This window comes from Amblyomma mixtum, chromosome 2 (genome assembly GCF_055824585.1).
Source record: "Amblyomma mixtum isolate Tamu chromosome 2, ASM5582458v1, whole genome shotgun sequence".
Lineage (NCBI taxonomy): Eukaryota > Metazoa > Arthropoda > Arachnida > Ixodida > Ixodidae > Amblyomma > Amblyomma mixtum.
The window spans coordinates 212524263-212596351 of NC_143013.1; the positions used below are offsets into that span (position 1 = coordinate 212524263).

Genomic DNA, 72089 nt, shown 5'->3' on the forward strand with positions numbered 1-72089 from the left:
GAAATATTACGGGGGTAAGCTCAGCAGCAAGCGCGACAAGCCGAAGTCAGGAGGCACACAAAAAACCAAGTCACCCCAGGCACTACCTGCAGCGTACTCGTCGTCAACTGTATAGCGACAGAATGACGTCCTCTTCGCCTTGCTACTGTATACCGTGCAATACTTCAGTATTTTTCTAATGCATCCTTTTTACCACACTAAACATTTGCGCATGAGGGCACGTCAGACTTTTCACACATTAGGAAATACTTGTTATCAGCATATTAGGCGACAATTTGTGTCCAAACAAATTAATTGCAGAACTGATATATATGCTTCGTGAAGGTATCAGCGATTTTGAGTTTCTTTCTCACAAAATGAGGCGCCAATTTCAGCCTCTTCACAATAACCTATTGCGTCATTACTCAGCACGCAAGCCTTTTCCAGCGATTACTGCTTAACTCCACCGAAGCAATGAGTCCAACTAGCTGTTAGTTTGCGTCTGGTCTGCGTATGTCGACTTTTGCAGCCAGTTCTGGAGTTTTTTGTCAGCGCTGCTGTATTTCTATCCCTCGGATGATGCGCAATTCTTATCGAAATATATTCAATTAAAAAAATGTCAGTATGCAGGCTTGGCCCCTCTATAAGGTCCAACGTCCTATTATTCATCCAAATTGTCCGAAATGTAGAAGTGTGCTTCTCGTCGCAATTCTGTTGAAACACATGCCCTTTCTGCATGTCTATAAAAGCATAACGTTTTCAGGAATACTCTCATCAACTTCTTCGCTCAAGAGACCTTAAATTCACCGAAGGATACAAACTCCACGAGCAGAGAATCAGCTCTGTGAAGTTATTTTCCTGCCTCTTTGGTTTGACTTTGGAAGCTGATAAAGATTGCCGCATCAATTGTTTCTCATCATTCACGCACGAAGAGAACTTGTATGAGTCTAACGAAATCCCTCTTTTCCATTCCTGACATCGCCACATTAGGTGTTCCTTTAACTACATCATCCTAGAAATCAAATTTTTAGCGCTTATGTCCGGGGTTTGAGCTAAGCTCCTGGCGATCAAATCAACACATTGTACATGGTGTCTTATAGCCCATGACCCTGTTGCAGAGGCTCATAACAGTGTTTAATCTTCAGAGGTGTCGAACAATCAGTGTAGTTTTTTTAGGCTGGCGCCAACAATGCTTTCCTCAAAACCTTGGTTGGTCGTGGTGGCTTGTCTCCTACGCATATTGGAAAATCAAATCTCCTGCGAACCTACATCTCTTCAAAGCCTGTTAAAGTGGGGACTGCGCATCTCTGGAATCGAGTTCAATCTGTTGGTGTTTCATCACTTAGTGTTGATGGCGTTATGTTAACCTCACATTCCCCCCCACTGCTCATAAAAATACGCAGTAATACATGCAACCGCAGCACAAGTCACCTGAAATTTAGCAGCAACTTAAAACAGACGGAAGGCAAACTCAATAGAAAGACCCCTCGAAAGGACAAACATGAAAAACGAACTCAAGGAAAACGATTACGCCCCAAAAAACTATTGCCAGAAAAAAAGGGCAATATTGCATTATTATATACTTCGAAATACACAATTGGTTCATGGTATGTGAGGAAGCGCAAATTGATCTTTCATAACTCTGATATATTGAATTTTTGCGGAAAAAATGAATATAGCATATCTTTGTGTTCACTACTGAGACACAGAAAACTTTTAATGGAAAACCAGAGAATTTAGCAGGCGTTTAAAAATGGCTGGTATGCTACTCGGCGTGGGGGAGAGAATGTGGAGATAAAGGCAAAAGGCGAGTGGTGTGGAAAATATAAAACGAAGAATAAAAGGAAGAACATCAAATGCTGCCATTAAATGCGCACTAAAGTGTATTGGCGAGTTATGATGTAAGTTATGAAATGGTGAAGTGCATTGTCCGACAAATGTGCTCACAAAGTTCGTTGCGTGCAGAGCACATAACGGTAACATTCCATAGTGTCCGAACTAACTTTTGAGCACCTGTATACCATCGTTTTTTTTTCGTTTTTGCTAAATTCTGCGCATAACAATTTTTCTATACACTTTGAGTTGGGCGCACGGTAGCGTTAAAGCTTATGGGGCAGTAAATCCAAAAAGAATACGACACAACCCAACAGAACACTGCCTGAATGTTACAAAACGTTAGTGGGAGGCCCTAGTTTCCCTGTCTTTTTATTGAGTACTGATTTCTAAGCCTACAAGCCGAGACAAGGCTCGCGTCTTTTTTTATGCGTCGTTGCTAGGCAATGAACTCGACTGACTGCGGCTTAAATAAAAGAGTAGTGGCGAAGACAATTTACAGGAACGGTCACCATGCAAAGAAAGAAGCAGTCAGCTGAAAAGTAAAGTGCGAGTACTGTCGTCGCAATTTGAGGCTATTGAGTAAAATGCTTGCAAAGACATGCATTGTAAGATATATAGAACGCGTCTACCTTTTCACACCGAATGTCTCTAGTTGCTTTCTGTACGTGTAACGACGTATTCATACGGTGAACGGTGGCCAATATCTGCAGAACTGGAATACATATTCAGCAGCCAATCTACAGGCAAGACGCAAACAAGTACTAATCATAGAAATTGCACAAAAAGAGAAGTAAGCGAAGCCTGGGTTAAAGGTGTGCAGAGGTTTTTACTAAAACTGGCTCTTTACTGAACAGTGCGATGTGGCATAACAGCTGTGTCATATACCCTAGTCGTTATGTTTTCCACCAATTTTCTTTATATCAAGTTCATTAGTTTGCTATGTCACTCATGACAGCCGCAAGAGCAGTTGTAAAGCAAACGGCTGACCACTTAGTGTCCTGCTACACTTTATTTTGTTTTTGTTTTTAGCTTCCTGAAGCATGTCAAACAATCCTTGATTGCTCACCCGGCGCTGGTCGGGTACTACCCATAATGCCATTTATGTCTCGCAGCTTGTGCATATGTATATTGCATGTAGGATTATATAATCATCTGATCCGATAGTGATTAGGATGTATGCTTAAGGTGATATGTTATGTACTACTGCTTCTGCTGCGCCCGGCGGGGCCAAGATCTAGTCAGACCAATAGTCTCCTTTTGTCTTGCCTAGTGGGCAATACTTGTATTGCCTAAAAATGAATAAGTAAATAAAATCAATAAATAAAAACAAATACCAGCGCGGCAGGTGACCGTAGCTTTAGCGGTGCCGCAATTTTCGTTTTTAGAGATAACGTTGCTCGTCCTCAACCGCGAGTGAGCGCGTAGATAAACTTTATTACACTATTAGCTATCGAGCTGACCTCATGTGAGGCTTATCGAGGGTCTAGGCTAAGAATAATGAACAAGTACCATCTCGCCCAACTTTCATCACTCATCAAGGCCCTTAATTTTGGGCTCCGCTGGCTTCTAGAAGGCTCTTCTGATTACGAGGATCTAGTCTTCAAGGTCTCAGCTGGACAGCAGTGCCTCGCACTGATCTGTAATGGTATTTGGTTACGTGCGGTTCTGTATTGCGTGAAGCAGACTCCCATGTTCTGTGGTACAGGGTTGGTGTTGATCCTCACCAGTAAGGAACCACGCTGAATGGTGTAGAATGAGAACCGATATAATAGAAACCCTCCTGGCTTTCTTGCTTGAGGCATTTATTTGTTTCCTTGCCCTCACATTTCTCGGAACACGGCGCCTCCAAGGAAAACATTTCAAGCGGCTTTGAACTGTCTGTCTTGTAAGTCAGCGCCACTTTCCGGATTACATATCCTGCCCAAGCCCATTTCTTTCTCTTGATTTCAACTAGGATGTCATTAACCCGCCTTTGTTCTCTTACCCACTACGCCTGCTTCCGATCTCTGAACGTTACACCTATCATTTTTCTTTCCATAGCTCGATGCACTGTCGTTAACTTAAGCTAAACCCTCTTTGTTAGCCTCCACTTTTCGCCCCCATAGATGAGTACCTGCAAGATACAGCTGTTGTATACTTTTCTCTTGAGGAATATTGGTAAACTGCCATTCATGATCTCAGAGAACCTGCCATATGTACTCGCCTATGCTATTCACTGCCTGTTTGCAGGAGGCATTCCGGGGCCTGAAATGGGAACAGTCGGGGATAAAAGTTAATGGAGAATACCTAAGTAATCTGCGATTCGCTGATGACATTGCCTTGCTAAGTCTCTGAGGACATGAACTGCAAAGCATGATCAATGAATTGGACAGGCAGAGCAGAACGGTGGGGCTAAGAATTAACTTGCAGGAAACCAAAGTAACATTCCACATTCTATCAATAGAACAGCACTACGCAATTAATGGCGTGGTGCTGGAAGTAGTAAGAGAATATGTCTATTTAGGGCAGGTAGTGGCAGCTGATCCGGGTCATGATAGGGAAATAACTAGAAGAATAACAATGGGATAGATTGAGGCTCACGGCAAAATGCATAAAGGGGAAAGACCGCCAAACAAGACCTGCAAAACAAGACCTCTGTAGATAGAAATTTAGAGGAGGGATAAAGCAGCGCCACTTCGACGCGCGTCTTTTATCTTCTTTTCTTTCAGCCGTTCTCTAGCTTTGTAAGGCAGCAATATTGGCTTATTTGATGCCAGTCTGGCTTGGCGCTGAAGGGGAGGAAGAACAGCGACTTCTGGTCGCCAAGGCGGTCGACATGCTCGGCCTGTAAATTATGGTAGAATAAAGGTCTACAACTATTACTTGATGCCAGTTGAAAGGCCTCTGTACTTTCGTGTGTTTTTCGTAATTTACGTACTTGTACTTTGTTTCTTTTTTCATAGGGGCGTTTTACATTACTCGTTTCCAGCATCATGCGGGACGGCTGCAATGAGAATAAACACGACAGCTTACAGAAGTGGTTTCGTTGGGACCATGTGTTCATGCTTTTGCGCGTTATCATAGGCGTTTCACGTTTTTTTTCCTCCTAGACTCTTATTACGGCGTCATCTGATAACAAGTGCTCAAACCACTTCTACTTGCCAATGCAAAGAGCTCTTTTTTTTTAATTCATTCAGGGATGCAATGAAGGAACTGGGAACCTTAGCGCAGTGTGGCGGGTGGTTTGGAAAGATATATAGAGCTTTCACTTAGACGTCAGTAGTTTATCAAAGTAGTACCGCTGAAGGGACAGAACTGAGAAAACTCTGTCGCCATCTATACTTTATGAAAAGCATTACAAACTGGCGATGCCTAGGGCTTTTGCTCTTTCAAGTGAAGGATGCATTGGAGGACGTATTAAAGACAGAGAAAGAATAAAAAGTTTACTGAAATCATTACCAGGTTACTTCTCTTATTCCCTTTTGGCACACTTTCTATGATTACTACTAGAACATGTCTAGCCATAACAACAGTCGCCCAGCTCGTCTTACAGCTCTTCAGAGGCAAACTGCCATGCACCATTTGACCACGTCCTTACACGTATGCAAGGTAGCTATAAACAATCGATCTGAAAAGATAATGAGGTCCTTTCTTTTAAATCTTCTCATTTGAAGAATTTTATTAGATTCGTCTTCCTTTGCATGGTGACTTCTGTTCCACATGATTATATTGTGGTCAGTTTACATAATTTTACTTCAGCCTCACTGAACTACGGTTCCAGGACATCGTCTTTGCTACTGCTCTTAAATTTACACCGTGCTTAGTGGTCAGTAGAATAGCGCTTTAGCGATTTAGCGTCGTTAGGCCTAGTGAAAGTTAGGTGCACTACCGCTTTGGTTCTTACTTCGGCTTCGGTTCCACGCTGGGATTTCATGGACAAGCAGGGTTTAGGCAAGTATCAAAGAAATCGGTGAGTGGGGGCCTTATTACTAGCGCACTTAAAGTGGAGCTGAAGCTTAAGCTCCTCCTTATGGTTATGGCGCGATGGCTTTAATGAATTATTGCCCATATGTACAGAATTGGCCATTCTCTATTTTACCTTCTTAGATCACTGGGGGTCCTCAAACCACTGTCATCGCAATCGTGCAGCGGTTAAGCTATGTGCACCTTCCCTGCAATGGCAGGTGCTGCCATCAGTGGGCCTTGCGAGACCCGTGTTGCTCTTCCCGAGAGAATCCTCACGACCGATCATTAATTGAACTACCACCTGCCACGGTGGGAAGATTGTGATAGCGTCACAAGGTCACTTGACCTAGGTGCCGCAGCTGCCGCCTTTGGCTGCCACCTAGATATACAGACAATGGCGATGTAGCAACCCGTTTCGCCGGACCGGCAGTGACGAAATGCTTGCGCAATAGAAGATACGAGCTTATTCTGAGCATGTGCAGTAGGCAATCACTGTAGTCCATAACAATGCAGGAAATACACGGGCTTATCGCAGTGTTTTGTCAGGTGCCGACACCTTTGTAATTTTCCCGCTAATCAATTGTGCCAACAGTAGGATCTACAAAATATTAGCGACGTGAGGAACGGCTGTGTTTTACACTTCTGAAATCAGCCTGTCTCAATCCCTATCAATCCTTCCAGAACTCTGGCTATTTTTTGGACTGTATCTCAGCCATTTCCTCCAGGTGCTGGTTCATAGACGCTACAGGTTGCTTGGCACCAGTGAGCTTCGCGCAAAAGAGGTTTCATTGACGCAGGCGGGGTAAATTTAAGAGATTACTTTATCACAATTCGTTTTAGCTTTGACACTGTGGTGACAAAATGGCAATGCGCTTCCCTGAAATAACGCAAGAGTTAAAACCTAATTAGAAATGAAATCACCACACGCCCTGGCTCAGCCGCGTTCGCCAGCTGTCATAGCGCATTGCAAACAGGCAAGGCGGCGCTGGTTTAAATTTCTGGAGGGATTCGGGACCTCCGGAGAGGTCAGCAGGTTTCTTGAGCGATTGCAGTCTAAACCTAGCGGTGTTAGGTTGATTGGAACGCCATATTTATAAATGATACTCGTTTTCTTGTCGGCCTAGCCTAGCTGATTTAAGTAAGGCACAGGGTATGTTTCTGCGCCTGGAACAGTGGTGGCGATCAAACTCTGTATACTTGGTTTAGTCAAGAAAGGGCAAACTTACTCGACTACGCGGCAAGGCGGACAAAGCTAAAAGTCGACTATCTTACTCGGCGTCCACCAAATTATTTGGCACATAAAACTGTGACCGATGAGCACCTTCATTTGGTTTTCTTAACCTCCGGGAAAGTCTGTGCTTCTCTTTTCTGGTTATCGCAAAGATATGGACATGTTGGTTCCCATATCAATTGTACTGCCGTTTGCTTTATTTCGCACCGGATGTAATACGACTCCGCATTGTAAATGGAGATACGGTGGGGCTTTACCTAATGCAACTGCACTTCCTAGAGGTGTTTAAACTCTTTTACTTGGTAATTCAGCACTTATTTTCGTAATCAGTTCATTTGATAAATTCAGTTATTCTCCGAAAAATGTTTAATAAATTATAAAGCTGCTCATTGTTTAACGTTTCTGCCATGCAAAGTGGTCTTGTGCGTTGCTTGCGGTGACAGCTGATGGGGCATTGCTGATTTTTTTTCGTTTTAGTGTTCCCGTATAACTTGAACAGAAATAGCATCCGCAGTACAACCTTTATTTCGAAATAACCTGCATCTCGGTGCAGCGCCAGCAGCTTTCGACATTTCTATGTTTTTTTTTCTTCTTTTACAGAGCCATCTTCTTGAGCAAACGTGCCTGTGAAAGTTCAGAAGGGTCGAATTTCAGGAGAATGGCTAATTCACAATACTAGTGGTAACAGCGAGAATAGACCAAACGAACACCTAAATCGGGCACACAGAGCGTTGTGTGTATCCGCGTTTTCGGTGTACGCCGGCTCGCACTAGCACGTGCTTTCAGTGTTGTGCCGTCGAGATACTTCCCGTCCGACGTTGCCGTGACTACCAATCTCAGCAGTGTCGTAGGCGCCTGGGAGAAGTCGTGTTTGAATCTTTTCTCCTTTTCAGGTGGCGGTGAGCAGAAGCAGTGTGAGCACAGACGGCCGCAAAATGTGAAAGCCAAAGCTGATACCTTGTCGCCACAGGTGTGGTATGTAAATAAAATGGTGATAAATTTGAAATGCGATAAAGGATGCTGCGGCTGCCCTACCGTGACGGTTGAGACTCCAGCTGTGCCAGAACGATGGCGTCAATTCTCTGCACATCTCTGTTCCATGAAATAGCGGTTATATATCTTTCTGTTCAGAGAAACTGACATAAGAATGTTTGAAAGCTCGTGCGCAGAAGCTCGCATTAAACTAACGTGGAAAATTGGGTGTGTTGGTACATGTCTTGAACAAATAAATAGCAGCGCAAGGAGAGGAGGACTAGACCAGACAACAAGGACGGCGCTGAACTTCCTACTTTTATTTCCAACGAATCCTGCAAACATATATGCATTCTGAACAATCCGGCGTCATCGTCAGTGCAAGCGTAAATATGTCAGCTCTTTATCAGAAAGAGTGATAGAAGCAGAGCTAACACATGCGTCTCCCCGATTATAAATCAACTCCGATTCAATGATTTCGCGCGTTACACGTTGATTATTCTTTTTTCTAATGACGGTGCTAGTAAGATCTGAGGAACATTCTTCACACGTAAGGCAGTGGGCGGCCAGAAGGCCTTCGAAATCTTTTCCTTTAAGGGCATTATCTACGTTTTTGGCATGTTCCCTCAACCTGTCATTCACGCATCTCCCAGTTTGGCCACCATAAGTTTTACCACAGTTTAACGGAATTTCATATACTACGCCTTCTGCGCCTTCAAAAAATAGCCGCCGATGCTTCTTTCCACCGTTCTTTTGCTTCGCTGTCTCGCGATCAGTCATCTTGAACAGCTTTGACAGCTTTTGAGGAGCAGAGAAGACGACTTAAAGGTCGTACCGCTGCGTTACCTTTTTCAGGTTGTGTGACAGCTTGTGAATGTAAAGTATCACAGCTACCTTTTGCCTAAGCTGCGCGTCGGCGTCACACTTATGTCAGTGCGCTACTTTTTGAGTAGGCCTTCAGCAACCGAAATGAGAAGGTGCTGCGAATAACCGGCACTGCTCAGCCTATCGGCTTGATGGTTGAACGCTCCTGCGGCGAGATGCGGGCAACCTTTGCTAAGGGCGTTTTTAAAGCAGGATGTGGCGATGGCTCGCTTAACGAGCTTTGAGTGTACAGAGTTGAATGGCAGAAGCGGTTTTTTGGCACACGGAACATAGCCCCAGCAGACACCATCACCATTAAAGTGAAGCCTGATATCTAAAAACCTAATTTGGCCGTTCACTGGGAGTTCGTGTGTTAGGCCAAGAGGCCTCATCACCGTTCCAAAGGTGCCCAATATCTTTCTAGCGGCACGTTCAATTGCCTGCGCGTCCCAATCAACAACAACTAAAAATCATCTACAAACCTAAAGACCCTGCGAAAGTTGTGGTCTTTGAAGGATGAGATTGGGTTTTAGTTTGGTTTTATGGGGTTTACGTCCCAAAGCGACTAAGGCTATGAGAGACGCCGTAGTGGAGGGCACCGGAAATTTCCACCACCTGGGGTTCTTTAACGTGCCCTGACATCGCACAGTACACGAGCCTCTAGAATTTCTCCTCCAAAGAAATGCAACTGCCGCGTCCGGGATCGAACCCGCGTCTTTGGGGTCAGCAGCCGAGTACCATAGCCACTGAGCCACCGCGTCGGTGAAGGATGAGATTAAAAGACGGTCTAAATGAGCAAGTACAAGGTTACTAATGGCTGGGGCAATGCAAGACCCGATGCATACGCCCTGTTTTTGCAGGTGTGGTGTCCCTTCAGACAGGATGTAGGTTGACTCTAAATAAAAGGTTAAAAGTTCTAAAAAACCTCGGACTGGAACTCCAGCTGCGTTCTGAAAGGTAATGCAGCCAAATTTGTCAATAGAGTGCTCAACGTATTCAAGGATTAGTTTGTTCAGAGCTTGTTCAAGGATATTCAGAGTGCATATATGTTCGCACGATTCGTTGGAAATAAAAGTTGGAAGTTCAGCGCCGTCCTTGTTGTCTCGTCTAGTCCTCGTCTCCTTCCGCTGCTATTTATTTGTTCTCGCATTAAACCTCTCCGGCATTGTTTTTAGCCGTGTTCTGTTTTTTCCTTTATGTAAGTTGTGCAGGTGCCCATTCAGTCATAACGCTACTTTTCTCTTTGCCTTAAGGAGCTTACGAGGCAGAATGGAAAATACGGTTAACTATTGCCCTTTGAAAACTGTCCTTCGCTGTCTCGAACGGTGTAGCCGAGTCCGCTGTACCGGACTAATTTCAACCAAGTGGAGCTTGTCAACCCGAATGGTCGCATAAGAGGTCGCAGGTGCCTTTGCGGTACATCTGTACCGAAATACTGCCGCCGCGATCGAGATTTCACACTTCAACTTAAGGTCAACAGCCGAACGTGAGAGCCGCTGAAGCACCATGGCATCTGCAGTGTAGTAATGAAGAATACAAGTCGTCTACGTAGAGTGCTAGAAGTGCTGTAAAACATCAACACTTCTATAAAGTTTCCGGAACTCATCAAAGGTACAACTATTGTACTTTGCTTCTATAACGTCAACTAGGTTGTATCAGCTGGAAGTCGGGAGCTGTTATGCCATGCATAAAAGGGAGCATGCTACGTTCAGGCAGACCATCCTGATGTGAGATATAGCTTCCTCTGCCGATGCAGTGTGCTGCAACTGCTTCTAGAAAAGATGAATTCGAACAACCATTCCCACGTTAATGTACCGCTGAAATGCTCATTCAGCCAGTGTCAAATTCTTTTAAGGGGCCAGCCAACTTTCACAGCAAATTCACTAATTAATTCCTTTGTTCCCTGCTAGCAAAGAACTATTGAAATAAACTCTGTATGTTAGAATATATAATGCTTACTTTTCTTTTTTTGTTCTCCTATTACCATTTTTTGTTTTCAAGAACACGAAAAATTTTTTCTCGGCCGGCGAGGTCCTTTACGTGCAATAGTTTTTTCATAAAACACTAAGATGAATGTCATGATTTCCAAAAATACGATGGCTTCAAGCGTGTCTGCGATTGGAAGAGCTAATCTATTACTTGCGGTCTCCAGTATGCGATGAATTATATTCTCGCACTTCATGATACCTTGCGAGTGGAATTTCCCTACTCCGTGGTCATATTTATAGCCAAGAAAAAGACAGGCACAGTGGAATCAGCACTTCTTTATTCATTCTTAAGTGTTCCTACCCGACTGCACATTTCGTCGCTGGCATTCCTCACGCAAGTTCCGTATTTACATGTCCCGAGCGGGCAAGGGTACCATTTTCCTTCGTCCATGGACTGGGAAAACTCAAGCGTGAGATCCTTCAAATAAAGAATAAACAAAGTTACGTACACTGTTTTCAGTTCAGGCATCGTACGCTAGACACCCTACAAGCGGAACACCATGCGCAAAGTTCGATCACGGTGCTGTCCTTCTTCTATGTACTAACTCACTGACTGGCACTGACATCGAACGGTAAACGAGTTTCTATAATTTTGCCTCCATTTCATTGTGACAGCCGGAGCCGGGTTTGAACCTACGTCTTTCGGGTCAGCAGCCAAGCAATGTAAAGGGTGAGCTACCGCGCCGGCTATTTTGGGGAAGAGCGTTGTTCTCACAACAATTCGCATGTTAAGTTATGTTTAATAAACTAACAATGAGTCTACTTCATTAATATTAATAGTAATATTCATGATATTATTTATTCGCTCTTCATTTTCGGGCAGGAGGCTCCAATTATCTGCAATGTGGAGCTGGTCACACAGCAATTACCACTTCCAAGACAGATCCATAATGGTGCCAAAAGAAGTGTTTCTTTAACATAAGCATTTAGCCTGCTGAAAGTTGAATGGCCTTCGGCAACGCATGTTCTATATGCTATCAGTACGGGATCTTCACCAGCCCTTTGCTTTTGTTCCGGTTCGCAAACATGGGTGTAAAGGAAGCAAATACTTATAGGTCCATTTCACTTGCTTCAAAACCATTCAAAATAAAGGAACACATTTTGTATAGAGCGATTCTGCCACATGCATGAAAAACAGTTTACTAAATGAACAACAATTTTTTGAATTATATTATAACCTGGGATCTGATCTCGACAACGGTAGAAAAGTCGATTGCCTTGTAAAACGCTTGACAGAGTTCACACTCTTTACTTGTAATGCGACTTGCAGCACTAAATGTTAAACGTACATTTATTCGCCTGAACGAACCTCCAGTAGTTTCTTTGACAATTTAAAGTTTTCAATAGCAAAAAATCTGGTTGCCTAGATTACACATTGGGTTTCCCACAGGTTCCAGGCAATGGCAACGTTTTGTTTTTGTATATATAAGCGATTTTCGATCACGAAATAAAAGTAGTATATTTCCTTTTGCCGGTCACTGGGCTGTGTAAAAAAGGTGTCTCCCCGTAATAAAGTATTTTTTCCTTATGCGTTCTTGAATGTTGCTCCAAATGGACAGTGATGACATACATTAAAATAGCGTTCATGTTCCTTTAGACGTAAGCATTAAGGAGCTCTCTAACTAAGGCATCATCAATAACATGGAAGAGCGAGAGTAGGCAGGTGGTTTTTTGTGAAAGAGCGTAGGAACATGATTTCTTTGAGGCATGGTAGGCAGACTGTTCCATATGAGAGACAGTAGGTAAATGGTTTCTTTGAGAGCGGGTAGGCAGGTGATTTCTTCGAGAGACGATAGGCCGACGATTTATTTCAGAGAGTAAGTAGATGGTTACTACTACTTAGGCCTCACCTCTCGAACTTTTATTCATAGAATGCTCATATTCATGGCATGGTTGAGAAGGCCGCGACAACCTTAAACTTTATGGAGCAAAGCAGGGGATACGTACCGCTTAGCTAAGCATGAGCCACTTATTTAACACACGTTCAACAGAACTTCTATTACGTTTGCGGGCTTTCTGAACTTTGGCACATAACATACAGGGTATTTTCTGAAAGTAGTAGGACTCATTTTTTAATAAAATTTATATGAGAGAATAGTACAGACGATTAGAATTTTTCAAAGTAGCACCCTTCCGCACCTACACGCTACTGCCAATGAATTTTCCAGTTTTCGTACGCCTCCAGGAACGCCTGGACCGGAATGCTGTTTAGCTCCCTTGTCACGGCCTATTGAACCGCCTCTACCCATCCGTGAAGTTTCCCCTTGAGTGTCGATTTTGTGTCGATGAACATGGATGAGTGTCGATGAACAAGGCTCCCGTGTGGGAGCCGAAACGTCGTTTAAAGTGTTCATTGTTTTTTGGTCGGTGTTCTGCCTTCTTCTTCATATTCTCGGGAATAGAAAAAAGTCTGGCGGGGCCCAGTCGGGGCTGTAGGGGGCCTGAGGCAGCGTTCCCGCCTTTTGCTGGCCAAAAAATCGGGGTCCTCATTCACATGATGAAGACGATCCTGGCAGATCGCTTTCCGGTTGGATTTTTGCTCCTCTGACAACACTCCTGGCACCAACTTCACGCACACTTTCCTCGTGGCTAAGTTTTCTTTCACGATCTCAAAAACTTGGGTTTTAGGAATGCTCAAGACATCAGAAATCATTCTGATACTCATCTTACGATCACTGTTCAGAAAATGTTTCACTCGCTACACATTTTCGTTGGTCTTGCTGGTCGAAGAGCGTCCGGAGCGGTCGTCGTCTTCCACTCTTTCCTGACCTTCTCGGAACAACTTGTGCCACTCAAAAAACCCTGATCTACCCATGACAGCGTCACCGTAGGCCTCCTTAATCATGTCGTGAGTCTCTTTGCCTGTTTTATCAAGATTTACGAAAATTTGATCGCGTATCGCTGATCCAGTAAACGCTCTATGATTCTGCGTGACGACATGTTTCGACAGGGGTTCACAGTACAAGCGATCTGCTCTCTTCAACGGTCGAGAGCCGGCTGCCGATTTTCCCCAGCATTCCCAATATCCCCTTTCAGCGATCCTGCACGCGCAGACCGCGTTTTGTCCACCCGTTTGCCCAGGAAAAAACCAGTCCTACTACTTTCAGAACAGACCCTGTATGAGCAATAAACTTCGAAACCCAAGAACAGAGCCGCACCGTCTGTCCTTTGTCGCTTCTTGAAAACTGATTGCATTCACGAAAATTCCGTGTTAAACTTCTCAACCGCATATTCCACGACAACCGCGGCATTAGCAGGAAGCACATTTACGCAGGCACCATGATATATCTTCGCGTAATATTTATTGTTATAACCATTTGGGATACCGTTCAATATGTGGTTAGTTCATTTCTCTTTGGTGCCTTAGGCACTAGAATTTCATTTCAGGAATCAAATACTGCAGAATCAATGATGTGTTTTTCGAGCACTTTAATCTTGTATTACCTTCAGCTAAGGTGGGTAATCGTTCAATAAAATCTAAAGATTATAAATCTGCCGTAAACGGAGAGCTCAGACGAAATTAGCAACTTCATGTAGAAATTGGCGTCTAAGAAAAGCCTAAGTATACGGAATATATTTTATTTGCAAGGATCGCCGCTTTGCGGTTAACTTTGAAAGCTAGTTTAAAAAGGCAAAATCTCACTTAAAGGATATGGAGAGCGCCTCTTAAATATTTTTTCTCTAGATGAGACATCATTTTGCACAAGTATTCAGTGCCATCCACACTTCTTTTAGAGAACAGAAAATCTGGGAATACTTGAATCCCCACCTGTATACCACACAGCTGTTTACCCTCAACTTGGGCAGGAGATGTGCCTTGTGTTACAGAAACTAGTACCTAGTCCTGAAGCTAATTAAGGTATTGGGTTTATTAAATAGACGTACGCAGAGCTTTTCCGTTTTTTGAGGTGATTCCGGCAGACCGGTTCCCGAACAAAAATATTGGTCCATTTGCGTAGTTATTCCAACTGCGAATTAGGCGGGCTGGCAGTTCACTTTTCCCTTCGGTTCCGGTGTTCAGATCCACTGTTCACGGATGGCGGTTGTTCGTATAGTGATAATGGGCTAATGTTCATATATACGGATTTGGCAATTCTCTCTATACATAGTTAATTGGAGTCTTCCTACCACTACTGGCACAGTGGTGCAGCGGTTAACTTATGCCTCATGGCAGACTTCTCGAATAAAAAAAAGTGATGCGCGACTGTCCTTCTATGGCAGGTGCCGCTGTTTGTGGAACTTTGGCTGCTTGCAATTCCTTGTGACCCGGGTTGGCCTCCCGGAGCATCCTGTCACCATTAAATAAGCTGCCGCCTGACACGATGGCAGGCTGTAGGTATTACTGATATACCTGGGCTAATTGAGCACCACCCCGTGGGCAGGTGAGCAGCCTTCCGCAAAAGCGGCTGCAGGGAAACAGGGCCAGACAAACAAACACACAACGACTGAATGCGGGGAATATGCCACTATAAGTGCTAGCGCTGTAAAACCCATCATCGGAGAGGCCAAAGCCTCTCCAGCATCTCTCCCATTAACCCTGTCCTGTGCCAGCTGCGGCCACCCTATCCCAGCAAACTTCTCCATCTCACCCCCCACCTATCTTTCTTCCGCCCCCTGCTACGCTTGCCTTCTTTCGGAACTCAGTCCTAACGCAAGATTGTTCCTCCCTGAAAATAAACATCACTGTCACAACAATCTCCAGTGAGGAAAGAAGTAGAAATAGCCTTGAGAATCACATGTAATGTGGACAAGAGGCCACGGATATTCAAATTATATAACGAGAACCAGATAACGAGAAAACATAAAAGCGCAGGAAAAGAGGACAGTGAAATTTTAAGGAGGAAAATTTACTACGACAGGCTGGTCGCGGTTAGAGGAGGAACGGGCATTTTGGCTATAATTGTTGTTGTTAAAGGTGCACTGAAGAGGATTCTGAACTTGTCTTTTTGCCGCGGGAACTCGATCTACACGTTCCAAGCATTCTTAGAAACTGCAACTTATTGCCCTGTATGGCCGATTTCCCTAATTAAATCGAATTAACGTCCGGCTCCCGCCCTTTTTTTTGAATTCTGCCTCGTACGATGGGTGGAGTCGACCAACGCGTGAAGTTCCTTTCAGCCAGCTCCGTGGAGGCTTTGCTTTCGCTTTATTTTGTTTTTTTAGGTTTCCATGAATAAATAGTTTCATTCGCAGATAATATAGCCGCAAAATAACCCCGCAGAAATAAAAATACGCGCGGACTATTTGCTGCTACGGACTACTACGTATTACTCCGCCGATGGCAGAGCGGCTAGCCGCCACGGGACTGGGTGAAAGGCACTCCACGCGTTGGTCGACTCCGCCCACCGTAGGAGGCAGAATTCAAAAAAAAGGGCGGGAGCCGGCCGTTAATTCGATTTAATTTGGGAAATCGGCCATACAGGGCAATAAGTCGCAGTTTCTAAGAATGCTAGGAACGTGTAGATCGAGTTCCCGCGGCAAAAAGACAAGTTCAGATTCCTCTTCAGTGCACCTTTAAGCTCGCACAATGGCGCGTGCCCACATATGGGGAGCGGCCAAGAAGTGGGGTACATAGAGAGTTTTTGTGATGAATTTTTTCTTTGGACAAAAAATAAATGGTAATTCTTAGGTGCATTTTTAGAGGGTATAACATGAATAACATTGAATATAATAATTTAAATGGTTTAAATGAACACTCGCATATTTTTTCCCTTCCAGTTTTAGTCGTGCCGCGTTAAATTCAACCTAATAACAAAAGCGTGGCTAGAAAGGGTTATTCTTACGTAGCAAGGTGTGCCTTCTGGCATCTTGTCATATTTCCCAGGACAGTGTTTTGTGCATCCGATTGGCTTCTGTTTCAGTGAAAAAAAAAAAAACAATTTTTAATTACTGCAATATTACTAATATGGAGGGGGGGTAAAATATGCCACTGCCATTAGAAAAGAGACACTTCTTCAGTCAGCATACATATATTACACCACATACTATTCGCTTCTGCTGTTCTTGGATCCGGGAACTTATGACCATAATTGGATTTTGATATGCACATGTATCGCACAGTACATCACTGCATTGAAACTACGATTAAATTGTACAGTTCACGAAACATCAAAATACCCTTATTCCTTTTTGTAGCTGTCGGGAGGAGCGTTGTCTAATATGAACAGCGACGCTAGTTTTAGCATATCTCGGCTGGAAACATCGCTACGCACAAGAAGGAAGACGAAGGCAAAACACATGATGGCGCTGACATCGTCTTCATTCTTGCACGTTCAGCTTTTTCCAGACTTGTTGAACACCTTATTTTCTACTGCGGTAATTTTGTGAAATTTTGAATTCCAACACATTCTTCCAGCATACTGAAAATGGCATAGCAACGAAGGAATTGGCCTTAAATTTTGGCACAATAAGATAGCGCAAAGTACTTTCGGAATCTGAGAAGTTTTATATCTTCTCTATGTACGCATTCCCCAAGCCCCTTGGACCCTAGGCTGCGCAGACAGGAATGTAGAAGAAATACTATGCAAAAGCACCGAAGTTTGGGCCAGTTGGTATTGATCCATCTTGAAAACGTAGCAGCACGAAAAAAACGAGAACAAAATAGACACAGGTACGAAAGGACATATGTCCTGCACATATGCTGCATATGTGCAGCATATGTCCTTTCGTACCTGTGTCTATTTTGGCCTCGTTTTTTTCGTGTTGCTACGTTTTCAAGATGGATCAATACCAACTGGCCCGAACTTCGGTGCTTTTGCGCAGACAGGGCAACTTTTTAAATATTTTTGTTACTCCACGACACACCATGTCAATGGTGCCTTGTGAATTTACGACAAGGGGGAAGGGGCACAATTGCGGAAGGTAAGGTTAAAGCAGGCTGATGATGGCAATGAGTTTGCTGTCTCCTACATTCTTCTATACGCAAGTGGCGAAGACAGAGGGCAGGAGCACTCTTTCTTTTTGACAGCCTCCACATAATAAATCTCAGTGTGGCTTTCCAGCTCAGGCATTTCCAGATTCCTGCAAAGCCTTGTGGCTTTGAAAAATGGAGCGCTTCTAATATTTTAACATTACTCCCAAGCTATGTACGAATTGTATTCACAAGAAATGGTAGCAGTTTCTCTAACAGAATGTTCTACAATGGTAATCACAGAATAAAAAAACTGAAATAAAACTGACTCCCCTGAGACGGTGGCAAGAGGCCTAATATAAGGAACACATACAGGTTAATGGTACGACACTACAGCGCTGACGGACGGGACGGAAGAAGAAGAGAGACACGTGCTGACACATGTCTCTTATTCTTCCGTCCTGTCCGTCAGCGTTGTTTTGCCGTACCATTCAACATGAACCAACCAGCCCGACTCAGCTCTCTCCTTGATTACATACAGTGCTGGCCTCACGTCGCATGGGGATCAATCGCACCTTCATAGAGAAATTGGTCACTCTTGCAGACAGATTTTACTATACTGAGTACGCGCAAAACAGGGCAAACACAGGATAGTTTCCTACTATAGATGCGACGCAGAGAGAAATATGCAAGCATTTTGTCCCAATGAAGTCGACTCGTACTGCTAACAGGAGCTAGTGAGGCGGTATTTAAATGCTGATTATGCAAATTCAATGATCACAGCACCACTTTTTCCCAGTGCCCGACGAGAAAACGTGCGAACTGTTAATAGAACATGGGCGACGGAATCAACCGATGCCGTTAGTAGTGCAGAACAGCTTCACTGCTTTCACCGGAACCATCTGATGAGACACCGGAAAAAGTAGAGGCAATCATGTAGTACACGCAGCACATGTCATTATATGGTACAGCGCTGAAGAATGGACGAAACAGAAAGCGCAAGTAGCTGCCGTGCACAACCGTTGAGTTCTTAGAGCTAAAGGACTGGAGACGCCATTATGATGAAAGAGACCAGCAGCTTTTAATGTGGTGGCTCAAACTGAAAAGTCGCACCAGAAGAACGAGGTAATGAAATGTTTATCCGCACACAGAGATGCCTGCATGCAGCATACGAGCAAGGTTGGCGAATGCGACGAAAGGTACCACGAAAGGTAAACTCTTCACTAACACCACAATATAGCAGGTGGTACTAAGGGCCCCTGTGCAGCTCACAAAACTTATTGAAAGCATTGTACATGATGGACAACACAGACCCGACTGAAAACTTCACAGGATAACACAATAGAATTGCAGAAGGCTCTCAACTAAGGTCAGGGAAATTATAACAAAGTTAATATATAATGCAACCTGCATTCCTGCGTGTTCCTGATACTAGAACATAATCTGCTGTGCTCTATTACGGGATATATTGGATGTGAGTGCCCTTCCATCGCTCAGGAACGAGAAAGAGCACAAGTGGAAACACCAGGAAAAACTTCTATATATATGAGGACCAACCATCCGCAAACACAAATTTATTTGCGCATGTGGTGCAACAGTCAACAGGAAGCCGTTGCTCTACTTACGAGTCCGAATAACACACCAGTAATAGCGGTGTCAGTTTAGGGTCGGCCGTAATCTGCTGTGCGCTCTTATGGAATGTATTGGGTACCAGTCCCCATCCATTCCTAATAAATGAGAGCAGAGGCGGAAACTCGAGGAATAGCTGCAGTGCATATTAGGGATATAAGGGGTTCCTCAAATGAAAAATTAGCTTCGCACGTGGTGCAACAGTCAGCAGGAAGAAGCGGCTGCACTCATAAACCCAAATAAAACATGGCAAATAGTAGGGTCAGTTTAGGCTCCACCAAGAAACACTCTGATCAATCTCGGATGGGTTAAACACATGTGTCTAACATATCCCAGAACACCTGTGTAAATAGGGTGCGACCTTAACACTCCGTACTTGAAGTGGTGAGAGAAAGATGTGGGTTGCATGCACTGGAGCTGACAACGTAGCGGCAGACACGCGGCACTGCTGCAATAGGCCGCAGCGTTCATTGGGTGAGCAGACTCTCGCAATCAACCATTAAGTGCCACCTGCCGGGGCGGCAGGGTGGGTCCGCTGCCTATTCAGTGTCCGGAACGCACTTGACGTTACAGACGCCAAGCCGCTTATAGTTTCCCGATACGCCATAGCTATCGTTCTCTAGCCAGGTTCAGCAGTAGTTGAACTGAAGCAGTTTTTTACATCACGATTTCCACGCGCTTATCGAAGTTGTTTGAACATGAGCAAAAATACCATCCGCGATAAATTTGGTTCAGGGGATGTCTCGTGTAGGGATTATAGAGCCGGCACCGAAATGACTATACTTCTTGTAGGTTAAGTGCTTCAACCCTATACCCAGCTCAGTTCCGTGGGTGGACACGGCGACAGTCGGTTGGGCTAGAAACAATAAATGGGAACTCAACGCGCGCAAATCGAGGCCTTGTGAAAACTTGCACCCATTCCGACTTCCCAAGAATATGCACACTTGAAAGCACTGAATGACCTTAACGAAGAGCGAAAAGGCAACATGACATCTCGAGATGTCTTACGCCTTTACGCCCGTTTCAGGTGTATGTAATGAGGTGACAGCATAGTCACTGAAAATGATAGACAACCCCCCCCCCCCCCCCCTATAACCGCAAATATGACGACCAAGCTCAATCTTGAAGAAAACCCAAAAACTTGGAGGGGGGCCGATATAAGTCGAGGAGCGTGTTAACTTATACGGACACATCGGTCGTAAGTAACGGAGGAAGAACCGCTCTTCTTAGCCCTGGACATTCCGAGTTAGTCGCGCATTATTCGTACATCTGAGGCAACTCCGACACGCTTACAGTTGAGCTCTGCGTTATCCGTCAACCGATGCAGTTTATAAATAACATATAGAATTTAAGAGAAGCCCATATAAACATAGACTCTTTAGCGGCGTTAAACAACTCAGAAGACTTACAAAGACACTCAGCATCACTCAAGAGATACGTGTTCTCATTATGAAAATAAGTAAACGCGTCCAAATGCAATTGGTACAAAAATATGGTCAGAATTGAACTCTGCGCTATTCGTGAACCACTGTGGTTTTAAAATAACGTATCGAATTTAATACAAGCCTATATCAACAAAGGCTTTAGCGGCTATTAAACGACTGAGAAGACTTACAAAGACACTAAGCATCACTCAGGAGGAACGTGCTGTCATTATGTCATTATGGGAGAACAATATATGGAGAACGTGGACCAGAGGAAAGCAGGCGCCCTTACACCAAGTGCCAAATACGAATGCCTCCCCACTAGCCTCCCTTTTGATCTCCGCTGCGCTCTTTCCATTTTCTCGTCCTGCCTCCGGAGAAATGCAAGTACCCTGATTCCGCCGTGAACTCATCCCTCCCTATAACCTAATGAGATTGGAGGTGGTATCCTTTAGAAGAAAAATGTTGGGGCAGCCCTTATCTTGTCGGGGACCTGCCAATGCTACTCTGAAGGAGCCGAAGTGCCAAGCGAATGTCCCAGACACTCCGCGCCAGCTGCTAACGTAGACCTGTGCCACCTTTTGTGGACTTGGCTAGCAACGCACAGCTCAAGGCCAAAACGATTATGGAAGTTGGACGTACGGCTACAAAGAAGGAACATCTGTCCTAGCGACTAACGGAGAACATTAAGAGCCGGAGCCTGGTCAGGATTCTGGAAGAGAATAGCCTCCACGACCTACTATAGCTGAAAATGGTAGACACTTGGGTTTGTTGCTTCGTATTACGAGGGTAAAAGGATAGCGCAAAAAAGACGAGGACTCAGAAAAACAGACACACAAAGCGCTGTGTTTGTCTTTCTTTTTGAGTTACTGTAGCTTAATCACAGCTTCTTCTTGTGACACTTAGCAACTCTTCTAAATGAAAAAAAAAGAATTCTCAAATTACGTTGCGCGTAGATAAAATCCCGAAACAAGAGGGAAAAGGACATTTCACTTTGCATGTAGTTTAGGCATATAAGCGATAAAGAGAATTGAGCTGCCGATCTACACTTTTCTGCTGCCTTTATTTTCTAGGGTGGACTATCATTTTTCGCACTCGCTGTTTTCAAGCGTTGTTATTAAAAGCCCTAGCGGCCTAATCAGAACTCTCTGCTAGCCTGTCAAGATATTGTGAGCCACTGCAGTTCTTGAGCTTGTGAGCACGCTGCTGATGTCTAAGTTTGATACACTATGTACTTCTCCGAAGACGGGTCATGACATTTAACTCTAGGCTTCTGTGGCATGAAAATGCCTTTTTTCTCAATAATACCACTGGTAAAGGACTCCAGAGAACAGCGTACCATGGTAACATTAAGGTGTTTCTTTTTAATCGCAACAGTTGCCTTAAGACTATTAAAGTGATTCGCATTGAAAACAACAACAAAAAAGTAGCAGTAAAGTTGGTGCGGTTTTGGTGGTCGGAGCCTGGGTGTGCAAGCTTGGTTAGAGCCACGCCAAGACTTTGATAGACCTTTGGAGACTTTGATAGAATTGTTTACAAGACTAATTTAGAAATGTTGTTACAGCTTTCTAGCGTTTCTAAAGCCTTCGATAACAAAGAAGCGGATGTGGCCACCTCCCAAGTCGGCCTAGTGTAAAAAAAAATAAAATCCTCATAAGAAGTGGTCGCCGTTCTTGAGGCATGGGCATAAGCTGGGTCCCTGGGCCAGGTTGATAAACAATAAACAAACAAGAGAATCATTTGAAACACTCTGTACCAGTATATTTTTCTTTTCATATGACTGTCAGACGCTCTGGCCTCTGATATGCGGTCACTGTGCCCCAAAATCACCAGGTGCTCGCGATACAATCATCGATAAGTGGTTTAGTGGGAGGAGCTGGTCGAGAGAGATACGGTTGCTAAGGCCACTTTTTCAGGCAACAGAACGCACAGCGCGAGCACATCACGCCTTGTCCCACGTGGTGGAGTCATCGTAGAAACATTACCGGAACGGCAGTATTTGTTGGCCGCGCTGCAGCGAGCTTTTGTTTGCGCGCCCACAGTCCATGCTGACTCACTCCCTGGCAGAAATATCCTAGTCAACGCAGCCCTACGGCTCCGATGTTCCTGACAGCTTGTGGTGCTCGCGGTTCCTTGTCTCTATCTTTTTCGGAATCACTGACGTGACATCTTCTTGGGCGCCGGCTTCTTGGAAGCTTGCCGCCGGGCGGATGATGAGGTCCCTCCCTCAATGAGGACTGCGATGTAGGCTAACAAGGTAGTAGTTGAGTGCGACCTTTCAGCAACACTTTTCTTTCTGATAAATCTGATAAAACTTACTGCAGAAAAATATATCGCTTTCACACACTTTATATTTAGGCATGCTGGCGCTGTTTCTCAGTGTTCCCCTGGCATCAGCTTTAATTCTTGTCCACTCTAGATTTTAGAGCTTATAATACTCTGCGAGTGCTTAGTGCTTGCGTAATATAATGCGAAGACGAAAATGGCTCAATTTTCTCCCAAACCGAGGAGAAGTTTCACTCCTTCGGAAACCAGAGCGTTACACTGTGCTCTTTTGCCGAAGAATCGGGCTCTTATTTTGACCAGCCTGGTCATCCTTCACGCCGCGAAGACAGCCAGAGGGCAGCTCGGAAGCAACGTACAATGTTGTGCTCATTTTACTCAGAAACAAAATTTAATCGACCTGTAAACATTTCCGAGCACATGTGCTCAGCACTGTTCGTACAGATGTACGCCCCAAAACACATTCTGATCTAGATTTCAATGGAGCTCCGAAAACAGCCTATCATCGTGATACCAACTCGAGAAAATCGGAAGTTGGTAACGCAAACGCAGTGTTTAAGCTTCAAAGTTGCCTCAATAGGCAGCCATTCCAAGGTTGCCTAACAGTTGTCATTTTGCCTCCAGGGTTATGTAAGAAAATGAAATTTGAGGTATTAACATATTAACTGTAACATATATACGTACCATGTCTGTCTTGCTCTGAAGGTGTAAAAATGATAGACAGGGGACTTTGGTTGTCGTCGTTGGCGGAGGTACTGAAAAAACAAAGTTAACTATAAATAGCCTTCGTGGCTAGCACTCGTTGCCACCATTTGATAAAAAAACACGGACAAAGAAAAAGCAATGACAGCTTCTTGATGCTTACGAACCCATCTACTATTTATTCAGTCTCGCCATTGCCGCTTTCTGGTACTAAAGCAAAAAATTACCGAAGACACTTAGAAAATTCTAAAGTGTGCTTGGCGAAATCTTTGTGGTCAACCCACGTAATATACCATGTAGTACACGGCGGCCCAGTGGAATGGCCACAGTGTTCGCCGATATCCGTTCGTATAACCCAAAGGTGTTTGAAGTAAACAAGGGACCCTCTGGGCCGATTCGCATCCACGCGTCTCACTCACTCGACTGAAACGAGACGTCTCGCGAAGGAATGGCGGTGCAGCTGCCACGGCCGACGCGCGCGCGCTTGTTCCAGCGCTACTGTGTGACGTCACAGTTTCTGTGCACAGCTGCGCCTCCCCCCCCCCCCCCCAACGCACCGTTTGGTAAGGAGGGGAGGAGGTTGCGCCGCTGCGTGAGGGAGAGGCCACAGTTGGCACGATTTCAGCGCACGGACGGACACCGCGAGTATGAGCCATTAAAGGTTTTCGCCTTAATAACTCTTTTGTGCGAGAGTACAACGCATGCAAACGAGGCAGAGGAAGTACAGACACACACGAGCGCTGACTGGCAACTTAATTCATTCCGTCAGCGCATAAATACATGTGAAGAAAGCTTGGGCAGATGCGGAAAAGGGAACGCAACATCAACCAAATTAAAATAAGAAAAGGCTTGTAATTCTAGATGAGGATCCATAGCGCACAAAATTGAAGGGACACAACACGAGCGCTAGAATTCACATACGTGACTAGGCAGGGAAAGTGAAGGTTTGCTGGAGTGAGTGGAAAAATTGAGAGCGACTCTAAGGTTTGCTCACGCATGGTGCTCCGTTGCGCGAAGAACACTGCCTTCATATCCCTCGTCCGAGAATCGAAGTAATGCCTGAGGATGGCGCGCCATTCAAGAAGTGCAAACACCCCTTGCAGACTTTCGAATGCAGCGCTTACTGCTGCGGGGAGCAGCGGCATCCTGGGATGAAGCGTGCTCACTGAGTCGATCATTGATACATCGGCTTGTCTGACCGACATGCAAGGCCCCGCATAAGAACAGACTTCATACACAACATGTGTTTTCGGAAGGAATAAAAGATTAATAGAGCTGAGCCTAGCGGCTTAGCACATCAATTAGCGTGACTGAACTTTCATTAGCCGCCGAAATGTCTGGAGTGGTAGATGCTTCTGCTATGGCAGCCCAATGGTTGTTCGCAGAAACACGCCGAACGCAGAAGCCATCTTGGCCCTTTTCCCCTGTCTTTCCTACAGCAACGAAGCAGCGCACTACGCAAAGCCGTCAGCGCCCTGAGCGTGGCACGGCTGGCCGATCGGCTCGGGTTACGGGCGCGACCGAGGGTCTCGACGCTCCCAATGAAGTAGACGACGTCTTGGTGATTCGTAGATGCAGTAGTCTTATTCCAGGGAAAATTTAACTAGATTGTTTATTGTTGCGAAAGCGACACTACTGGAGCCCAGCTCGGCTCGTAGCTTATCTTCGTGGCGTTGCGGCTACCAAACGACCGTGAGTCGCCGTTGCCTAGCAACCGCTTCAGCTGCGCTACAACAGATGGCGCCGCTGCCACCTGTCGCCTACACACCCAGAGGGCACCACCCTCGCACAGGCGTAGGGTTTCAGAGCTCATGATGGCGTCGTGCCCGCTAAGGACCTGGCACGAGCTAAACCAGACGCTTAATCATAAGCTAACACCACAAGCGTATCGACAAAAACGGTACGTACGATCTTGAGCCGTTGCCTAGCAACCCGAGTAACTGCCCGAGCTCCGTAAAGACAACGAAAGGAATGATTTATTGCAGGTAGTGCTTTTTTTTAAAAGCAACACGAAAGGACAGAAAACGAACCACTATTGTAAAAAAAGGCTCCTCTCGTTAGCGTCACTCAGCGACGATCCTTTCTTTACTCACTAGGCGATTTCACCCATCGGGACCACACCTGTTTGCTTGGAGTGAGCTCGTGTTCTCAGTGCGATGGAGCAGTAGGAGAAGCCATCAGGGGTTGTTGTGTTCCCGGATGTACGGCTCATACTAGAAAAGGACAGTGGCTGTTGGCTTTGTTCAGGGCAGCGCGTGCAGAAAAAAAAGAGAATCGCAGGTGGAGCAAGAAGGCTGGAAACCGACTGCCAACTCCAAAATGTGCAAGGTATACGCGACAAACTTGCTTTTCAGAAGATTTTTCTTAGAGAAGGGTACAATACACAGCCTTAAGCTTGCATTGTCATAAATACTGAAATTAGCGTTCGTCAAAGGCGAGTTCTCACTCTTGGTTGACGATGATGATGAAAACATTTATTGAAAGCCACAATGCCTTAGTTGAAGGGAAGGCTCATCGGGTCCCTAGTCCGGGACGCCGTTGGTAGAAGCCGCTGCCCGTGCTCTGGCGACGAGGCCTCGTGGTTGAGAGCGAAAAGCTGCCTGAATGGCAGTCTTTGGAGAATATACAACTTCTGCTTGAAACAAATATTCCTGATCTTTTGAAAGGATTAGAAATGTAGAGTTTCCGGGTCAACAGACTGCACTGGAGTGTGCTACACTCGTAGTGAGAAGTTGCCACTGCGCCGCCGCGGTGGCTCAGTGGTTATGGCACTCGGCTGCTGACCCGAAAGACGCGGGTTCGATCCCGGCCGCAGCGGCCGAATTTCAGCGAAGGCCAAACTCTAGAGGCTCGTGCACTGTGCGATGTCAGTGCACATTAAAGGACCCCAGGTGGTCAAAATTTCTGGAGCCCATTCCTGTGGCGCTCCTCATAGCCTTTCGCTTTGATACGTTGAACCCCCACAAATCATAAACCAGAAGGTACCACTGTTCACAAGGCGCCGAGTTTCTAAGGAGATTAGCTGCAAAAGATGATCGACTTCAATTTAACTCCGGGTCACTGTTTAAACAATCTCTGGTGCAAGCCTGTATTGGCAAACATTAGATTTTCGGAATTTCATGCGGTAACACCAGTTTTTTAAAAACAGCCCGCCCCCCTATAACGTTCACTCAGCCCAACCGGAGAGTAGGATTCAACATGCCGCCATCGAGAGCGATGTCTTCACTGTGAAAGCGGCTCGAGCTATTAAGGCACCCTAGGTCGCCATAGAGTCACTGGAAGCTATTTCCAAATTTTATTTAAGTGGAGTCTTCTGATATACGCATGATATACATCTTGCAGCTCGCGCTGCAAGATGTATATCATGCGTCTTGCGGCGTGCTACCGTAGGTGGCCTTGAAAAGTTCACCTTTAGGCCAAACACTTGTAGTGTGCAGAAAGCATCACCTGTATCGCAAACCTGCGAGCGACATGCTTCAGCTTGTGAGGTACCTAGCGAATATAGGGTGCTACGGTTATGTTTTGTTTGCGGTTAGGTGCTACTTCCTTGCGGGAACCATATTTCTGGCACCCTGTTTTCAACCTTTGCACAGCGCTCAGCAAAACAGCCTCGAGAAAGCCGATGTACTTCAAACATTCGATCTTTATAGGGGAACCGGCCAGAAACTCCCGTTCGCACAGCCTGGCAATGGCATCCATGAGGGCTCCTGAAGGAATTTTCAATTTTACGACAAGAAAACTTTTACATGCTCGAGACTCGAAACGCCAGCACAGATGCCGGCCCGAAAGAGAACTACCATACCTAGAAAGCGCATCTGCAGTTCTTTTGGAAATTGCTTCATCAGTCGGAGCGAAAAAGATTGGCTTCGGAGACCGCGAGCTGCTAATCCACTTGAGGGTGAGTGTCCCATGTCATTCCTAAAAACTGTAATGCCATCTTCCATATAGCGAACAACTGTTATCGCGTCAAAGCCACGAAATGCAACTTGCAACTGCCTGCCTTCGTGGGCCAGCAAGATATCGGTGAGCAGAGTGGGACTTTTTATTTGTGCTGTGCTCTTTCACAAAGTTAAGTCACCAACTGGCCAAGCAGCGCACTTTAATGCTGTTACTTTTGATTGATGGATATCCTTGAAAAAAAGCATCGCAAGTTCTCTCAATGCTGACTGAAAATTTTCATGGTATATTTATTAACAATGATTAAGTGTTTTGCAATCTTTATTATAGCTAATCTGGTAGCTGAAGTTCTCACTACGTAAACAGTTCCACCGCCAACCCGGACCTGTACTTACGGTGAGAGATTGTACCAATATCGCCAACGGCAAGGGACACTCTTCCGGCCCAGTGCTGCTTTGTTCCCACCACCAAAGAACAGTTACGGCCGGCAGTTGAGTAGCTTGCAATATTTAACGCTAGACGGCTGTTGCTTTCAAATACAAAACACGTTTCGCGAATTTCTCACGTTCTTTAAGGCCGCCGCGGTGGCTCAGTGGCTATGGTGCTCGGCTGCTGACCCAAAAGACGCGGGTTCGATCCCGGCCGCGGCGGCTGGAATTTCTTTGGAGGAGAAATTCTAGAGGCCCGTGTACTGTGCGATGTCAGTGCACGTTAAAGAACCCCAGGTGGTCGAAATTTCCGGAGCCCTCCACTACGGCGTCTCTCATAGCCTTAGTCGCTTTGGGAGGTTAAACCACATAAACCAACCAACCAACCAACCAACGTTCTTTAAGTCTGACAGCAGTAATTTCATACTGACGTCCCACATGAATAATGCCGGAGGCGACGATGTTCCGAGAAAAAGAGATGCTTCTTGCAGCAGTCTGCCAAAGCTTTACTGATGTTCTAGCATCTGCAACTGCTTCCGACTACGACTCGGACTTTTTCGAGCTGGAGACGGCTTCTGATGACGGCGAGACCGACGGCAACAACGAAGATGGCGAATACGACGGCTGTGACGCACTGGGAGTGTTAGGACGGAGCAGCGTCCTTGCACTTTGCAATGTGTTACATCGTATCGGATCAAATCAATACGCCGCAGTTCTGTACGTTGTGATGTAATACAACAATAAATAAATAAATAAGTAAGTAAAAGTTATTTATTGTTACAATACCTTTGCTATGGCATGCACTGAGCAAAAGCCGCCCTCAACAGCAACATTTTCGTTTAAAATGTTCGCGCAGATGTAATCAGAAACCAATTATGTAATATATATTCATAATCAGAGTCACATGAAAAAATCGAAGCTGCATAAAAAAGTTTGGGAATTTTTTACATTTTTAGGACATTAATTTGGTGGTTATAGAGCTAAATCATCATTTTACTATGCCTGTGAAGTATAAATAACTTCAGCAGCTCTGACACGAAATGTGAGCTCTTTTTCAACTCAGTCCCACGGTTCTTTACACAACGTAAACATATAATCTTCTCATACCATGACGTAACAGTATTACTTTTATGTTCGGTACCATCGTTTTCTTATGCGGTTAAAAATGGAGTATAAATGAATGCACGCTGGACTCGTATGGGTTTCGGTGCTTTCATCTGATAGAAAGCTTTTAAAACCAGCTAGTTCTCGGGATAGGATGTAAGTGGATCTTTTGAATAACACTCACCAGAAAACTGCGAAAAGCATTTAATTTTTCTGTTCTGTGGTAGGTTATGTTTTGGACAAAGACTGCTACATGATGAACGAACAGTCTCTTAAAGCGCAGTAGCCTTATGAAAAGCCACCGTAGGCGCTTAATGCTAGGTAAGCACGCTCTATACACAAACAAGGGAGCGCCTGATCTGAAAACCTCGCCGATATCGTTTAGCGCTGAAGGCCAAAATTTTAAGCTAGCTGGTCGATCTTCTCCAACTACATGCATTTGTTGTGGAAAAAAAGCATGTAAACAATTTCTTGTGAGAATAATGACAAAGGATATAGAGGCAATGATTCTGTAGCTGGTGTTGTATTTGAAAAAAAAAATCCGATCATATGATATACACTGCATTCCGCTTTAAGCTGTAGTTAGAAGAAAAGAGTGCCTCATCAAAATGAAAGGATCGCGCTTCCACAAGCGCATGTCACCAAATTGCGTTCTTAATATAAAGAGAAATCAAGAAACATTGCCTAATGTTTAGGCTGCGGTTTACAAGATGAACGCTTTTGCTGTGTATTTCGCCAATATCAGGATCTTCGTTTTCCACACAGAGCACACAGATTACCTCCCGGATAATCCCGTATAAGAGTATCGGAAAGGCGTGCATAACATCGCACTCAAATTTCGCCAGCCATTGATATATCCAACTTCGCGCAGCGCCCCTGAAAGTGGTTCTCCTAACGGCGCTTTTTGCACCTGCAAACGGGTCGGCTGCGTGGGCTTTGGCACCTGCTGGCAGCGTTAGCGCCTGTTAACCGGCGTGAAAGAATATACACCCCCCGTCAAAAGTATACGGCCCAAGGGGTTTGCTTGGGAAGCTTGCTGCATGCCTCATTTTGCATCCTCAGCGATCGTAACCACTCGAATGATGAAGGGGATTGCGTCCTCAATCCTGCCAAACTTTGAACTGCTAGATATGCTAGGGAGCCCCGCTAAACTCCTTAGAATCAAACCACTTGGGGTGTATACCTTTGACGGGGGCTGTACGTAAGCTGCGCTTGGAGTTGGCTTTCGGTATCTTGTGCTTATTTTCCACGCCAAGTCACTGTCATGAGTTCAGGCTAAGCTAACCAAAACCTAGCAGTGGCCTCCGTCTCGTGTATTTTGCTGCCGAAGGTTTTGCGGGAACCAACAGCACCTTCGTTTTGATTACATATTATTTTATGTATAGTGTACAGCTTACGATAGCCAGAGGCTAGCTCCAAAGCACTCTCCACTGTGACTTCGATACGAAGCAGGTTAGGCCTAGCAACGCCTAGCGAGCGGTGCGCTGCCAACAAGCCGGCGAGCGGCGCGTCGCTGCATGGAGCACGCAACTAGCGTATAGGAACTATATCCTTGCCTCTAGTGTGCAGATAGTCTTATCTTGTCGCATTATTTTGAATATTGATTTATCAATACATCGAACTATTTCGCGATAAACTACGAGTTAGACATATGCGGGTTCACCTGTAAACCCGTCAGCAAGATAAACGGCACCTTCATGCACTCCTCATACTACAAATGGCATTTCAGTGCAAAGAATACGTCGTTGTAGCGCTGAGCAAGAAATCAATATAATGAAACATAAACAGTGGCACTCAGTGCTTACCTGTACTTTCAGTTTCGTCGTAATAATCATAATCTGAACCTGCATAAACGATAAAACGAAAACATGATGCTTGAAGAAGGCGCGAAATATTGAGTAAACATGGAAATTACGAGCGATGTAAACGCAAAAGTGCGGTTCAACTGCTGTCATCAAAAATGTTTGCAAGCGTATATACACAGACACGGACAAGAGGAAACAGGATGGACGGTAATCAAAGAGAGCGAATAGGATGCACGCCAGTCAAAGAGAGAGATTAAAGGTCAGATGAGATATGTGACTGGTTGTGCAAGAATTATTGCAAATAATTCTCAGGTCTACAACCTAAGCCGTGAAATACTCCTGTTCCCCAGCCCTTAGCATGTGTTACTTAATTGTTTTTGTTTTTGAAGTGCCGCTTGAGTATTTTGTGCGCTGTATGTTTGCAGCTAATGCTTCCGACAACGGCAATCAGGGGCATTAAACATACTAGGCGTTGTCTTTTCTGCTTAGCGGTGGAACATTGACCAAAGCCAAACTCACTCTTTGTGCAAGCCTTGCGCATTTAGGTCAGTCTCTGGACCAAATTCTAAACATCCCTAAACGGCTGGCGTTTTACCTACTCTTGTATTATGCAGAACAAGACAACGACGCTGAATATTTATGAAAAAAAAAATGGCGGGGTTCATCACCGTCACGACCGCTCACACTTCTGTTTAGGGAGTAGTCAAGAAGTTGTAGTCTATTTTTGGTACCTTCAAGATTTTTTGCGTGGAAATTGCGTTCTCTCTTCCTGAATTTATTTGTACTTTGTTAGCCTCATTTGGTGTACCAAAAATACCATACCTTACAAAGAGATTATTCTTTAGAAAATCTTTCCAGCATTCACTAATTCACAGTTTTTTCAGAGACCACTGGATATAACAAAGTTAGGCTCTATACATTTCTCGAAGTTATAGCGTTGCACGCGCCTCTGTAAATCTTGAAACTCTTGAAAGATATTCTAGGTCCCCAGCTTTTACGGTGCGATGCCAGGATGCCTTGATTTTTCATTCTCCGAGCAAATCAGTGTGCGGTTTTGATTTCATAACTGCCACGAGCTGTGACAAAATGATATTGATTCATAAAATAAATTTGTCACTATGAACGACGTTGCACTTGGCCGGCAGCCGGGTCAAGCACGTTCAAAACATCAGTGCCCCTACGTTCAAATGTATTGAACACACTTTCAAAATTCAAAGCGGAGGAAGAATTTCAAAAGCAATATATTTAAAATCTTTCTCATCACCCTCTTCAACAATTAAAACTCTCGAGAAGGCGTAAACCGACGGGGTAGTTACACACATTGCCAAATAAATAGCCAAGAAGGAGGCGTACGGCATGCTATCTTATATTAATAGTTTTAATACTCACAGCTGCAGTAAATAAACAGCGGTATTGAGGAAATGCTAGTAAGATTATTGTATTCCTACTTAAAATTAGTTGAGCGAAATTCTGCGATGTGCGCCTTGAGATGCGCACTGTGCACTATTCAGACGCAGTCAACAATAATGAATTGATAGCTGTACGAAGTGACTTTTTCTATAATTTGTAACTGGATTTCATAATATGCTATGTAAAATAACAGTTTTGATTATCTTAAAGGTAGCCATTCACGAAAATTCGTTAAGAGTCAAGTCTGCAAAAACAAAACATGCGTCGGAGAAAATTTCAAGAATTTCAACGTAACCAATGCGGTAAAAGACAAAGCAAGTCACTAAAGACCCCTTTCGCAAGGAGCAGCACATCGGAAACGCAGCCACAAATTCTAAATCTAGGTAAATTGAAAAATACGAGTTATTTAATTTGAACAAAAGAAGTTTAAAAGGACAAAAACCTAGTCCGGAAATTCGTTCAAACACGACCAACATAATGGCTTTTTGCTGAAAACAAGTTTTATTGGTCAGAAGCTTCCACGCGAGCCCTAAAGAGCACATATCAAATTGACACGAACGTAAGGATACTAGAGGGTTTCAAAAAGAAGCGAAAGAAGGAAGTTCACCCTTCGAAAATAGGGTGGATTAGATGGAGACGTGATCGTTTCAAAAAACTTACCACTGGATTCGTCGTTGTTATCCCCATTTGGAAAACCTAAATGTCACAAGTAAAAAAATTAATCCAGTTTTCTTGCTTGCAACTTTTTTTTTGATAGCACGAACGGTAAGGACAATTCACAGAGCTTGCGAGGCCATGCTCGAACTCGATCTAGAACAAATTTGCTCTAGGTTCCTCTAGCTGCAGTTGAACTGAATCGGCAAGATGGAGTTCAAAAAGATTTTAATGCATATACTTGCATATACTGCATATAATGCATATGTGCATACTCCATATATGCATATACTGTGCATATACTTGGGTCCTTAACATAAAAGAACACAGAGGTTAATAATAATTATAAGCCGTTTAGTCAAGTACACTCCTTTGAGAGAACGAGGCTTCTAGCTATGATATTTTTTTTTTCATTTCTTAGCGCGTTATTATAGCGGCGGTGATCCTACCGCTAGTTGCCGGCCATGGCCAGCCTGTGTAGTGCTGAGTAGGGCACGTCGTCTCATGACAGCATTGCATTCGGCTGATCGTCTTTTAACATCGTCATTTCCAAGTGTTTGGCAACGTTTCCTATTCGTGTTACATTGTCGTCGGCCACGTGTGAGCGCATGTTTTTGCCCTACAAGCAGGTCCTGACGCGGGGTTTGTCACCCCGGCTGCCGGAAATGCTTCAACGGCTTCAAGATGAAAAGCGTGCAGCGCACGAGCTGGTGCTCTGTAGGAAAGTGTCAAATTGAGAACTGCTATCCTGCGTTCCCCTCAGCTTTTCATGCAGGAAATATCGGAATATAAGTATCTCGCCCTTTATTTCACTTCTAACCTGACATGAACGAGGCAAGTTGAGTATATTTCTTGAAAAGCCTGGAAACTGCTCCATTTCTTCAGTAAATTAGAGCCTAAGGCCTAACGACTCCTGTATTCATGTTACATTAGACTAATTTTTCAGTATACATACATGCCATGTACAGGACCCTAACTTCGCTTATTTATCTGACATGCTGGAATGCGACCAGAATAATGTTGCGAGATTTGTATCCAGCAACTATTGCTTCGCAACTAATGTCACGTCTCTCAAATGCAAACTGGGCTGGGAATCTTATGCTAAGGGTAGCAAATGTTGCAGAGAGCTCATCATGCATTGCATCTATTTCAGAAAACTGAACGTAAAAAAAAATACCGGTACCTGCTTGAGCCTTCGTTTTAGTTTTACCACTTGATCATCAATGGAAGAGTCGCGAGATAAAAATTCGGAGAGATGTGTGAAAAAAGTAACCGTTTATTTGGTTGGGTGGTTTATGGGGTTTAACGCCCCAAAGCGACTAAGGCTATGAGGGACGCCGTAGTGAAGGGCTTCGGAAATTTCGACCACCTGGGGTTCTTTGACGTGCACTGACATCGCACAGTACACGGGCCTCTAGAGTTTCTCCTCCAAAGAAATTCAACCGCCGCGGCCGGGATCGAACCCGCGTCTTTCGGGTCAGCAGCCGAGCGCCATAACCACTGAGCCACCGCGGCGGCAGTAACCGTTTGACTGACGATCAATGATTGGAGTGGTCAGCGACATAGCATCACAGTCTGGCACGGATCTTTTCAGCGCAGTTTTATAACATATGTGACGTGATGCGAAGTTGTCTTCTTTTTGTGCATGTTTTTCATCACTTTTGTCGTGGTATTTTTAGTTTGGCTTCACCAGTGGATGTCATCTGCCACCGCCCCCCCCCCCCCTTCGCTTGAATTAATGCACCATACGCTGCAGAACTCGGTAATGAATAAATTAAATCACCTAACTGAAAGAAAGCGCATATTATATACACTGGTACCCGTTTATAAAGCTGCAGCAAGTTGGTTGTGACAAAAAAAAGGAGAAAGCTATTGGCTCCGCGCCGGCGTTGGTTCGAGTGTGGTTGGGAGAACTTTTGTTTTTCTCAAATCTGTCTATTCTTTTTTAACAGCGATTTACTTCCGGGTTGACGTCTAAGTTTCTGCGAGTCAGGCATGATTTTTGTGTGAGAATTCCGGCAATAGGAACTAGAACCATATCTTGTTTAAATTTGTAAACTAACCCTGCTACTATTATTCACGTTTGTTGGAAGACGCAGAAATTCACAACATTAATAAATAGTTTAAAAGCGCGAAAAAAAAACGAAACGAAGGGCAAAGACCTAACTCCACAAAGGCGGTGACCATTATCGGCTGGCGCACGCAAAAAAATTGTAGGCATTCCCTACGCCCCCGCATCTCACACCAGTTAATAAACATGACAGTGAGTAACGGGCTGCATGTAATTTTCAGCGCAAAAAAAGCTGCTCTGAGAGCATATTACTGTGCGTAATAAGAGCATGATAACAGTGCAAGGAGCGTGAGCAAGTTATCCCCCCAAAAAGGCTGGCAGAATGTAAGATAGTGGTAAAGTACAATGTCCCTTTTTCGTGCGCCAAGGAATACATAGGCCTGTCGGACCGGTGCTGTAATGGGCAGCTGGCAGAAGATCTCGCGTCCTTGGAAGGTGTGGGTTCCTCCAACCTTGCCTTGCATTGCGGTGATTGAAAAAGTTGTGGTCTCCGTTTAGATAGCACAAGAGTCTTATCCACCAAATGTGTCAGATGTGTCAGAGGCATTCCTGATCAAAGAAGAAGCGGACATGTGTGTCGCGATGCCTTCTAACAGCCATTTTGAAAATTAGTTATCTTTGCTTGGCAACTTTTTACCTTCGAGGAGATAATACGAGCTGGTTGCCTTCAGTTGGTGTTTTTCGATTTTCTTGGGTTTTGTTTTTGTGCCTTGTAAACTAAAATTAAAATGTATTCTCTGCACTCTTAGAAGAAATGATTTCTTTGTAATTTTGTTCTATATTCGCCTTTGTCTTCGATTTATCGCCCTGCTAACATAGGAATCTACAGCAACTCGCCGAATTTTCTGTTCGTCACAGCATTAATATGTTTGAATTAGCCACGCGTGCAAGGTATTTTAACGTTTAATACACTGCATCATACTGCCATCTCTGCATCTCACCGAATGTTTCTTTCGCCTTGCGTTCATGCCGTGACGGGCTACAATACGATTGAAAAATTGATTGTGAGCAGGTGGCCACAACTGACTTGCTGCAACGTTGTAAGTATCATGTGGTATGTTTTAGGTAAAGCATTTCAGGCATTTGAAAGCGGCTTGCCCAAATAAACACATACTAGGCTTTGGATCTGAGAAATCCAGCTATGAAATTTGAACCGTAAAGTCTTTCTAAGGGAATGTCGGTTTACACCGGTAGTCAACACCGGCCAGCCCTGACATTACAAGGTTGAAGTAATGACCATGAAATTAACTGGGATGCATATGTTTTATCACGACTACTGTTAAAAGTATTAATATCATTTTAACATTTCCAGTCAATTAGGGTTGGTGACGTCGATCACAGATGCCAACAATCATTCTTTGGCGGTAACACCGCTGCAGATGGCAGCGCAACTGTCAGCATGGTTGCTGTCTGGATTTTGAATACCGTTAAGGTATACAAAGTGCTAAGGGTGGTTAAGCCGTTCACAAACGCTGAAGATTTGATAAAAAAAGAGGAGTTTTCCAGCAATAATGGCCCAGCCTATAGCGCTTAGTTTTATCCATAGCATAGTATATGGATTCCACAGATGTGTATGGAGAGCGGCAACCTTTCAACCAATATGGCGGTACCATCGGTTCCGACTTGTCGTTGCTGTTATCAAATATAAATTGATGCCTGAGCAACGAGTTGAGCGCTCATTATTTTTATTGCGGGGAAAGCTACCTGAATAACCTAAAATATGCAATGGGACGTACAGGCAGGTGAGTATATCGTTTCTTCCTATCGCGCTACTTAACAAGTCGCGCATCGTCAGCTTTATTTAGTAACATTAATTTGCAGAAAACTTGACCGCATCGTACAGCTGAGAATTCTTCAGTTATAAGAGCGCTGTGGCCGTCACATGTGAGCAAAGGCTACTTTCTGTTCGACATCGTTTTCTGACCAATATTTGTTTCAACGTTTCGAGATGTATCGATCCATGCACATGCTTTCAAGGAAAAAATGAACCTAAAGAAATCAGTCAAGAGATTAACAAGAGCGACCGGTCACGCTGAATGTTCTAATGCAAATAAAATACATTTTGAATCTTTTTCTCCTTTCGCGATAAGCAATGCAGACGATTACATTGTGCACCTGGCTATTACATGTGTAGGTACTTAGCAGACTGCGAGCAATCAAATGTGCCTTTATGTCGCTGGGAGATGCTGGGAGATGCAGAGCTCTCATGCTGCAGCGAACACGATTCTGCCGATCACTGTACGCTCTGTAATGCGCCCTGTATCTTGTGTTCCAGCGAATCTCGCTAATAGTTAAAAACAGTCAGGTTTCGGAGCTATCAAAGCGCACACGCAAATGAGAAACAGAGCGATAAAGCGCGATCCCAGGAATAGAGTGCATATTGCTGAATGTGTCATGCAATGAATATGTCACGAATCACCGGCTATAGATGACTGGTGAGCGGGCAGGCTCATAGTTGTCATGCGCGTTGCATACGCAATATAGCTTTGTGAGCTCCGTCCTAGATCAGTAGACAGAGCCTGCCTCATTCACACATCTCGGCACTGTGAAATTGACTGACAGTAGTAGGGAACGCGGGAACGGTGCCCGGAAACGGTAGGTTACTGCGTTTTGAACGAATTTGTCGGTTCAACGTATCTGTACTGCCAATTTTTACAACGATGGCTATCAGAACCTGACCTCCCGAGATTCTGATCGAGTAAGTGGGCGTTGTGGTGCGCAAGGAGTGCAAAGGTGTACTGGGGAAAGGGAGGGGCGCTGAGAAGCGGACAGTGTGAAATATGATGTGGCACCTGATTCGAGGAAAGCGAGTGTGCCCGTGGTGCACGCGCGACGCGCGCCCACATGTGTTCGTCTATGAGTGCCTGCAGCGAGAATAGCTTCAGCTAAGTTGCCCGAAAATAGCGGAGAGGCTGGGGCGCAAAAATACCAGAATTACAAATAACCGTTATATGATTTTGGAGGGACAGCTCCACTGCGTACAAACCTTAAAGGTCCTGGTGCGGCACAGATATATCTTTAAGTGGCCTCAATTAATAACGGAACAGAAGAAAATTGTGGTGTAGGTGGGAATCGAACCTGGGCCTCCGACTTGAGAAGCGGGGACGCTCACTCCGCAGTGAGTGCTTTTTTGTATACTTGGACAAAGCACTACATAAACTACAGGGATCTTCACCGAATCTCGGCACCAGCAACCTGTCAGAGCTTACTGGCAGGCCTTGTCAGATTTAAAATTCTCTCAACAGCCCCGAATTTTCCAGCCTGGGTAGCCAGTCAGGTACTCATGATTTTGATTTGACCACTTCCAAAAACCAATGTACATTCTGCCGAAACTCTTCGCGGGGAAATGTACAGTGATGCATCACATTTTAGCTGTTTTTATTTGGTCATTGAGCTGGGAACGATGCAGAGGGACGAATTTCTTCAGAAGTGTAAAAGATGGTGGCCTTAGAATAGGACACCTATTTCTAAGCCAGCTTGTCTACAGGTTTTTTTTCTTTCTAGATGTTCGTGAACCTTTGCTGAGAATGGTGTGTGAACTGAGGTTGAGCCTTCCTTTGCCAGAGTTTGTTGTGGGAACAAACTGTTTATCGAGGAGAACTATACGTTACTTCAGAGGAGTTGTTCACAGCGTTAAATTTCTTGTAATGCGTTTTTGTAAAGAATACTTGAGTGACGCGAAGCGGAAAAGCTATACGGAGATATGTGCGATGTTTTTTCCGGTACCAATGTACAGTGACTTGTAGGATGGAGGCCGCGGTGGTGACGTTTTGAAAAGAGTAAAAAGAATGCAAGTGCTGCCAGGAACCAAAACTTTCTTCTTGAAGTTTCACATAGAAACACTACCAGTTGAAAATTTCCTAGAGGGAAGGGGCATATCTTTACCGGGGGGGGGGGGGGGCGCACTGCCTCATCTGCAAGTTTCCCTAAACGAGTGATTAGGTGTTTTTCACTCTTGGGAGAGGGATTATATTTGGGATGTTTTGCAACCAAGCATTTAAAGAAGAGTTTCCGCGTTATCCGTGCGGCTTCAGATATTTGTCCATTGAAAAGGGGGATGGTTGCCTGTTGGACGAAATAATGCGGTGTGGCCTCCATAGTATATGCCGCTCCAGAATGACGGGTTATTGCTGCGATCCTGACGCGCGACCACTCCGCTACGACTTTTTGACCCTTGGAAGTGAATGAACGCGCTTCCAGTGAATGCACAGGTGTATAAAAAACGTATCTTCGAGATATGTACTGAGGCATGCATGAATAATTTAATTCTGAGAATGTAAACTGCAGATATCCCAAGTTAGCAAGTAGCGAAGTACGTTTCCGGTGAATTCCCTTCGTGCATGGCCTGTAGTCGTAGCGCCATCATGCGGCACTCATTGAAACTCCAACACGCAGAGTACGTCGATTGTCGAGTAGAGGGCGCGCGTCTAGTGAATGTACACATTTCTTATAAACGCATCTTCGAGTGATGTGCTCAGGCGTATATGAATAATTTAATTATTAGCATGTAAATTACATAAACCACAGATGTTCAAATTAAGCCAGTAGCGAAGTTGTTCGGAACGCACTCAACGTTGAGGACGCCAAACCGCGTCTAGTTGCGCGACACACCACAGCTTTCGCTCTCTAACCAAGTTAAACAGTAATTAAACGCAGTTATATTTTTAATTATCCCGACGCACGGAAGAAATTAAAGAAAAGCTGGTCATGGTCGAGCAGGCCCGCAAATAAGGCGTTTTTAACTATTCATTTGAACATTGAAATTGGGTTGGACGGTTGCCTACAAAAAAAAATTACAACAAAATTCACTATATATAGTCCTAAGTTTTTTTTTCAAAAACATTACCGGTTGAGCGGTTAGATCATGTCTGGGTTTCGGCTGGTAAGGAAGGTCTAAGCGAAAGCATTGCGTTGTTATGCTTTGTTTAGAAATGCTGAAGCTTTTCGTGAGACTGCGGCTAACGTGGCGAAAATTTTCAACCGACATTTTGTAATCAGCCGTAATTTCGTTGCACCAAATATAACTACAGAATAAAATAACTATAACTGTAACACTGTAACGTATAACTATAAATAAAATCAAATATCATGACCACTTTCATTCCGCCCTCTTCTCTGTCTCTTCCTCCTCTCGGTTGTCCCCGTTCCTTCTCGTAGTTTTCACTCAAGTCCTAACACGATTGCATGTCTGGAAAACGCTTAGCTATTTAAGCAAGCATATGCCGCGTATAACCAGCAGTAGACAGGTGGCCTATTCAATATACAGGAGCCGCGGCAGTCACTGTGGGGGCAGAGTGCTCGATGTGTTAATGACTTATTCAGCGACCAGTTCAGGGACAGTCATTCAGCGCTCTCGAGGCGCCTGCCTCTAGCCGTCTCTTTGGGGCACAATGAAGAAAAGCGGAATTCATGAGGGGAAAGGATCCAGGCGCGTACTTCAGATGAGAAGCTAACACGCCAGATATATTATAGGCGCCAGCGGTAGGAACGCTACCGGATTGAGGTGCAGCTAAAAATAAATAAGCGAGCTGGGAGTAAAGAGAGAACGATGTTCTTGTGTTTTGCTGGCAACGACTGGCAAGTGTCGTTCGCCCACATGATCGCTTTTGTTCTCCTTCGTATTGCTTTCTCTCCTTTGCCCTGTATGCTCGTACACATTTATTGACAGTTAGGGCTTGTGGGGATTTCCGCTCTTGTCTATTTTTTTGGAAGCGTTTTTTGAGAATGAAATACTGGCAACTGGCAGTGACATTGTTTGAAAGAGAATTTCAGATGCTTCAACTACATGGTTTAGATGAGCGTGATTGTAGATACTCTCGATCTTCTTTGCAGAGTAGCTGTCGAGATAGATCCGAAACCTTAATTATCATTCGTAATAAACTCACCATGCGACGTCAGGAGCATGAAGCAGAAAAGCGAAGAGTAGAGAAAAGCCTCCATGGTCTGAAAAGGTAGAAAAGAAACGCTTTGCCACGAAAACAAATGTAGGTGTACATTTCTTAACGTTCTAATTTTCTATAGAGGCTGCTTACAATGGATCCAGGTATAAAGATGCGCATTTATTGCCAAGAACCCTCCTAAACCACTGAAAGGCATGCCACAATACTGTAAATCTGCTTTGATTATATCAAGAGAACAAAAACTATGGGGCGCTTCAGTCACATTAGAAGTAGGCAGTGCCATTGTCACATTAAAATTTGGCACCCTCTGTATTTAATGCTCTTTGAGCTGAAGCTAACGGCAGGCAGAAATCGTACTAGAACAACATAAAAAAATAGCATACAGACAGAACAACATAAAACTAACGGGATGCTTGCGCGGGTATTAACGTTAATGTTTCAGTGTTCGCATAGCCGTAAGATGGTTACTGAACCCCGAACGATCGCGTACCCAGAACTCCGACCGATTCCGTCAATTCGCTACTAACTTGCTCGAACTGTAAACTCCTGAAGCCTAAGCTATGTGGTCTGCATTGTCGTTGCTCCAGCTGCAGTGTTGTCACGTCTTTGTCCCTTAAGTTCTCCTCCTGAGAATTTCAAGAGGCGCTGTGATTGAGAGCGCCTTATCAATTTTGTACGCCTGGTGTTACTTTTGTGACATAGTACACGGAACATGAGTTTTTGTCTTTCGCCTTCTCCGAAATACGCTCGCCGCGGCCGGGATTCAACACTCACGGCCTAGAAATCTGTAGCCTGACGCAGCAGTCACTGAACTGCCCAGCCGGGTCTCAAGCGCGAACGATTGATTCCTCTTGTCAACATGCATGGCTTGTGCGACAGAATCCCTTTTTCGGTTTATGCGTTCCTGCGCCCGATCTCGAGCTCGCAGGATCACTTTGGTGCCTGAAAGTTCTTCGTCCCTCATAAAATTTTAAAATAATCGCCACAACTGTATCAATAAGATGGATTCCAAGGCGAGTTGGACGCTCTTTTTTTATTGTCAGCCAAGCAGAGGTGAGTGCCTGACAGCGGCGCGTTTGCTTTTTTCCTATAAAGGCATAAACCACCCTACCTCTGGCGCCCTAATACACAGCAAAATGCAACTGCAAAACATAATAGTTATGACACAATGCACACATAAGGAATGTTAACCGGAAATTGAAAATAAACTACATTCAGCGAGCAGGCAAAAAAGCAGTACATATAACATAATAAAAAATCAAGTAAATAACCAATAAACAACGGGCAATGAAAAAAGATCACATCTCAGACAGATGAAGGTAGAGAATGAAATTGTCCGTTATGATATGAATGAAAGATAACGCAACATATAACATAGAACAACACTCGACCCCCCGTGTTGTGTCGGTCTGTCAAGAAGGAAATCTAGCTTCTACTCAATACCAAAGATCCATCTGTCGTCGAGAAAATATTTGAGCGCCGTGTCGGCTTGCTATTGGAAAGCACGGGTCGTCCATACACCTAGCTGGTTTTCAAGGCTCAGAAGCGAGTTCGAAAACTATCATGTTGTGGTTACTAATCTAGGGAACCCTTTAGTCGTCTTCTTTTGAGCTCGCTGACACTCCCTCACTCTGAAACGCCAAACGGTCCGCAGGGAATTCTGCCATGAATAACGTCTTTCGTGAAAGTGCTCAGACGTCAGGAGAGAGCTAAAAAGTGCTAAGTCTGTAAAAGTGCCTTTTAGATATATTTAGAGAGCTAGCTTGTGCCATCTATCACTGTGAAACAACATTTGAACTCCTCCAATAGACAGATAAAACTAAGCCCTTAGAAACCAGAAGAATACCGTTTGCGGTGAAACACCGACGCAAAGTGCTCCTACTTATAGTAACTGCATATGAGGCAAAGGCATGTCGCTAATACAGCTCCTTATCTGTGACCCCTATATTGGAATGTCTAGGATTTACCTCGAAGTCTTCAGGTAACACTACGTTGGCGAAATTGTAACCCCTTTCCGTGCCTTTGCGACCCAATGTGGCCTCAATCCTCCCAAAGCCGTTAATCACTGCTGAACTCCCACTTGTCCAGGCACGTGCGTCTATTAAACAGCAGTTTCGACAAAAATTATAGGCACCCTTCTTCACACTTTCTTGGCGGAACCATTCAAGGAGGACAAAAAGAATAATATTTTATACGTATACCTTGGTCTCTATCGGCATCGAGAAAAGCATTAAGAATGATGACACATTTTGACGTCCCTGTGAAACACGCGGTTTGAACTTCCTTCTCAATGAATGTAAATCGGTTGCAGTGTCGCGGCACCTAGTGCAAAGCTCATTTGGCGTCTGGATCTCGAGGACGCGGCACACACAGAACATTACTAATGAAAATATCCTTGAGTATGCGTGTTCCTGCTTCCGAACATTGAGCATTTTTAATGAGTGATTCTTTTTACTGTTGTTTGCGTTTAAACACCCTCTCCTCTAAAAACTGCAGTACAACAGTGTTGTATTTTATTATTTTGTCCTTTGCACAAATTTCCCTTCACATGCATGTTCATTGTAGCTTATATAATGTTCCCCCTTTTTGTAAATTCTACACACACCTTTAGTAGGATCAAGAAATGAATAAATACCTTGAGATTCCTGCGCATATTTAGTGCTCTGCGTACGCTTCAGGTTACCATCATTAGAGTCAAGACAATACAGTAGGGAGATGTTCTGCTTCGCTATTTATGCCACTTAGCCTAATTGTGCATTCACACTCATTCCTTTCGAGAGTGTTATTTGTTGATTTCAGTTTACTAAACCGAGAGGAGTAAACCATTATCCTGATTTGAGAGCTTACGGCAGCGGGAAATTCTCTCTAGTCGGCAGATGCGTGGATTTATCAACCTCCATATTGCCAGTTCGACCCTCCGTTCGGGCCACCATCATTAGCCAGAATTATGATGGACACTTAAGCTCCACGTTAAAAATATGAAGTGATATCTTTAATGTCGCATTCAGCCCACCGGGTCTCCTTTTCATTGTCACAAACACGGTGACTTTTTCTGTTTATTTTGATAATTTGTTTATAAATTTCAGTTTTATTTGCCTCTTTTTTTTTAAAAGACGACACACAAGGCCTTTCTTCAACAAAGTCGAATGAACGTTCCTCAGTGTGTCGTATTGAGTCTCGGATCTACTAATTTTAAGTGCAATTACTTTTTCTCCTGTAGAACTACGTATGGGTGATGGAGTTACGTCGCAACAATGTGTGCCAATTAGGACTTGTCTAGTGACGTCAGCACCGTGCTTCTGTGTCACCGTTGTGGGGTGTTTCAATTACCCACACCATATGACGTAGTTGTGACGTCATAGCCCTCTACGCCAAGTTTTCTCCACTCAACGCCACCCTTAATGCTAACGCATTGAAATATACTGCTGGTGAGATCCGAGCTGCAGTTGTTACGGCGGCGCGGCACCGCTAACTGTAACGCCGTTGTGACATAGCTTGCGCCGTAAACAACTGCATAGAAATTTCACCAACGTTGGCTGAATTGCCAGTGCCCTTGCATCAGTTGTATGAGTCTCTTTATCCAAGGGTGATCTGGAGTCACGCGATAATTCTTGGAAACAATTCCAGCACTACTGATCGAATATATTGTCCGTTGAATGGCTCATAAGGTTTAACATCCTACAGCTACGCACGCTATCAGGGATGCCGTATTATTGGACCCTGGATAACTTCGACCAACTGGGGTTCTTTACTTGCACTGGCATTGCACAGTAGACATGCGTTTTCGTATGTCTCCTCCATCGAAATGTGGCCAGTGCCATAGGGATCGAACTGGCGGCCTTGGAACGATGAGCTGAACGGTAAAACCACTAAGCTACCACGGCGGGTCGAAAGGAAAGTTATCTCTTTAGAAACCGGCGTACGCACTTTTTTGTATGTTCCGGCGACTCATACCTAACGTTTATAAGTCAAAAATGTTCACCTACGGGTACAGCGATGTTTCAGCAATTAATAAATGATAATCAGCTTTTTTTACCCCGTGTGTTAATAAATTTTTACGCTTTTTTTACAGGGTATGTTACCAAAACTTCACGCTGGTCTTCCGTATTCGCACTTCCAACAGTGAGAGCACTACGATAAGGAATATTGAACAGCCGCTTTCTGAATTTAATGGAGTAATATGTCTCCCATATGTGCTATCGTGTGCGCGCGTTATTTTTCATATTATCAGCATTGTAAGTACAGTTCTACGCAAAAATGGATTTTATATAAGACGTGTAAAATAATTCGATTTATATTATATCTATATCTGCCTTGCTCGCTTATGCAACTATAATTGCAGTTCTGTCATGGAACAAAAATGACGTCGTGAGCGTTTGGCCGTGACGAATGTACTTATTTACAGCATGCAGTATCTTACAATCGCGTATTTTTTTTCCCCCAGGTTGCCGAACATTTCTTTACTTCTGATTTTTGGCACCCGTTGTGTATGACATTCCACAGCCTTAACTAACCAATGTAGAATTCATCGTGTGCGCCCTGAAGGTTTTCAAGAAGCCGTGTCTTATTCGAATCTACTTCTCAACCCATGAATTCAACTTTCTAAAAGCTAATACCAAACCCCAAAGTAAGACTATTGAACGCCCCTCGAATTTCGTTTTCTAGCATAGAGTAGAAGCCGCTATCGCTAAAGCTACTCTCCATATACTGCCACACACTAGTCACAGGTGGGTGGTTACCTAGGAGCTAAGGCTACCAAAATTTTCTTCTTACCCAGAAGGCAAATAAAGCATAAAACATTATGTGAACGGCAGTTTCATAGAGCTTCCTTGCCTGTGATTCCTACCATAGAAGCGCAGCTACGGCACTTTTAAAGAACCCCATCAAAGCGAAGCAAACGAGAGCAGACGAACTTACCATCTTATTTTTCTGTAGAAGTGCAAGCAAGCAGCGCAAGTATATATATGCTGTCTAATGCCATTGAACAAAGCTAAGGTCAAAAAGGATGGTTTGGTTTGGTTTATGGGGTTTAACGTCCCAAAGCGACTGAGACTCGAATAGTTTCAACTGCCGATACGAACACGCAAGAAGTGCCGAGGTTAACGACCAAAAGCAAACATCAGTATTAATGCACTCCTGCTGGAATGCTTTAAAGGGCAGCTGAGACTGCTCGCTTGCTAAAACGGATTTCTCACAAATCTTTTGAAAAATAATCTTGACGTGCACAGTTGTTCTCCGCAGTCCGTACCCTTCTGACAATTAATGTAATCATAATTATTATGCACTGGTTTTGTAGATATCTATTCTCAACTTCCTAGTTAAGACAAGCAGTGCTCTTTGAGTAACAGGAGGGTATTAAACGAGATGTTATAGTGCTTAATGAAGCTAGGAGAACAGATAAAGCCAATGCATTACTAAAAGGCTTACATTTAAAATGCTATTGTGAATTAGCGGGCAGGCGAGAAGTAGGTCTTCGATTTTTGATCAGTGAGGATATAGCTGGCAGCATGGAAAAATTCTAAAGCAATAACAAAAAGATGGCAGTTATCGTAACTAGGCTTTATGAAAGCTACAAAGTAAAGGTGGTGCCGGCCTATGCATCTAAATTCTGTCATAATGTGAAAATAGCCTGAAGCTTCTATATACACGTGCAATCGGAAATAAGTTGATTAAAAGTACAGCCCATTGTACTGCGGAGAACAGGCGCAGCCGTTCTCCGCAGTCCGTACCCTTCTGATGATTAATGTAACCACAATTAGTATGCAGTGGTTTTGTATATATCTATCCTCGACTTCTGAGGTAAGCGAAGCAATGCTCTCGAGTATGAGGAGGGGGGAGGGGGGAGACATTAAACGACAAGTTATAGAGCTTAATAAAGTTGGGGGGCTGATAAAGATTATACATGTCTAAAGAGCTTACATCTACTAGAAGTATGTCTCGGATTTCTGAACAATGCGGATATAGTTGACAATATAAAAAAATTCTACAGCAATAACAAGAAGGCGGCAGTTATTTTAATTGAGCCTTATAATAGGCAAAAATTAAAGATGGTGCAGGTCTCAACACTAAAATTTCGTCATAATGAAAAATGGCCGAAAGCTTATAAAATATGTGTAATCTGAAGTAAGTATATCGACCAATGATTCGACGTTGCTTGCTCGTGTCACAAAAGCGGCATAGGTTGAAACAATGGTGATGTAACTAGAAAAGCAGCGAGGTGGCATTGCTATGCTTTGGGTCGCTAGCCGTGCTCGCTACTCCTATACCACTAATGAGCGGTTGACAAGAAGCTATCGCATTGTACTCTGGCGTGAAGGTAGGCATCACCGAAGGTATTTATAGCGGGTGGACAACCACCATATTCCTCCATACTGTAAGCGACAAAATCGCAATAAGGACGGGTGTTGGGCAGAGAGACACGATGTCTCCCGCACTATTCACCGCGCGTTTGGAGTTTATGAAGGTCTTTTATAGATCAGACTCAGACACAGCCTTGAACAATGGTTAACAGAGAATATCTAAGTAATCTGCGATTCGCTGGTGACATTGCCTTGCCAAGTAACTCAGTTGACGATTTGGAAACCATAATTAACGACCTATTGAGGCAAAGCAGAATAGTTGGTCGAAAAGTTATTATGCACAAAACTTATGTTCAAAAGACTCGAAACAGAACAGCAGGTCACGACAGACAGTTAATCGTTGAAAAAAGTAAGGGGATATATGTACTTAGGGCACGCACTGACCGCAGATCCAGACCACGACAGAGTCACAACAATTAGAATAAGAATACGCAGTAGTGCATTTGGCATGTACTTATATACCATAAATGGGAGCTTGCCACTACCTCTCTACAGAATAGTATATATACTAGCTGCATCTTACCGGTATCCGCCTATTGCAGCGAAACCTGAAAGTGGAGAAAAACTGTTGAACTTTAATTGCAGACAACGCAGTGAGCGATACACACTGAATAAAAAGCGCTTACTAGGGTGCATATTCTTTCTCCTGTAGAGCACACCCAAAAGGAGGTTTTATTTACTCCATTAATAAGGAGTATTTTATTTACTCTCTTATAATAGGAATGTATTTAAGAGCAGAGCGGTGTAAACTTTTTGCTATCCCCAGAAATGAAACATAAAAATAGTGTCATGCTTATTCGTCTTCATTCTGGCTCATACTTTGAACAGTGCTAGCGGCGGATAGAAATAAGGAGCTGCAGGGACAGCCCACTGATCTCCACTAGGTGGCTGGATGCCGCATTCCCGCTTTCCGAGACGAGCGCGAGTGAAGCCACCGGAAGTTGGACCGCTTGTCCCGGAAGTCGGGTGTCTGCTGTGTATTTCAATGCAAAAAGTCGTGTCTTCCGCCCTTTCGTTCTCAGTTTCTTGCGTTGTTTTCGTGTGATGTCTGCTGTTATATGAAAGAAACAAGCAAGCTGAACGCGAGAAATGTGAGCATTGTGTGCAGAACCCTGTAATTTCTGCGAAAGCGAAGAAAACAGGCATGCAGGTCTCACCCTGCCTCGGCAAAGGGGTACGTGCATTAAACACTATGTTCTTGCCTGGTTCTTGTATTCCGAGCGTAAAGGAGAAGTAGTGGAATGATGATGAGGCTAGGTCACCTTAAAACCGAATTTTCGTGCAGCAAAGAAAAGGCACAGCGCGAGAGGAACGACTGACAAGAAAGGCGAATGGTGCAGTGCGCGTGAGAAGCGCTGTTAGAAGTCAACTGCACCAAGCACCACGAATTAAAGACCATTCAGGCTTAACTTGCAACAACACGAAACAGTACATGACACGCTCCGTCGAAAAAGCAGTACCATACCTTTTGGAGGCGCTAATGTGAACCAACCGAACACTGTCGACACCTCACAAGATAGTAGCCTAGCCCTCGCCTCGGTTCGGTCGAAATATAATTCGGTAAAATGGTCGCTGCAAAGTAAGCTGCCTGGTGAATGTTTCAACCTATTCTTTCTTATATTTATCCCCCATTAATAGCATAACTTGGGCTTGAGCGTGGGAACAAGCATCGCAGTAGAGAGCAGAGTTGGCGAAGCTAGGCAAACGAGACGACACCGAGCCGAGTAGACGAGGCTCCATACTTGCTATGTGTAGCGACGTCCTGTCGTCTGCTAGTGTCGCCCCATTGAAATGCAATGGGACCTTATTTTTGAAACGTCCTTCCCGAAGACTTCGCTGGTTTCCTCGCTCAGTTGGCGGCGCAAAAGGTAGGAATTGTCATGGAAAAAGACGAGAACGGCGAAAAGACGAAATGCTAAGTGGGAAAACAAAACTGGAACTGAAAAACCGTGCTGAGGTCCGATTTCATGCACTGCCAAAGGCTGACTTCCGGGACAAGGCCGTTTACTTCCGGTGGCTTCACTTTCGGGTGCCCAATGCGGCATCCAGCTCCCCTAGTGGAGATCAGTGGGACAGCCGGCAAACCAGCTTGGGCAACTGCGCATTTTTGACGTCACAGCGCGTCACGCGTTCTTTTCGCCGTCTGCAAGCCCAGCGGCGGCGTAGGCGCACGAGGGAGGAGTCGTGTACTTGTCGTCTGCTTATGCTTGGCGAACTCGTCCAGTTGCCTGTTATCGCGGATAATGCGATGTAACACTAGAATAAATATTTCGGGCCTGAAAAGAGGACTAAAGTTGTTTTGGCTGTCATGTGCCGCCCTGTAACTGACTAAAAACCGGAACAGAATAAGTTTGAAATGAGAACTCCTCCTAACGTAATCTGCTAGGGCACGGAATTCTTTAGAGATAGTCTTTAGCATGAACGAACGAAAATGTAGATGCCTCAGCTCAATCAGTAGCTCAGCGTTGAAACTCTGTTATGTCGCAGTTGCATAGAGAGAGAGTGAGAAAAGAATTTTAATCAGAGGAAAAGGAGGAGAGGTCAGCCAGTGGTAAGATGGTCGATGATGCAACACTCTACAGTCTGCTTCAATGCGCCGCTCAAATCACACTGAACAAAGTTGTGCTGTGAGAACGAGGGCTAAGTGGCGGCTCTTACAGGATGGCGACTCTAACAAAGGACGATCAGGTATGGTTCGAAAGTGCTGTAGCCTTCGTAGGATTACTTAAATGCAGCTTACTCTAGCGGAAAACGGTAACAAGCCGACATCTTGCACCGCAACAAGTGCCCACGAACCAGCAGAAGTGAGCGGCGATGCAGAGACGATGGCAACCAAGAGGGCGTCAAACATCGCCATCCATAGAGTTTCTTACTACTATCCAGAGGGAAAGCTGGTGGCGCTGCACTTCAGCCACCATGGACGCTCAAAGCATCATGGGCCGGTGAGCTATTTGAGCTACGGTGAGCGGGACAGTTCGATATTTTCGGGAACACAGAGTGGCACCACTAAGTCATTTTATTCCATAAACGTTGTTCTCCGCGTGTGTGCGCATACGTGCTGCTTCAGAGAAGAGCCGTCAAATGGCGCGTACCGCGCGCAGACGACTTTGGCGCGAACGTAGTGTGCGAACGGCGTAGTAGAAAAAACGCAACAGCACACGATACCAACAAAAGGTTTCTCTTCTCTGAAATGCCATTAAGAAAAATCTCTTAAAGTGTTTAAGCCACAACATTTTTTTAAACATATTTACTTGAAAAAGTGCGCCTGTTAAGCACAAAAATTAGTGTTTGTAGTGTACAATACTTGGCCACTAGGAGAGCTAGCCATCCCTTATCTTTGGCAAACTTGGCATTTACATGCTTTTCTGTCGTTTGTTCTAATTTACAACAGGATATTGAATGTTAGCGCATTCCTGTTTATCGAGCAGTCTCTAGTTTTCTATTATTTTTTGGCCAAAAGTTGTGGTTCTGCAGTCGGTAGCTCACCGCCCATGATGCTTTGAGCGCCCACGGTGGCTGAAGTGGTCCTGAGGGGCTCCACGCAAACTCCCATAGACGGGGCGCCAGCTTTCCCTCTAGGTAATAGTAAGAAACTCCATGCTGTCATTATTTCTCGACTGTGCGCAAGCAGGCGAGAACACAATTGTCGGTGCGGACGGCGCAATATGGTGTTCATTTTCCACCCATGTAGATACAGAAGCACAGGGACCAAAAAAAAATTCAATTTGAAATGGAACTTAAAAAGAGGAGAATCCTCCTTTGTGCGTCTTCATAAATACATGAAGTAAAATAGGGCATTTATTCTAATTTTGCTCTATATTGATGGAATAACTGTTTCCGCATGTGGTGTTTAAAGGGTCACGCCATTCATTTGAATTCACATTTGGGTTGATTCTTGTTTACATTGTAGGAAGGAAAATGGCAGGAGTATAAGAGAGAACAGGATATACGAGTGGGACAGGGGACAAACGTGAGATAATCACTTCATAGTCGAAAGCAAGAAGCAGACATCGGTATGGGCAGGGAATCTAATACAAAAGCATGATAACCGATTGTCCTAAAGATTAACGGATTTAATTTCAACAGGAAGGAATCGTAGCAGAGGACGACAGAAAAGCACGCGGGCGGATGAGATCCGGAATTTACGGGAAAATATGACTCGTGTTTGCACAGGAAAAGCAGAATGGAGGGATCAGGGAAAGCTTTTGTCCTGCAGTCGCCGTAGTCAGGATGATGGAGGTGATGATGATCATAATCGGCGAAGAGTGTGCTGCCTTGACTCAGTTTCTCTAAGTTAGGGAAGAAGTGCTCACTGCTAACAATACGCTCATGTATGTGTTAATCCTTTTCTTCAGGCACTTTTTTAAACATCTCACTTCTGAGCAGGAAAATACAGCTTCTATCCTTTCCTTCGAATTTCACTCGTTTCGGTTAAAACTTGCAGCAGGCAGCCCTTAAAACTTAACATTTAAACTTTAAACAAGGACAACGATACAGAAAACACGCACTGATAAAAGCAACAAACCTTTTACTTCCAGCTGTCAAAGCTCAATTAACATTCACAACTCAGCTGCAGAAGCAGACTGCGTTCATGGATAGCATTAATAGCTAACCATGAGCCGAAGCTTGCCTACTTCGCTCGGCGAAGCCTGACCTTAAAGCGAAAAAAAGCTAGCAATCGCTCTGGGTTATAAAACAGTGAATTTTTTTCTAACGAAATTCCCATAGAGCCAACTGGGAGTCGGACGTCTCTCCCTTAAAGCCGTAAAGATTTTACAGAAGGTTCTGTCGACGCACGTACAGTGGCTAAGGTCACCGAAGACTAGGGCCAAGTCGTGCGCCAGGGGCACACGCGATTACGCCTGCCCTCCAGTGTGCTCGAAAGAAGTCTGCCTCTTTCTCTGGCGATCGCGTCGAAAACGCCCAGAATTAGCTAGAGTGACCATAAAGGTACCAAATAATTGAAATAGAAACTCTGAACTTTACTCGCTGGCAGAAGCACCTTAATATGTTTTATCTTTGCGTTCATTACTTCGGAGCAGAAAACATTTGTCAGTCAGAAAACTTGTGATGTTTTTTGCATCACTGAGCGGATTGTGAAATTCAGCAAGGAGCAAGCAAAATGACACTTCTTGAAAGTGAGAAAGAGCTGGAGAACGCAAAATTTGTACTTTGGCGTTTCACTGGTAGTGTTGTTGGATACAATAAGAAATGAACCCCGCCGGCTTTGCTGGCTTTCTGCGGACGCAGCTGTAGGACCTTGACCTTTCTCAACATATGCAAATAAATAAAGCACATGGGAAAACCATCGTACACAAAAAATAGATTATACTTCCTGAGTATAAGCAAACAGAGAGCTAAGCGATCTAGATCACCGAAAAAAAATGGTGGTCGCTTTGCGTAGTTTGGCCAGAGGCGAATTAGATTTTCATTTCGGTTCCGTTGTTCGAATACTAATAATGGGTAAATGCCCATATATGAGGAACTGGTCAATCTCTACTTTACATTCATCGATCACTGGGAGTCTCCACACCAATCCTGGCGCCGGTACAGTTGTGCAGCTGTTAAGGGCTGCGCCGCTGCCCCGCCCATTGTCTGGTTCAAAACAGTCACCGGTACGACTTGGGATATCCAGGTTGTTCCTCCCGAGCAATCTTTATCGGCCAATCAATAAATGAACTTCCACCTCCCCCCCTCCACACACACACGCACACGAAAACGATGCGAGTCAATACTCACGCAAAGAAATTAAAGGGAATAAACTATAGCCGCTCTGAATACTGTTTTCCCAACACTCATCTTGCCCTTAAGAACCTTATCTAATGTGCAAAGAGCCAGAAAGAAAAATTCACTCTCTATAAAAAAAAAGAGGACTATTGGAAATGCCAGCATATATATTTCATCACGCGGTACAGCAGCTCGTACCCCGCAGCTATGGGCTTGTCAACAAAATTAAGAGATTTCCATCTAACTTTCGTTTCCTGACATTAACATCATAAGCCTTCTACAAAAACGTGATGTATTGGCTAGTGTCATTGACGCAACTGAACGCAACACTGTCATACTAACGGAAACCTGGCTAAATGAATCCATATGCAACAACGAAGTGCTGGCTATATTTCCAAACTACGATTCTTGTCGCGGCGGCCGCATAGGCAAACGAGGAGACGGGTCTTCTGTAACCTTCAATGCTAAAGCTTAAACGTGGGGTGGCCTATATGATTATTATATACGTGCTCTAACGCCTCATTTCCTCCCACCGTAATCTGCGCTTGTTATCGTCCCCTCCATAGAGAAGCTTCCTTCATCCCTATATTTCAAAGCACCCTTCACATGGTAACCACGAAACATGCGCATGCTACTATTTTAATACTGGGTGGCTTTAACTTGCCTGCAGTAGATTGGTATAACCCGTCTGAGACATTATGAAGTTCCCCTTAGTGCAATTCTATCAGCACATGTGAAACCTCCGCTTTAACCCAGCTGATATCCTCTCCAACAAGGCAAACTGTTCAATCATCTAGCATACTTTATCTGATGCTGATGTCGCACCCAGAAACCCTATCTTTACTTTCTTATTGGTGGTTCCTGGTAATCAGTAATCCACGCCACATTTTTCAGCCACCTGCCCGAACGAAAGAAAGTAGCCAAAACAATCACATTTTACGATAAAGGCGATTACAATAGTATTAACCAAGAACTCGACAGTTTCTGCGGCTGGCTTCTAATTCACGTTGAACAAAACCCTTTCGACTCTAACTGGGCACCCTTCAAAAATAAATTCCACAGCCTCAATAAAAGTTATACTCCTACAATTACCGTAACCATTCGTTTTACATCGCCGCAATTCAATAATACACAAAAGCACCTTAACAATAAAAAAGGCTTTTTCGTTCCACTATACGATCTAAGAATCCGAACGCAGGGCAAAAATATCCGGAACTTGAAAACTTTGATAACCTCCAAGTTCTCAAAGCCACTCATTCAATTTTTTTATCTTCTTTACCCAGTATGCTAGGTACAAACTCCATCAATGGTGGAAATGCATCAATCCTAACTCGAGAGATACGCAAACACGTTTCGACGATGATAACCATCCAATCGCGCGGCAAGGCGTTGCAGACGTTTTAAATTGAACCTTAAGCTCTAGTTTACCCCAGGGACTAGTTAAAACCTTCTTGATTTCCCTTCCTTTCATTTTCCTGCCATGCCTGACATTACTTTTGACCCTTATTGTACTGTAAAATTACAGGACACCATAGCAACTGCAATGAAGCCTGCTAGAGGCGCCTCACGCCAGCTAAAATATGCACTAAATTTGATATAGAATTAGACTGCCTACGTGCTATCAGGCGCGGTGCAGACAGACGCTACAGACAGACCAAGTACAAACGGGATCTCAGAGAGGTGCGACGTTTGCAGATCATTAAGCAACGAATGTACATGCTCCCGGACCAGCGCTGGGCGTCCTTCTGTCAGTTTGTGGGTCTTCGAAAGCCTATGTCCCTCATTTGGCGGACGGTGTTGGGGCTTCGAACGCTCCCACAACAAAGACAACCTTTTTATGCGTCGGCTGCAAACCAAGACCGTCACTAGTATGAAGTAGCAACTGATCTCTGCTGGGTAATTGCGGCGCAATGACTTCGAGATCCCAGCGTTCTGGTCCTCAATCACGGGAATCAGCGGTGGATGCCATTTTTTCTCCGCGAGGATCTCGATGCGGCCCTTGCGGAAAGTAAGCATTCGTCTTCACCAGGGCCAGACGGCATCACATAAGATGCTCTATGCCACCTTGGCTACAGCGCAAGAGGAAAGATAATCAGCCTTTATAACAATTCATAGCCAGATGGTGTTGTTCCTCATTTTTCATGGCGGAACACCATGCGGCTCGTCGGTTCAGTCAATAGTGAAGCTGTACAGAGCCCTTTTTTATTTTTGCGAAACAGTACAATCGTGCTTTCGAGCACTCTGAAGACAAATTTCCGTGCCGTCCAGGCGTTACAAGGTCTGGCTCTTCGCACATGGCTGAGGCTCCATCGCAGAGCATCAACAATTGCAACCATTGCTATCGCCAAGAACTACCAAGTTTCGACGCTTATAGTCCTTGACACACTGCGGACTCACATACGTCAACTAACAAGGACTCCCCAGCATCACCTTGTGTCAGTACCGGTACAGAGACCGCACACTGCGTTCTCAAAGATAATATTATCCCGCCAGTCATCCACCACATCACAGTTCACTCAGGCGGCGCGGCCTTCCTCTGCGCTATGGGGTCTGTGGGGCCATGTGTGCACCTTAAAATTCCCGAGATATCAAAGAAATCGTCTCAACCGACGCCTGCCCTTACAGAGTGGACACTCTCCCTACTCCACGCCCAGTGTAGTGACCTCGCTCATGTATACACAGACGGCTGGGTCTCAGTTCAGCTTCCGGCGTGATCATTTCTACTAGGCAATCCAGCTCCAGCCAACTAATTTCGCATCGGACAGTCTCCTGCCAGGTCACAATTGGCCGCTCTGCACGCGGATGTGCAGTACATCGGTCCACAACCCCCGCATAAATTGGTTGTGTTCTGCGATTCAAAAGGTGTCCTACAATTTCTCCTTTCTGCTTTGTATCATGACAACCACCAGCAACTAGTAGCTAAGATAAAGCATCTAGTACAGAAGGCACTTGGAGACGGTCATGACATCATCATCCAGTGACTACTAGGACACATTGGCATTGCTGGAAACGTCGAAGCTGATGCTGCAGTTCGATCGACCATTGGCTAGATACCACTGACAAGAGCCGACGCAGAAAGGCATCTGAGACTGCTTGGACAAAACAAGGCATCAGCATCATGGTCTACCTCTCGAAACTCGGCATGCCGTTTACACCGCCTCCACCCTTTGCTTCAACTCAATCCCCCGCCCGGCCTCTCCAGCTGCGATGCTACGCTCTTGCGTCGCCGGTGGCTGGGAGTGACATTTACAAATTACTAATCTCACTTAGTCGCTATGGCAGACTCTCTTGTAAGTGAGAACTGCGGGTGCGAAGAGACAATTAGCCACTGCTTGCGCTTCTGATTGTTACAACAAGTTGCACGTGCGGCTGGAATCGGCAAGCTGTCTTCTAGGTTGGCTTTATTGCTTGTTCCAAAGCTTTACCCTTGGTTCATTAAATCCGAGCATCATCCGAACTTATATATGGAAGAAACAGTAATTGTAGATTCACTGAAAATAAAGATAAGAAAAGGGCTGGAGAGCATCAAGGAATGTTGGTGCTGCCAAAAGATTTAGTGTCCTTAAAGACGCTCTTCAGGAAAAAATAAATTAAATTAGTGCATATTAAGACTAGGAGCCTCTAAATGTGTTTTTGCAGCCCAGGCCGGGCACTATTTATTCCTAGAAAGAAGAGTTATTTGTGCAGCAAATTTTGGCAGCAGGGCAATTTTTTAAAAGGCTAGCCTTACAACATCGCAGCACAGTTCATGTTCTGGTACTGTGAATTGCACCAGTATTCGACATGGACGAAGTGAAAGGGCAACACCTTTCAGTCTAAAGCCGGAAAAAAAGTTGCAGATGAAGGAAATGGAGACCTTTCCCGTATGCAAGCTGTACAGAAAGCCTAGTGGTTTAAGTGTCAACAAAGAAAACAGGTGGCTTTTTCTCGAATGCTTATCTCATGCGTATAGCCCGACAAAGGAAGTGTACGTTCGCCTGGAGCCAACTTCATGTAAATCATTGCAAGAGAGATTAAATGATCAATTTTGGAAGCACGTCTCATTGCGATCGCTGCAGTATATATTTTGCTAGGGGATATCGGCAGAATGCGTAACTTTGAACTTAGCAATATCATAAATTTTGCTGTATCTTCAGCTGATCTTTTCATACGTGCTGAGTGCTGTATCAGGACGTTAGCAAATATTACAGTGAAATTTTTCTTGGTTGGAAGAGAAATGGAAAAAAAATGAAATTATTGGCTAAATTCTGCCACGTTATCGTACTCTCCCCCTAGTTCTCTTCAGTATCGATATCTGAGCAAAACGAAACTAGTTGATCCTGAGTACCTCCGGCTGGCGCTATGGCCGAACACAATTGACGTTCCTAATGTTTAAAGTGAGGTCCTAAGATTTGCATTCCGTGGAGCCGACGAGACAGAAGGCATGGATGATCCTTTTACTGGGAAGTCAACAATGAAATGAGGTTTACTTAGAACGACATAAATTACCATACAAACAATAAACATTGAAGGCAGTAAAATATGCTAAGCAATGGTAATATGTGAGTAATATGTGAGTAATGGGGTGCAGTTTATTTTTCTGCAATTCGGCAGGCGTACAGAAACTACTCGAAACTGGAAACCTATACACGATAGGCCGTAAATTAATAATGAATGCTCTTTCTCTTTCGATTTAGCTGAAAACGTGTGAAATTTTGTACGAGTGATCATTAACGTTCTAGCGTGAAATGTTGAAATTTCAATAACTTCCAATAAGCGCAGCGCTGTGACCAGGCTTCAAATTTGCGCCTGTAACTGAGCTACGTTCGAAACAGACAGATGGGAGTTTACTTCTTTTAACGAGAAAGGAGACGATAAAATATATTTACAAGCACTTACAGAGTGCCTGCAAAACCCTGACAGTGAATAAAAGCACGGTGAGTCGTTGGCGGAAGCGTGTCTCGTGATCCGAACCAGGACAAGGAAGGCTGTCGGATCTCCCGCTCGGCTGATAGGACCGTACTGCTGTGATGCCTGCTACTTTGCAACGTGCCTACGCTCTTATTCAGTCATGGACAAATTGCAATCAAACTTCCCGAACAATTTGAAATCCCTGTTGGTGGTGCTGCCACCTGTTTGCAGTGGTTGGGTTATTTGAAAGTTTGCGCCAGCTCGGTTCTTCTAAGGCTAACAGAGGAACATAACAAATGCATTTGCCGAACTGCTCGCTCATTATAAGGCGGACAGTGGCCATATTTTGTCCCAGATGGTGATATTTTGTCCCAGATGGTGAAACATGGGTTCATCACTTCAAGCCTCAAACAAAACGGCGACTCGTGTACCGTCACTACACAACTTCTCCTCTGAACAATAAGTTAGAAACTGCTCCCTTTGCTGGCAAAGTCACAGCTGGAACTTACTTCTGGTACTGTCAAGGGGCTTCCCTGATCGATGCACTATCTTTTGATGAGACGATCGAATTTCGAAGCTTACTTTAAAACTTTTCAGAAATTAATGTAGACTTTCTGTAATATGAATTCGGTGAGGCTCTCTAGTCTCCATCACAAAAATCTGACCTAACCTTTCCTCACTCATGACAACGCGAGGCTACCCATAACTCTACGCACCCGATAAGATATCAGAAATCATTGCAGTACTTCTTGTTTATGCGTCGTGGGTTTTGTTAGCGTGCACGGACAACGCAGAGCATGCGGGTGTTTGCACTCTTCGTTCCATGAAAATATCGTCGCCGTGACCGGGATTCGATTATAGACCCTCACTGCCACTGAGTCATCGCAGCGGGTGAACATCGATGTTTTTAAGGCAAAATCGCTGTTCAAATGGTCATTTTCACTCACCTATGATTGTACTCAAACCAGTCACCGGGGGTCTGCGAAAGCGTGACAGCCGTAGCTACCTGCAAACTCCACCGTGCGTGCGCTCTTGAGTTCTTATCCCCTGACGGATCCGGCTGAAAAAACGCTTGATAAGTTCACGAAAATGTACGAAAAAGTAAGAAACGATTGTTGTCAGCCTCACGTGAGATATATTTTTCCATCCCGGTGTCATTCTGAGACCTTTAACAAAACTTGTAATCAGGCGACATTCAATATGTTCGCCCTCCCGATGAACTGCCGGCCAAAAGAAACTAACAACAAAACTATCGCAGACAACAACTTTGTAAGGTCAGACTGCTCAAGCCAGAGGTTAGCAAAACTTGATTTCAATTTGACATCAGAAAACCTATTTGGCCCTGCGCGAACGTTTCTGCCCTTTCGGAAGAATCGATTGATAGACACCATGAAGTTAGTGTATTCGGCAAACAGTGTGTGGTAACTAAAAGTTAAGGCAACAAAACTTTAAGTTCGGCGCTAGCGCGAGAGCATGGCACTCTCCAGATAAATGGCTGCGGACAAAACGCGTTTACTGCTGCGATCATCGAACACGTGTGCGTTTTTAACCTTCCTTGTGTGCTTGTAATGAGGTCTTTTGCTTTGACATAACGTGTCGTGACGGGTTCGTATACGCACCGTCACGGGGCGCCATAGCCCAACTTTTCTTTATTTCAATCCCCGTAACGCTTCAATCCCCGTAATCGCTTCCTCTGATGTCTATTGGACCACTAGCCGGGCTCAGTTTACTATGAAAGTTATTTATTATCTTTCGTGGCGAGTCAGTGGTGTCACTTCGTGGTCTTGAAGCCTATTTTGGGAACAAATTCCGCCTCAGTTTAATATAATAAGGAAGTTATCACTTAAATTTACAACGTTTTGTTTCAATTGAGGCTAAAAACTTCTAGACGTCATCATCGTACACGTTAAAGTACCCCAGGGGATCTAAATATCCGGAGCCGTTCACTACGACGTCCCTCATAGCCTGAATTTCGGACGTTTAACCCCCGTGAACCATAAGCCAATCTTTTGTTTTTGCTCATATAAACAGCCGACCTCCTTTTGCCTTTGTAGAGAAGGTTGCTAGTGCTCATAGAGGGTAATTAATGTAGAGTGTCACTTCCAGTGTGATGTTTTTGAGCGTCTAGACTAGAGCTTTTTTCAATCTGTGTAACAGTAAATTTCGCAGGCGGTTTTTCTTCCTGAGAATTTGGAGGACTTTGGGATCACCTTTTCGCGGAACAGAGATTCTAGGTCCTTCCGTTTCTTTAAGAAAGGTTTGATATCATGACATCTAGCGAAGCTTGCCTGAGGAATGGTCCTGTTTTTATTGCAAACTTATTTATAGTGGCTCAGGGTGATGGCTGAAAACGTGGTTCCAGGGCAGAGTTAAGGCGTTGGTTGTTTTCCGTTTGGAAGTTAACTTATCGTCAATATAATGCATGGGGTCGACTATTTCTAGTAATCCGCCTCTACAAAGACAGTTGCCCGTGCCAATGGGATATCCTCTAGTACAAAGTGACATATTGCCATAACTGAACTCCTTCCTTAATATTCCACAGCCAGATCAAGTGCGTAAATTCCCGAGTTGGAGCAACGTATAGAGTGTACTGCTGTCGCATGTAACAATCCACCTGATCCACTGAGGAGCAGGGAAACCTCGTTTCAGAGGGCAAATCACTACGGATGGTGAAGTATACTAATATTCGCGTTGCTCCTAAACGCTTCACAAGAGCAACCCGGCATCTCAGCATTTAATTTTTTTTTAGGGAAGGAACGACTTATTTGTTCAAAGTTCTATTTCCTGCTGTATTGCTTCCCACTGCCCGTTGTGGCTTGTGGCGGACTGCGTACGTGACTTGAATCTTAATCAGTCAAACAGAATGGTTCTGGGTAAAATTCTATTTCAGGTTAACCAAATAAGGACGTTTGAAGTGCTCTACAAGGTAAATTTTGTTAGGGTTTGTAGGTAAGGTTTGTTCTACAACGATTTTTTTTAAATATTTTGAGCTTATATGTTACAGTTACGTCAAATTCTGCTGTAAACTGCAATGGTTTTGCCATTTGGTCAGGAAAGTTGAGCTGATGGAGGTTATTTTCATTTCCATAATTTGTATTAAAATGCACACTTCAGCAACCTGCCCATCTCCGTACCTAATGGCTAATCGATGATGCAAGCCCCCCGAGCCTAATCTTTCTCTTAGCATAAGCAAGTTCAATGATAAGGCTAGAATATGCGGTAACATTTCTTGCTCATACGTTCAGAGTTCCTGAGACTAAAACTTCCTGAATCGCGTGATTATAGTTCTTTCATTTAAAAAAAAGGCTTCTTACACTTCAGTTGCCGCAGACGGTGTTACTTCGTGCGACCGAGCCCTAGCTATTGCTTCTAAGTGTGGGTTGCATTTAGATGTCTACACGTGACAGCAATAGCGCCAATGCGCAGTGAGAGTAGTGTCTTAGCTGCCACCCAATAACGTACAGTCTTTGTCAAAAATATACAGCCCAAGGGGTTTGCTTCTAGGCTGCGTAACGGGGCTCTTTAGCACATTTGACAGTCCTAAGCTTGCAAGACTTAAGTTCCTCTCGAGTTCGTGAGAGTAGGATTCCTGAGTATATGCAATAGGAGCCGCTCTGCAGGGCCCAGAAGCAGACCACTTTGGCAATTTACTTTTGGCAAAGACTGTACTTCACAGCATTCGAACCGCTTTTTTTGCAGCAAGCGGTCTTTGGCGCTAACTCATGCAACGGAATATACTTTGTGCAATGGCGATATTTATTGTCTAGAAGTACTTTGGTTTGGGCTAGTTGGTTCGTAGCCGTGTTTGAAACAGAAAAGCGCAAATGGGATGAGGGTAAAAAAGGAACGTGAAGCAACAGGACAAGAGCCTTCCAAGTGTTTTAGTGCGAAAGCACTATCTACTGCACGAGCTCAAAACCGATTACCGGTTTGTGTGATGCATGCACTCAGGATGATTTTGGGCAAGCGATAAATAAGTAAAATTTAGTCAATTAAATATTTCCGCGACTGCTGTTTAAATCCGTGGAGGCGCGAACAGATATGCTTCGTTGGCCGCTTGCACGGAGGCACTAAGCTATCGCCGCAGCCAATCAGCATCGTCTTAAACTGCAACACACTCTCGCGCTCTGCACTGTATGTCGTTTTCTTCGTCCGCAGTAGCACTATCAAAGAAACATTCCTGGTTTGATTTATTGCAGGGCGCTAGTGGCAGGGATGTGCACTGCATGTATTGGGGGGGGGGGGGGGGAATGTTGTGGCAGAAATGTGGCACTAGAGCAATACGCGTAGCAGTTGACAGCATTGCTGCGGATAACGTGTCTCTATAGCATAGGCAGCCGGCGAACATTTCCATTAAGGATGAAAACGTTGAAGACGCGCATAACTGGATCCCTGGGTGAGTGGACACCTCCGTTGCGCTTTCAGGTGCGTGGCGGTTGAGTTCACCTGCAACAAACTTCTTTCTCACAATACTTTGTGCTCAGCAATGCTAAACCGCCAGCCAATTTTTTGTGCACTTCTGACGTAAAGTGTCGTTTTTGACAACCTATTTAAATTGCTGCGCAACCTATTTAAATTGACGTAATTTTATTGCGTAAGCAATATTAGGCCAGGTCTCAGCCCCTTCGCGTGGCCACGGCGGTAGGCACGTTTGACCTTTAGAGCGACCGCAGATGGGCCCCCCACTTGGAGGCGCTGTTGCGGCGCTGTTGGAGGCGCTGTTGCGCTGCTCCCTCGTCGTGAGGGAGAGCCGAAATAATGTGTATAAAGCGCGTTCGCTTGCTTTCTGGATTAATTGGACATGCTACCCGATAAACAGAAAGAGAAGCTACGCCGACTTGCAGCAGCCAGGAAGACACAGCGGGCCCAAGGGACCGATGAAGAGCGTGAACAGCGGCGTGCTAAACGGCGAGCTCAGGATGCTGCTAGACGGGCGCGCTATGCGCTGCGCCTGCGCAACAACCTACCGGGTTTAACCAAAGCTGAACCTCAGCTAATTTTTTTAGCTTAGTTTTAGGAGAAAAATAATTTTGAACTCGTTTCTTCAAGAAAAATTGCGATAGATAACTTACTGCCAGAAATTTTTTCGTAAGTATATCCACGCTATCTGCCACGCCAAATTTATTTTGAGAAATATGTTTACTTCTATGCATAACTTTTCAATGCACAACGCCAACGTCCAGGTCCTTCGGTTTTATGCGATGGCGCAGAACCCTTAGAGCAGCCAAAATGCGGTGCCACCCGGTGTCAACCAGAAGAATACTGACTGGCTGGAATGCAGTGACGCTGTGAGTGATGTCAGCAGAGCTTGGAAATTCCGTTGGCTTGATGAACGCGGGGTTACCACACCGGCAATGACGTCACCAGTCCATGTCCGTCTGTTCGGGGCTTCCACCTACCAACCGTGGGATATTGCAGCTGCGGTACTGGTACAGCTCGGGAAGAGTATTCCTCGGCAAGAGCAACCTATGCCTGACAAGCCCCCGCTATCAATTCCAGCAAAAGCTTCGAATAGCAGCTTTGAATGCTATCATACTGCAACACATACGAAAATTAGATGTCCAGGAGTTTTCTCGCCACAGCAAGAGCTTTTAATTGATTTGGGCTCACTGTAGCTACAAAGAATGACGTACTGAGCAAACATCGTCGGGGTGCACTGTAGATACAATTAGGTTTGAAGGAGTTTTTTTCGGAGAAGTTTCTTTTTTTTTGCGCACTTCTCGCTCGGCTGACGAGGCCGTTAAGCAAATAAGCTGAGGCCTTAGCTAAATATGATTACGGTGGTTAGCGCAGCAGCAGGCTCGGCAGGCCACTGTCAGAAGGTTGGTTGCTTGGCCTCAAATAGTAAAATGGCACATACCCACTACGGGAGTGGCCAAGACACAGGCAGTGAAGTGCTGAAAAGAGGCACACAAAAACAGTCACCCAAGCACTATCTGCAGCGTCCTCGTCGTCGCCAGCTGCACAGCCGCAGAACAACGGCCTCTTCGCCTCGCTGCTGTGTACCGTAAGAATATACTTCTTTTTCCTTTACCTTTTTGAGAAACCCTCTTCTCGCCAAATAAAAACCTTCATACTGTCAAACCATACTGCCAGGTCTTACTAAAGGCGCCAGTTCAGCAATCAGCTGAGAATACGTAACTAGTGGTGGTTTCTTACAGTACAAGACCTTCATGCAATATTGGAGGCCTATTCCAAGTCAGAGAGGTTTGCTGTGTAGTGTTCCCTGCGCGACAATACTTATCCTACTGCAGACGAGGCGGAGAAGAAGGTGGTTCTCAAGCAACCTACCTTATGGAAATCTGCATTTATCTGCATCTATGGCGTTGTCTGTCTCAAGTACAAATGTCAGCCTGGAATTCCCCTAGCCTTCCAAGGGCTTGCTAAGAATGTCGTCACGGTAAGCACCTGTCCAGTGAGCTCGGTATTTCTTACGTTTCAGGAATAGCACAATAATGCGGCTTTCGTCTCTGCGTATGCCGCCTTGTAAATTTCCTATAACTTGAAATATACAGTGAAACTTACTGAGTAGAATAGAGCGGGATAATTAATGAGTAAAAATAACCACATAACATAAGAAACAGGCACCCCAAACAGTTTCTCGTTCTATGTCGTTGCTGCTGCACGCTAGTATGTCCCGCTTTAAAAAACCAACTAGATCTGCTTTTTGCTTTAAATATCGCGCCACGGAAAGGCAAGCAATAGATAACCAGTTTTAACCCGAAACACTCTGTTTTGCTTACCAGCCGAGAGTGCTAAATTTCCTTAAGTCTAAATGAGGTATTGTGAGGAGAGTGTGCTGACCTTTTACCCATGCTGACCTTTTACCTTTCCTAAATCGAAAAGGTGACGGCCTACATGCCGAAGCTTCCACTTTAATAAAATGAGCTCATTATTTGTGCGTGTGCTAGTTCAAGTGTTAGATGCCTACCGGAAATGTTTAGTGAGATAATTGTTTAGGGTGACCTGTCCCACGTAAAAAGTCCACAAATTCCTGTATTTTCTTGCAGATGGCTCAAGAAAGAAGCTTTTCACAGCGTGCGTTCTGACTTGTTTTCTGGTTACAAATTATTTAGCAAATGCAATTCTCTTTTCTTCGGACACGCAATACTGACTGTCCAAAATTTACTCGGAACTTTTAACCGAACTGCATATCACAGCCGGCGGGAAAGGGAATAGGTCATGTCAGACAGCCGGCCGCGGAAATCGTCAGCGCGCGCCGGAATTCAAGGGGGGCAGTAATTCTTAGCTTTAACTGAAAATGGATGTCTGTACACTGCAGTTCTCCACCGAAGCACAATTTACTGTAAACTTCTTCTGCAAGCTCAACCCTTAGCACATTTTATAACATAATATTCTTCGGCTCAAGCTGAAGTCCGACAGTGTATGCTTGGCTTAGGACACGCAAATATCTTGGAAATGTCGGCATTGACGTGGTTTTTTTTTAATAGTAGAGGCGTACATGAGCGTTTTTTGCGTTGCTGACATTTCAAAGTTCTCTCGACATTTCCAAATGTTTGAAAGCATTTTTTCACAACCTTTAAATGTGCACAGTCGGTTTCTTTATTTTATGCACATCCATACACTCATTTTTGTTCTTGCTCTGAAATGTTTCTCAGAAATATTTATTCCGATGCTTTCCAAGCAGTGAATACCACCTCATTTTTTCCGAGTCATTTCAGCTTCATCTCTTTCATGTTCGTTCGCTTGAAGCGCCAGCCGATGTGGACCAGACGAAAAACGACGGGTTCACAGCTCAGCAGTCAGCAGCTATTAGCGAAATTACTTTTGACGTGAATGTTTTTTCGAAATTTTAAGCTATCTGGCATTGACAAACACACTTAATATAGGAGAATTGCGACAAAAGTTGAGTGTATTCTACACACATGCGGGATTATGAGCTATGATATTGTCGCTATACATCCTGACACTCTGTTCTTAATGTCTTAGTGATATTTAAGACCTAACTTTAATTCCAATGCATTTTATTATCTTGTTCCCGACAATATAAACTGCAACATTGATTTCTGCTTAGCATTGCGATCCCCGTACGAGAATTGACCTTTTCAATATGGCGGGATACTTTTTTTTGAACAACACAGCTACAACTTTAACTGTCAAATAAGCATCTCACAGTCCGGAAACATTAACTGGAATACCGCCATGTTCTTCTATCCCAACATTTTATCCCACCTTAACCGATTTTCGGCATTTATTAACCGAGGCCTAATTTCTAAATATTATGTTTATCTCGGGCACTTTCATAAAGTTCAGCACCAACATCAGCACGTTAATGCCATGCGTCATCATACTGCTTAAGAAGGCGAAATCTTTCACAATGAGCTGCCGCTGAGAGCGACAAGTAAAGAGAGAGAGAGAGAGAGAGAGACTCTTTAATGAAGAGCAGAGAATTTATCGGGCATTTAAAAATCGCTGGCATGCTACTCTGCCCAGGGAGGGGAATTTGGGAGATAAAAACAGAAGGAGAGCAGTGTGGAAGAGGTAAAAAAAAAGAAGATAAAATGTGGCCATGAAATGGGTACTAAGGATGCAATGGCGAGTATTCATGTAACCTGTGGAATGATGGAGTGCATAGTCCGACAAATGGGCTGACGAAGTTCACTGCATGAAGAATGCATGAAGGTAACGTGCAAGTGAATTTAGAGCTTATCGAGATGTCCAATGTCTTTTAAATATGTAAAAAGAAAGTTCATTGCAAGTCTCTGTTGCCTGAAGCAGGCTAAGGGACCTAAAACTTTGTCCATTGTTAGGGGCACTGGGCAGAGCTTCTGCATGCAATGTTCATAGTACGCACGCTCGTTAGCATACGCAGGGCACTCAAGCAAGATATGTTCCACAGTTTCTATCGAGGTACCGTTGTCACAGTGCGGACTGTTCATTTGTCTAAAACGGTATCGTAAGCCGTTTGTATATGCAGCATTCAGACGAAGTCGATGATAAAGTGTTCCCAGATGTCGAGGAATTCTGGGTGAGAATCTTGATCTAAGATGTGGGTCGATTGAGTGAAGAAATTGGTACTGATGTGTCGGCAAACTCCAAAGCCGATACGTTTCTTCGGAAGCCAATCTTTTAGCCATTTGGGACGCATCAGATTTCGTGAAAAAAGTTCGAATGTATCTCCCATGTAACAGGTCTGGGACTGACAATATCATCGCCCTCGTCTCATCAATTGAGGAGTACCTTCATGCTGGGTACATTCCCACAGCCGTTTTCCTAGATATGAAGGCCGCCTTTGACTCTGTCTTTCACCATGCAGTTCTCGCAGCCTTTGCCAGTCTTGGCCTTGGAGGAAAGCTATACAAATGAATTGGGCATTATTTGAAAGAACGGCAAATTTTTATGACCACTCCAAACGGTCGAACACGCTTTCACGCAGTGGAGAGGGGCGTACCACAGGCGACAAGTAAATTTCGCTTTTATATCGCGTCCTTGCCGTGCAATACGACTTCTGCACTATATGCGTCTCAAATTAGAGGCAAGTCAGCGGCTAACATTTATTTCCAAGAATTCTGCGCACCTCTTCCATCTGCAACAAAACAGCTCGAAAGAAAAGCAGACATATCACGTAATATCGCCATTGAAAGAAATGCGAAAAACCCGGCGCCCACGTGCTCCATTTTTCGAATTTCTTTTCATCGCGCTTTTACCTGCAACCCTTTCTAACCTCTTTTTGCTGAATAGCTGAACAAGGGCTTCGATTCTGGCATTCTTGATACGACAAATAGCATAAGAGGGCTCTCGCATAAGGCCTGCCCTTACCGTTCATTGACTTTCCGCGTGACAGTCACAGTAATATATGACTGGGCTCTAACGAATATATGCTCCAGGGTAGCAAGTTTCCTTGCTTCAACCAATTCCCGGGTCAGACGCACGTCATGCCTTAGTTTTGAGCTCTGTAGAATAAAGTGCAGTCGCATTTTGCGCAGTGACAGCCCAGATGAGCTAGCAGGCCATTTTGCACGTTGTTCTCACGTTCTCACAGTCTGTAACTAAGCCACCTGCCTGCCTAACCTACAGTAGTTTATTGAAAGGCCATTGGCTTGCCCTAAGCGAGAACGAGCGGTGATGTTTCGAAGTCCATGTGTCAGAACTTTACCGTGAAAGTTCAAATAGTTTCAACGACCTAAGCCGTTGGGCAGGGTTATGGCCGTGCCTTCTGCGTCGTAGATCAGTCGCCGGTGCATTTCAACCCGACTGAAGAATAAAACGCCTGCCGACTGAGTCTATAGTTTCGGTTTATTCTTTCCCCTCTACTGTGTATTGTACCCGAGCATATCATGGCCTGTGTAGTTCGTTGACTGCTAATGCACTATCCACGCGACACCAATTTAGCACCTCAATAAACTCGAAAACTATTCCTTTCGCAAGGGCTATGAGCTGAAGAAGTAAAATAAGTAACACATTATTTGCCAGTGAAGAACGTCTAGCATAATATTTTGCACGGGTGGCAGGAACAGGGGCTGCACAGTTTCAAGTATGCCGTGCTGGCATGGGCGCTCTATCCTGCGTGCCGCTGAGTAGACGCTGATTCGCACGCGGCGCAAGTATGCATGCTTTCACAGAGGAAAATAGCTCTGAGATATGAGGATTTACCGTCTCAAAGAAACTTCGGCTATGAGGGACGCCTCTGAAAGGCAAATAGTTCAGAATGCGGGCCTGAACAAAATAGCTGTTCAATGTCAAGAGAACAAGCAAATGTCATTGTTCTTTTTCAAAAACAGCCTCCATCCCCTAAACTTTTTTATAAAAGGTCAGAGGATGTTGTCCTGGTTGACAGTTCACTTGCACGAGTGGATGGAAATCACTGCTTGCCGCCGCGGTGGCTCAGAGGTTATGGCGCTCGGCTGCTGAGCCCGAAGACGCGGGTTCGACCCCAGCCGCGATGGTCGAATTTCGACTGAGGCGAAATTCTAGAGGCCCGCGTACTCTGCGATGTCAGTGCACGTTAACTAACACCAGATGGTCGAAATTTCTGGGGCCCTTCACTACGGCGTCCCTCATAGCGTGAGTCGCTTTGGGACGTTAACGAAGTCAGTGCTTAAGAGACTGGAAGGTTGCAGAAACTAGCGCGCAAAGACATTGCGACTACAAAGCGCTTTTATCGCGCCCCGCATAGCGAAGGAGAATGCCGTGGCAATAACTAACGAACATGAAAAAGAAGAAAAAGTTTATCTGCAGTATAAATGACAAAGATATAAACAGTAAAACTTCACTGGAATATGCATTGGTTTTTAAGCTGATCAGTGAAAAATGGCGCAGCTACTTACCTTCCCAAGAATAAGCTGTGGGGCGCACGACTTTCGGTAATGCTTCAATTATCGGTGTTTTGTAAAAACATAAAAATGCGATCTTAGCTCCAAGACGTACAACACACAAGAAAGACACACAGATTTATTTAACGCTTCATCTCAGGCCTTCTCCGACCGAATGGTATTCGCATCAATTCACTCCATTTCTTGAACATTTACTTTTGGCAGCTTATTACGCGAGGAGTGAATTTTAGAAACTAAATATTAAATTTTAGTTGTTTTATGGTAAAACGCGCTTTTATATTGCCACGTTTCCACAAGCAGCCACTAGGCGGCTCTAATGAATATATGCTCCAGGGTAGCAAGTATCCGTGCTTCAACCAATTCCCGGATCAGATGCACGTCATGCCTTAGTTCTGAGCTCTGTACAATAAAGTGCAGTCGCATTTTCCGCAGTGACAGTCCAGATGAGATAGCAGGGCATTTTGCACGTTGTTCTCACGTTCTCACAGTCTTTTCATCGCGCTTTTACTTGCAGCCGTTCCCAACCCTTTTTTGCTCAATGGCTGAGTGAGGGCTTCGATTCTGGCAATCTTGATACCATAAATAGCATAAGAGGGCTCTTGCAGAAGGCCTGCCCTTACCGTTCATTGACTTTCCACGTGACAGTCACAGTAATATATGACTGGGCTCTAACGGTTGGTTGGTTGGTTTACGGGGTTTAACGTCCCAAAGCGACTAAGGCTATGAGAGACGCCGTAGTGGAGGGCTCCGGAAATTTCGACCACCTGGGGTTCTTTAACGTGCACTGACATCGCACAGTACACGGGCCTCTAGAATTTCTCCTCCAAAGAAAGAGTTCGGTCTCCAAAGAAAGGAGACCGAACTCTGGGGAGAGGCCGTGAATGCGGCGGCTGCTGCGATGAACGGGCGTAGACACCAGCGGGAGTCGGTCGGGACTCGCTGAACCGCTGCGAGAAGAGGTCCGGGACATGGGATCTCTTGAATGCACCTCCACCAGTGTTACGTAGCCGTTGGGGTTCGTAACAGAAAGGCTTTAATGGGGGGGGGGGGGGGGGGGGGGGGTGACGTGGACGGCACCGGAAAACAAGCCAAGAGCACCCAGAGGAGGCCAGAACCGATCTTCTTCTTTCACTCGGCGGTGCACGCGACTTGCGAAGAGCAGCCGCCTAGTGGCTGCTTGTGGAAACGTGGCAATATGTTATCTAGAAGGGCACATGGCAGGCGATGACTACAGTTTTGTGGGGAAAGTCATTTCAGTCGGTTGGTGCCTACAAGTGAACTGACGTTCGATAAGTAGGCATTGGTGGATGTCAGCGCGAAACTGCATCGTGCATTCTCAGGGGCGCCATTGTGCAGCCTCACGTAGCAGCTCGCAGCCCGATGCCGGTAGCTTATTTCCTGTCGTTCATTTTTTTTGTGTGATAGTCGCTAGTGTAGGCCATAGGGGGCAATTCGTTGGGTGCTGTTGAACAAATCCTGTCAAATGCATTATATCACTGAAGGCTGGTTAAGCGACTGCGATCAGGCCATGAACAAGTGAATTTCGTGTTCTTCCTTCACAGTGGGTCAGAAACGGGGGGGGGGGGGGGGGGGATGGGTTCGATAGCATAAATTGTGACCGTACGGCAGCGCGCCGCCCACTGGAAACCATATGCTTGAGGCCCTTACAGTGAAAGGGTGGAGCGCGTCCAGAGTGGAACACTGTATGCTCCACTCTGCACAGCTGTGGAGAGCACTCTGCAGTGCAGAGCGCTCTGCCCTCTGTGCTTGCCTTATTTCTGTGGTCGCTGTAGTTTGTTTGAGTGCTTGTGCTTGTGCACAAGCTTGTAGGCTTGTGCACGTCTTCTGTAGCTGGGCCCGAATGTGGGAGCAGTTTTGCAGCAGGCACTTTCCGCTCTGAACAACTTTTCTGGCCCCAGCGTGTCATTAGTTACCTCAATTTTGAAAGAAAAAAAGTGACTGGCGCTGAGAACTTCGTCTGTGATTCGTTAGACGAATGGTCCTCGTAACCTAGAGGAAACGCACTCACTTGGCACCTTCCGGGAACTCGGGCAAAGATTTCACTCCGGTGAGCTTTGACAAAACAGCCGCCATTGTGTGGTAGGTGGTGGTGCATGTGCCATTCTGGCTGATGTTTTTAGTGCGGAAGTTCTAATCCTCTGGGTACGAACAACGAGCATAGTCCTCCGTGGTCACGTTGTCTCTTCGCGTTGCTCGAGCTCGCCGTCCCGCGGCACAGCCCGCTCTTAGTCGTGTTCTAAGTGGTACTAATTCGTGGTATCGCACTGATGTAAATGTAGTGCACATTCTCTTTTTCACTCTAGTATTAAAATGAAATGTTTTCACAGTATTTGAAGACGTACAATCTGATGTATCTCTGGTGAATGCTCTCGTATCACAGAATTAAAGCAACAATCAACGAAGAAGCCGGATTTAGAGACCACATCCTGCTGGGCTTCTGGGAAAACGACGGAACGAAGAGCGGCTTTGAGTTGTCCTGGGTCTGCATGCAAATCACTACTCAAAACACAAAATTGCCTGAGATGAAATTCAACCCATCCAATTGCCTAAAATTAAATATTTAGGTGTCTATATAAGCACAGCCTGTAGACACTTAGACAGCGGGAAAATTCTGCTACACTAGACTGCAGTTTGGCAGAGCAAACACTAACATCGTACCAGCATCAGCGATAGATGAGCTGGTTGGTTCTGCATGCTCTGCTTAAAGTGAATGGTCCGATCGATGGTTTTATAGGCATGTAACTATATTATGAAGCGCGAACTTTGCAAAAAGAGGCACCTTTATAATTTCGTTGCATGAAATCAAGAAGGAAAGATCAATTGCGG

At 44.7% G+C, this 72089-nt stretch overlaps 1 protein-coding gene across 1 annotated transcript; it reads right to left on the reverse strand.

Annotated features, from left to right (window-relative positions):
- Positions 1–11092: 11092 nt before the first annotated feature.
- Positions 11093–59029, reverse strand: LOC149362487 (evasin P546-like). Its single transcript, XM_089568312.1, has 7 exons — positions 58896–59029; positions 40958–41015; positions 33008–33043; positions 30938–30976; positions 23686–23756; positions 16599–16667; positions 11093–11233 (listed from the first exon to the last, which is right to left on the reverse strand). The coding sequence occupies exons 2-7, from the start codon at positions 41010–41012 to the stop codon at positions 11093–11095; spliced, it is 411 nt and encodes a 136-aa protein (XP_089424438.1). The 5' UTR covers positions 41013–41015; positions 58896–59029.
- Between the last annotated feature and the right edge of the window lie 13060 nt (positions 59030–72089).

What these genes read in the sequence shown, in the direction of transcription:
- LOC149362487 (XM_089568312.1), bottom strand. Translation starts at nt 41,012, where the DNA reads ATGGAGGCTTTTCTCTACTCTTCGCTTTTCTGCTTCATGCTCCTGACG. An exon ending in CATGCTCCTGACGTCGCATG is followed by an intron (nt 33,044 to 40,957) that starts GTGAGTTTATTA and finishes TGTGACATTTAG; the next exon opens with GTTTTCCAAATGGGGATAAC. An exon ending in CAGAAGGCACACCTTGCTAC is followed by an intron (nt 11,234 to 16,598) that starts GTAAGAATAACC and finishes CTTTATTTGAAG; the next exon opens with GATCTCACGCTTGAGTTTTC.